General features: G+C 37.0%; 2 protein-coding genes across 2 annotated transcripts in view; both read right to left on the bottom strand.

Annotated features, from left to right (window-relative positions):
- The window catches only part of CCER1 (coiled-coil glutamate rich protein 1), a 3,474-nt gene extending 2,562 nt beyond the window's left edge, over window positions 1-912 (bottom strand). Inside the window, exon 1 of the mRNA XM_077772188.1 lies at window positions 10-912. Within this exon, the coding sequence (XP_077628314.1) occupies window positions 10-449 (440 nt within the window). The 5' untranslated portion in view covers window positions 450-912. The remainder of the gene's footprint in view (window positions 1-9) is intronic.
- Window positions 913-9,706: 8,794 nt separating this feature from the next.
- Window positions 9,707-43,137, bottom strand: EPYC (epiphycan). The gene is made up of 6 exons (XM_077772275.1): window positions 42,973-43,137; window positions 22,821-22,992; window positions 17,343-17,501; window positions 16,275-16,477; window positions 14,847-14,942; window positions 9,707-9,877 (listed from the first exon to the last, which is right to left on the bottom strand). The coding sequence occupies exons 1-6, from the start codon at window positions 43,135-43,137 to the stop codon at window positions 9,707-9,709; spliced, it is 966 nt and encodes a 321-aa protein (XP_077628401.1).
- Window positions 43,138-57,448: the final 14,311 nt, after the last annotated feature.

Here is a 57,448-nt window from a genome sequence, read left to right as displayed (position 1 = left end):
CGGCGCAGGCCGCGGCCCCTGCGGCCCCAGCGCTTCTTCCTGCCCGGGGGCCTCGCCTGGCCGGGGATCCAGGGCCCGCGCCAGCAGGAGCAGCAGCAGAGGCAGAGCGGGTGCAGCCCGTACGCGCGGATCACTTGCACTCGGCCGGGGGGGCTCCAGAATCCCTCCGGAGGGGGGCGCCAGGGCCCTCCCCAGGGCCCCCAGTTGGAGTACACGTCCCAGTGGGGCCGTCGCGGTGGTTGGAACCAGGGGCCCGGACCGTGCTGTTGCTTCGGGTGTTTCCTGGGGGCCTCATACTGGAACTTAGGAGCAGAGCGGTGGCGCCGCTTGTTTATCGGAGCGCCCCTGCGCCTTCGGTGGCAGGAAGACCAGGTGCCCAGCGGGGCCGGCGAGGCCCAGCCGCCGCCCAGGTTAAGAGGGTCCTCCCTTTTGTCGAGCGTCTGCGTCATCGTGCAGGGAGCTCCGGGAAGCTGTCGAGTTTGGCCAGATGCGCAGATCGGAAGAGCCTCGTTGGCCTGCGCCGCACCACGTGCCGGCTCCTGGGATCACGCCCTTCTCTCCACGAGGACCCCTCTTCTCCGCTTGCTCGCTCGCTCGCTCTTCCTTCGTAATCTCTTGTCCTTGGCACCCACGCCGTCCCGCCCGGTGGGTTGGGCGGGACTGGGGCTGGGTAAGGATGGTGGGGGAGGAAGGTGGTGGTGGGCGCCACGCAGGGAGACCCGCTCCCGGGTCCCACACACACCCGCCTCGGCGGAGGCGCGGGCTGGGAGCCGGGGAGGCAGGGGTTGCGCGTTACCTTGCTGCTCCCTCCCAACCCAGGTGCTTCACCGTCGCAGTCCTGGCGGGACTGAGGGGCCCAGGGCAGAGGCAGCCTTTAAATACCGGCCGGTGGCCACCGCGTCCCTGGTTGCCCGGGGTGATAGCCAATTGGGGTCGAGGCTCTTCTCCTGGCGGAGGAGCGGGATTCCGGGTGGAACGAGGTGCCCAGTGAAGGTTCCAAGCAGGCTTGTGACGCAGGTTTTGAAGGAGAGAAAGAGGGTCCTGGTCTGGGGTGGTGCTCAAGTCCGATTACGTTTGCGGCGGTTGATTTGAAACCTGTGTACCGCCTGGACGTGCGAGCATATGGAAGATGGGCCTTTAGCTGAACCTCTTGGAAGTGGGCCGGAGGGGTAGGGGGGCTTGTACCTTAGAAAACCTGTATCTTATACCTTTGGAGGATAAGGAGATGAAAAGAAAGTGCCTGGAGGGGCGCCTGGGTGGATTAGTCGGTTAAGCGTCCGACTTTCGCTGAGGTCATGATCTCGCGGTTCGTGGGTTCGAGCCCCGCGTCGGGCTCTGTGCTGACTGCCAGCTCAGAGCCTGGAGCCTGTTTCAGTCTGTGACTCCCTCTCTCTCTGACCCTCCCCTGTTCACACTGTCTCTCTCTATCCTAGAAATAAAATAAAAATATCAAAAAAAAAAAAAAGAAAGAAAGAAAGAAAAGAAAGTGCCTGGAGTCTGAAAACTGGACCCCACTCCATACCTGTGCACGCTCTTCTAACTCCTGGGAGTTGTAGTGCTTCATATGGGAAACACGACCACGAACACTTAGTGTCTGTGCTTGCAGCAAGCATGGGCTCGGGGCAGACATAGTCCTTACACCTCCCTTGTGAGGTAGGCACTGTTATCACGTCTTACTGATTAGGAAATTGAGAGGTTACCTTAACCAAGGTCGTGGGGACTGAGAGCTTCGGGGCTGGGGTTTGAACCTACCAGCCAGCCACAGAACCCAAATTCTTAACCCCATGACTCTCCTCAACTGCCCACCCACCTTAAATAGGACTCTTGGGAGGAGTGCGTGAAATCCTATGGGACAGCACTTTGCTAATTGTAACATAGCCTGCAAATGTCGGATTAAATAAATAGGACCACGACGTATATTCGTGAGAACACAAGTTTGACAGTTACGTCTTTTCCTATGTCGCTCTATGTATACCAGAAAGCCCATTCATTGGGAGCGTTGATAACATTACATTGCAAATATGGGCTTTGATTTAAATTATCACGAAGGTACTCTGACTGATACTATGATGGTGGACATATGCCATGATGCATTTATCCAAATCCACAGAATAGACAATATCAAGACTGAACCCTAATGTGAACTATGGACTTTGAGTGATGATAATGTGTCAACGTAGGTTGATCAGTTGAAAGTACCATTCTGGTGGGGGATATTGGTAATGAGTGGGGAGGGGAGTATATGGGAAATCTCTGTATATGAGAAACCTTACGCTCAATTCTAATGTGAACCTAAAACTGCTTAAAAAAATTGAAATCTATTAAAAATGTGCTTCAATTTCAATTCAGCGATTATTAGCCTCTAAACCTCCGGTTCTTACCCATACCAAGAGTATAGTTATAATACCTATTCCATAGGGCTGTGTTAAAGATTACACAAGGTACTTCATTAAAACGGCTAGTGCAGTTACCCCAGGAGCACTCAGTAGCTGTTAACTGTCATGGTTGGCATACTTAAACACTTTAGGAGAAAGAAGTTGATATATGTAAAGATTAGTAACCCTGTGGATGATGCCAAAATAGGCATCCCTGCCCTTATGCTTTTTTCTGGTCCCATTTTTGTAGAAACATCAAGGAAATGCTATGAGGCCGGATCCTAGAGAAAAACCATCCCAGAGTATATCCCTTTATTGCCTTCCTATGGTGAGGGGAATTGCAGAAACTGGAACATTGCCCATTGGGAACCGGAGTCTATACAAGCCCCCAGTAAATGACAAGGAAAATGTGGGAGTGCCCTGAAGCCTGCAGAGGCTGTGTATGCTTTCCGGGTTGAAAATTGAGAACAGTGTGGGGGTTCTTGGATCAGGACTCCAGTCATTGCTGTGGGACCCACACACTCCACAGGCTTCGTTCAATTTTGTTTGCTCTGTGGTTTGCTGGAGACGAGCCTGCATGACTCAAAGTGCAGAATGCTGACACATTTGGCCTCCAGTGTCCCTTTCTGGATGTAGACTCACACATTTGGCAGTTACTCTCCCCTTACTCTGCTTAATTCAAATTGGAATGGTGATATCCCAGATTTATTTGTCTGAGGACATATGTGGTATACGATACTGGGTTTTAATTAGAAATTTTATTTTACTAAAAATTTTTTTTTAACAATTATTCATTTTTAAGATACAGAGAGTGACAGAGCACAAGTAGGGGAGGACAGAGAGGGAGACACAGAATCTGAAGCAGGCTCCAGGCTCTGAGCTGTCAGCACAGAGCCTGATGCAGGTCCCGAACCCATAAACCCGAACCCATGAACCGTGAGATCATGACCTGAGCCCAAGTCGAACGCTTAACCAACTGAGCCACCCAGGCGCCCCTAATTTGGAACTTCAGAAATTGACTATGTCTCCATAGTGGAATTCTCATCAATTTCTTGTTTTAAATTTTTTTTTTTAATGTTTTATTTATTTCTAGGAGAGAGATAGAGACAGCATGAACAGGGGAGGGTCAAAGAGAGAGGGAGTCACAGACTGAAACAGGCTCCAGGCTCTGAGCTGGCAGTCAGCACAGAGCCCGATGCGGGGCTCGAACCCACGAACCGCGAGATCATGACCTAAGGGAAAGTCGGACGCTCAACCGACTAAGCCACCCAGGCGCCCCATCAATTTCTTGTTTTAAAGAAGGTTAACTCAGATAATTAAGGACATTGTTTTTGTACAATTGTTCCACGGCGGCATATACATTTCATATTAATCCTCCTTATTAAAGAATATTATCTTGGTATTGTTCTTGTCCCATCCCTCTCCTTCTTAAGAGAAACAGAAAATTATGATTTATGAGTTTTAGTTTTATCGATAGATTGGCATTGTAATTCTGACTGTTCATGTCCTGGTAAAATCACCCAAGAAAGTTACTGTCTGAGTACGTTAAACACAGCTTTCAGAAATGCAGTTGAGGACTTTTTTTAAAGACATCTTTTAATGGCTCATATTCTTTAAATACTGCAATATGAGGTGTTCTAATTCATCATTAAAATATAACACACTTGCCATGGCTTACTGTTGTCTTAGTTTTCCACTGCTATGTAACACATTCTCACAAACTTACTGAAACAAGGTACATTTGTTACTTCAGGGTTCTCAGGTGTTAGTTGGCTCCTCTGCTCAGGGTCTCACCAGGCTATGGTCAAGGCACTTGGCTGGCTTGGTTCTCATCGGGAGGCTCCCTTTGGGAAAATGTTATTGCGTTATTGGCAGAATTTGTTTCCTCGTGAATGTATAAATGAGGGCCCTGCCTTTTAGCTTTCTGTTGGCTGGAGGATGCTCTCAGGTTTGGAGGCCACCCACAAGTCCTAGAGGTCACCATCCATTCCTAGAGAATATTCTCACTTCCTTGCCACGGGCTTCCTCAATGTGGCTACTCAGTCCAATCAAGTCAGCAAAGCAGATCTCTCTGGTGCTTCCTAGCACAATGAATACACACACACACACACACACGTATGTGTCAAAGCGTGGGCCTGACATTGACATTTGTGACATCCATTGTCTTTGTTATATTCTATCAGTTGGAAGCATGACCCCACATCCTACCAGCACTCAAGAGGAAAAGGTTACACAAAGGCATGGATATCAAGAGACGGGAAGTTAATTGGAGGATTGCCTTAAAGTTTGTTCATCACATATACCAAATACATTTAGTAAAATATGTACTTCATAGTAGCTAGTTAGGACTTCATTTGGAAGGCTTAATGACATTTTGCATTTTTGAAATTCCACTAAGTCCCATATGACAGTATAGTTTATGCTATGCTTACTGTCACGCATGACATTATATTGTTAAGTTGAAAACACACTGCTATCTTGGTGGTGGTTTTTTTTTTTTTTTTGTGCATTTGTGTGAATTGAAAAGGATAAATTCAAACACTTGATGGCAGTAGTAACTCATTCAAAATTCAGTCAGCAAAGGCCTCAGTATACAAAATAAGCTATGAGAATATAAGAACTTTATATTTGTTTATCACAAACACTATATTTAAACTATTCCAGTTTGACAATATGAATTACTAGATGTTAGCATTTTTCAATTGGCTTTTAGAAAGCAAACCTCAGTGAATTAAATATATGTAAAATTCTTTAGCAAGAAGTTGGATATACCTGATACATTTGGTCAGATAAGTAATATTCAACACATGTTTTTCAGATCTGTCTTTGTAACCAATTAAGTTCCATGGGAAATGAAAAAAGAAATGGAACACATTTTATGCTCTCTCAAGAACTTGGCTTTTGCCACCTTGAAGACACTATGCACAGGAAGTTGAAACAACAAGGGTAGGCGCCATCCATTGGTCATAGAGGCTTACTGCAAATTACTAAGAGTCCAGCTTTTCAAAAAGTGAGATAAAAATTACTCTTTGCTTTCTCTTGATAATTTGGGAAGTTTGGGGATAGTTGGAAAACTGCTGAGGCATGTTGTACCCCGGGGAATAACCTTGTGGTGCTTTTCCGTTTATGACTCCTCATGTCATTTAAGTAAGTTATGAAGAGAAAGTTAACTTTGTAATGAGATAACTACAATGACAGTTTCTGCAGATTTAAAGAGAAGTAAGAATGAGGATTTTATATTCATACTAGTACTATGTGTAGGCATTATTCGCTGTCACCCTTTGAAAATACTATTAACTTTTTATTTACTCAAGATTTTCAGAGAATTAACCCAACATATTGTAGTCGTGACATCTGAAAAACATGTGTAGTATGTAATGATTAATTAGGAATTATTAGCATGGATTGGGGTGCCTGGATGGCTCGGTAGGTTAAGGGTTTGACTTCAGCTCAGGTCATGATCTCACGGTTCATGGGTTCGAGTCCCACAGCGGGCTCTGTGCTGACAGCTCAGACCATGGAGCCTGCTTCAGACTCTGTGTCTCCCTCTGTCTCTGCCTCTTCCCCACTCACGCTCTGTCTCTCTCAAAAATAAATAAACATTAAAATTTTTTAAACCTATAAAAAGGGAATTATTAGCATGGAAATGTTTGTTTATAAATAATTTTAAAGTACACTGTATTGTGGAGCAACAGGATGAAGTGCCTCCCTCCCCTGAAAAATGACCTGTAATATTTGAGGAAAAAATGTGTAGCACTTGAATAAAGAAAAAGAAGTTTATTAAAAATACAACATGTAATGAGGGGTCAGTTTTAGAATTAAAGCTTTCAATGAAGAATGTGAGGTGTTGGAAATGGCCACTGAAATAGGATGCATTGAGAAGGAATACTAAAATGTTATCATATTTTCAGGGCTATAGTAGCATTTTGTTCTTCTGAAGTTCATGGTTAATTAAATCTGCACAGGAGCCTTGAGAGTAGGAAGCCATAGTGCCTGTGAACAGGTCAGGTGTTCTATATGTCTATATGTCTGCATAATAATGCCCTTTTCATCTTGGTATTTTATTTCATTTCACGTTTTGCTATAGCCACCCACCCCAATTTCATAATAATGTTGTAGAGAGAAGGCTGTGAGGACAAAGAAGTTTCTAGGCCATTTGCAGGGAGTCTAAGATCATCGATAAGGTTCCTGTGGGCAGAGTCCCATTATGACTTTTTCATGAACTCCTTCCTCCATAAAAAATAAAAATAAAAAGTTTATTTTATGACTAGTTGTAATAAAGAAAAATATAAACTAGGCTATATTCATTACTGAATGTTTATTATCATTATTATCATTACCTTGCTTTGTTTTCTATTAAAAGAAATGAAGATGTTTTTATAGGTCTCTAAAATCATTATGGGCCCTTGGCACCTGTAATATCCTAAGCTGAGATAGTTGATTCATGTAGGACTTCTGCCCTATATAAACTGTGAGACAGTAAAATGCTAATTTTGTGCCAATATTTTAAGGCAGTAATAGGAAACAAATATAGAGTTGCAATGTTAAAATTCCACTTTTAGTCTGATTCGGAATCATGTATTGGAGTGTATCTAAAAAGTAAAAATAAAATCAGTTTCTAAATATCATTGGTTTATAATGATGGCTTGATGGTTTTGTTAATTTTTAAGCTTTACAACTTGGGGTATACAAATCATGATTCACTGGGTGCGTGATTAGTTTTCCCCCATAGGTCCAGCAAATTAATATATATTTTTAATTATTACAGACATTGATATTTATACATTTAAACTGAAACAAGGAAATGCTTATGCATCTATTGTGGAGAAACATAAGAACAATTTTTTTCAATTGCCGCACTACAGAAATTCTGGACTTAGCTATAATGTCTATAAATAATGGCCTATGATGGATGATATGAAATAATGAGAAAAAATTCAGAAAATATAGATAAAGAAGTATGTTTGCCTGAAAGAGATAGTTGAAAATAAAAAAAGTATATTTTAAGTTTTTATTTATTTTTTAATTAAAACATTTTTATTATTTATTTTTGAGAGAGAGAGAGAGAGGAGTGGGAGTGGGAGAGGGGCACAGAGAGAAGGAGACACAGAATTTGAACCAGACTCCAGGCTCCAGGTTTTGGGCTGTCAGCACAGAACCTGACCGCAGGGCTTGAACTCATGAACCATGAGATCATGACCTGAGCTGAAGTCAGATGCTTAACGAACTGAGCCACATAAGCGCCCCAATATATTGCATGTTTTTAAATATTAAAGGTGTACTGTCGTCAGTTGTCTCTTTTTTACTTTAATATATTAATTGAGAAATAGATTATTCAATGATGAAGTTTGATACTAAAGCATTTTAGTGAAGTTACAGAAAATTATGCACTCTCCCACCCTGTTGGTGAATGTGTAAATGGCTATGACATCTTTGAAGGTCAATCGAGTAATATTTATTAACATTTAAGATAATATGCTCTTCAGCCAAGAATTCCACTCCTATGAATTTATCCAGAGATATACTCTCACAGGTACACAAAACTATTTTTGTTTACCTAAGGCTAGTCTTTCCAACTTTAGTGTAAACAAAAGAACATAAAATGTACATTCATGTAATGGGCTGATACGTGCTTTTCAGAATCAGTAGGGGCACCTGGGTGGCTCAGTACGTTGAGCATCTGACTTCAACTCAGGTCATGATCTCACAGTTGGTGGGTTCGAGCCCCGCATCAGGCTCTGTGCTGACAGCTTGGAGCCTGAAGCCAACTTTGGATTCTGTGTGTGTGTGTCTCTCCCTGCCCCTCCCTTGCTCATGCTCTGTCTCTCTCTGTCCCTCAAAAATAAATAAACATTAAAAATTTTTTTTAGAATCAGCAGAGCTGTATGTGCTGATATGGAAAAATCATCAAGAAATGTTTTTGGGGCACCTGGGTGCCTCAGTCCGTTAAGCATCCGACTGAACTCAGGTCTGATCTTACGGTTTGTGGGTTCGAGCCCTGAGTCGGGCTCTGTGCTGACAGCTAGCTCAGAGCCTGGAGCCTGCTTCAGATTCTGTGTCTCCCTCTCTCTCTGACCCTTCCCTGCTTACGCAGTCTCTCTCTCTCTCTCAGAAATAAATAAAACATTAACAAAAATTTAAAAAAAAGAAATTATTTTAAGTGAAAGAAGTAAGGTTTAGAATAATGATTATCTCTTGTATTTAAAACACCATGTTTACATGTATAGATGCATACGTTATGGTGATATGTGTGTGTGTGGTACCTGCACATGTATATTTGTATAAAGAGAGGAAATTGCCCATGTACAAGCTTTTGTTGCTCATGGAAACTTTCACAAAGTGTGCAAGAAACCATTGCCTAGTTTTTTCTTGGGGGTAGAAGTGGAGGTTTGCAGCTGGAAGGAAAATCACCTATCATCGTACATTCTTTTGTCATCTTTCCCTTTTCACCATGTGCCTGTGTTATGATCATACATTTCAGACAGTTCAACTTTCCTTAGAAGGCATTCCTTAGCTTCTTCCCTAATGTAGCTCTCATATCATTGTCTATGTTTTCCATTTTATAACCTTTGTTTTGTTCACAGGCACAGAGATATACCAATAGAATGATTTGATAGTTATCTAGTTGTGTTCAAGGGATGAGACAAGCCTAAGGTTTTTCTACTATGCCACCATCTTATCAGATATACTGATAAACTGCCATTTAAGCAAGGTTTTAAAATGAGCTGACCAGGTCTTTAAGGTGATAAAATATTATTATTCAAAAACTGAAGCCATGTGCTTTGTTGTTGTTGGATATGATTATTTGCATGTTCCATTATAATGAATATTTGCTCACAAGGCCATTATAGATTTCAAATACTTTTATTCTCTCCTTGATTGTCTTTACTCAGTTGGGAAACAGAAACATGCTTTAGTGAAAAAAAAAAAAAAGGAATAGAAGAGTTTAGTTAAAAACATCTAAATCTTCACAATGCACCTAACGTGCTCATTTAAAGTTTTTTCTTTATAATGTACTTGAAATTATATGGGATAGAAATCCTTAAAACCTGCAAGTTACATGTGATTTACAAGAATATCTGAGAAGTATATGTATTTTTTGTCATTTAGTTTTGCCCTTTCTGCACATCAAATGGTTTTATCCCTGACTCATCTGGTGTTTGCTTAAATTACTAAATTGTCATCATATCTTAACACTTTTAGTTGTATTTTATGAAATTATATCATTTTTCAGAACACAATTTGAAAGTATCATGCTGAGTTTTTGTTTCAGAAGAGAGCAGGAATTGTTCCGTGATAGTGGGCATCATAGTGCTAACCATTATCTGCAATTAGACAAGACTTCCAATAGGCAAACGAGGTAGGCACATGTACGCTTGAGGAGTTTTGCTGAGATTGATAGGGTTTCCGTCCAATCGAATATCCTCTAGCGCCTTACGGATATAAGTCAAATTTTTCACATTGCAGAAGGTATCTTCATGCATCTCGAAAATGTTGTTATTCTAAAAGAGATGATAATAAATTAAAAGGCTAAATATAACATATGCTTAGTATTGATTAATAACACAGTCCATTATGCCTCACCCCCATTTTTATTCTGTTGTTCTTTCTCTTATCCAAAAATGCATGTTATGGGATCCTAGTCCATTGAAGACTTTCTAGGCAGTGGGGATTAATTCATTGAAGCACAAAGTAGACATGTGGTTGGCTTAATGGGGCTTACACTTCAGCAATAGAAATGTAAAATAAGGAAGTGAGAAAATAAATTTAAAGAAAATGTTATTTCTAAAAATGATGAGTAATGCGAAGACAGGATGGTCACTGTGGAAAGTTATCTTAAGAGACAGCAGTGGAGCTGAGAATGGAGTAAAAACAACTCAGGCATGGAAAGAGCCAATGTAGGAATATTGCAGGGAAAGAGAACGCTACATTCAATCTGAGTATTACCATGGAATGTTCAAGAATGGGAAAAAAAGTCAACATGGGTGAAGTAAATACAGTGAGAGAGAGAGTGAGAAAATATTAGGGAGATAAGCAGCGTCAAGAAATACATATTTAAAAATAGCTTTATTTGATATATTTTACATAGCATAAAATTCATTCACTTTCAGTATATGGGTCAGTGAGTTTTAAGATAGTCATGGAGCTATACCACCATCACCATAATTTAATTTAGAACACTTTAAATCCCCCCAAAACCCCATAGATATTAGCATTTACTCTCCTCTACCCTTACCCTCCCCCCACACCATTTCTTCTTATCATTATCCCCTGGTGATTTCTAATCTACTTTCTGTTTTGGGGGACTTTCCTACTTTGGATATTTTTTATGTATATGGAATCATATATCATCTTCTGTGACTGGGTTCTCTCATTTACAATTGCATTTTTAAGGTTTATATGTTTGGTACCATGTATCAGCACTTGTTTGTTTTTTATTCCCTGATAATATTCCATTGTGTGGATATACCACATTTTTTATCCATTCATCAGTTATAGAAATTTGGATTGTTTCCACTTTTGACTTTTATGAATAATGCTTCTGTGAACATTTGCATACAAGTTATGTGTTGACATATATTTTCAGTTCTCTTGGATATATGCCTGGGAGTTGAATTGTGGGTCATATAGTAACTATGTTTAACATTTCAAGGAAGTTTCGAACTGTTTTCTAAAGTACCTGCACCATTTTAGATTTCTACCAACAATGTACGAGTGCTCCAATTTTCTCTGCCTCCTAATCAACACTTGTAATTGTCTCTCTTTTTTATTTTAGATGACCAAGTGGGTGTGAAGTGGTATCTCATTGTGGTTGAGTTCATTGCTAGTGCATTGAATACAATTGATATTTTATATCGATTTTATAACCTGTCACATTCCTGAACTCATTTATTAGTATAAATGGTTTAGTGGATTACTTATGACTTTCTATATAAAAGATCTGTGGATCAGTTTGGGAATTATTTCCATCTTAATATTAAGTGTTCCAAACAATGAATATGAGCCGTCTTTCCTTTATTTACATCTATTTCTCCTAAGATAAAATTATACATACTTAAGATGTATAGCATAATGTTCTGATATATGTATACATTGTGAAATGATTACCACAATCAAGCTAGTTAACATTTCCACCACCTCATATGGTTACCTTTTGTGTGTAAGAACACTAAAGATCTATTCTCAACAAATTTCAAGTACACTGTATAGTATTCTTAACTATAGTCACCGTACTGTATTACATTATATCTCCAGAACTTAATTCATTCTGAATAAGCAAAACTTCACATTCTTTGACTAGCATGTTCCCTTAGCCCTAATCCCCCAAACCCTGGCAAACACCATTCCACTTCTTTGAGTTAGACTGTTTCAGATTCCACATGTGAGATCTTATAATATGTGTCTTTCTGTGTGTATCTTATTTCCCTTAGCATAATGTTCTCATCCATGTTGTTAAAAATGGCAGATTTTTTTCTATTTTGATTTTTTTCTTTTTTTTTAAAGTTTATTTTGAGAGAGGGAGAGGGGGAGAGAGACAGAGAGAGAGAGAGAGAGAGAGAGAGAGAGAGCAAGTGGGAGGAGCAGAGAGAAAGGGAAAGAAAGAGAATCCCAGGCAGACTCTGCACTGTCAGCACAGAGTCCGATGCAGGGCTCAAACTTATGTACTGTGAGATCATGACCTAAGCCAAATCAAGTTGGAGGCTTAACCAACTGAGCCACCCAGAGGCCTGGTGAATTTTTTTCTTTTTTAAAGAATTAATAATTACCCATTGTATACATATACCACAATTGCTTTATCCGCTCATCCACTGAGAGACACCTAGTTTGCTTCCATATCTTGGCAATTGTTAATAATGCGGCAGTGACCTTGAGAGTACAGATAACTCTGTGAGATACTGATTTCGTTTCCCTTGCATATATATCCAGAAATGCGGTTGATTGCTGGATCATATGGTAGTTTTGTTTAAATTTTGAAGAACCCCCCCATACTATTTTCCAGAATGGCTGTACCTCTTACATTTACACCAACAGTAGACAAAGGTTCCGTTTTTTCCACATCCTTGTCAACACTTGTTATCATTGGTCTTTTTGATAATAGCCATTCAATGAGGCGACATCTCACCGTGGTTTTCGTTTGCACTTCCCTTATGCTTAGTGCTGTTGAGCATCTTTTCATATACCTGCTGGGTATTTGTATGTTTCCTTCTGAGAAATGTCTATTCAGGTATTTTGACAATATTTTAGCTGATATTTTATTGAGTTATTTGAGTTGTGTATATATTTCGGATACTAACCCCTTATCAGATGTATGGTTTGTAGATATCTTCACCCATTCTGTAGGCTATCTTCTCTCTCTGTTGATTGTTTCCTTTGCTGTGCAGAAGTCTTTCAACAATATGTTATCATACTCCGTCTATAAATCTTGTACTTTTTTTGTCAAAGTTATTCTTAGGTGCTTTGTTATTTTGAATATATAAATATTCTGATATAAATAGAATTGTTTTTCTTAATTTCATTTTCAAATTTTTCATTTATAGCGTGTACATATACAGTTAATATTTGTGTATTGATTTTGTTACCTCCTCATACATTGCTTAAATCATTTATTGTATTTCTTTTTTAACTCATTGTTAATTAAGAAAAATGTTAAATATCCACATAGTTGTCAATTTTCCAGATTTTCTTTGTTATTGATTTCTATTTTATTCCATTATAGTCAGGTGTACTTTGCATGATTTCAATTCTTTCAAAGTTATTGTGGCCAGTTTTGTGGCCTAGTGTATGACCTATCCTGGGAAATGTTTATCGAACACTTGAGAACCATGTGTATTTTGTTGTTGTTGGATGGAATGTTCTGTAGATGGCTATTAAGTCTGGCTGATTTATAGTGTTGCTAAGGTCTTCTTGAACTATTTCCTAGTTGATCTTATGACTAGTGTTCTATCCATTTTAAAAAATGAAGTATTGAAGACCCAACTTCTTATTGAATTGTCTATTTCTACCTTCAATTCTATTTATGCTCCACACACTTTGAGGCATACTGTTTATAATAATTATTATAAGTAATAATGATTAATAACAATATATGTGAGTATATAATTATATATTGTTAGGTGCATATATGCTGATAACCCTTGTATCTTTCTGATGGATTGACTCTCTTCTCATTACAAAGTGTCCATGCGGAATAACAAACTTAGTGCCTATGTGCTGTACTATTTTCTTTGATAGGTAATAGGTACCTGCTGTTAATAATAATTGTCCCTCGCATGTAAGAACTTATCGTGCTCCAGAAACTGAGGTGCAGCGAGATTTGGATACTCTGTCCAATTTTTAGATAGTGTGGAAGTAGAATTTCAGCCCAGGGAATCTGCTTTTGCCAGAGCCTTTATTCTTAATTACTATATATATATTTTGGCAAACGTTTTGAAATGAATCAAAATTGGGGATTTTCATATAAGCATTAAAATAAATATAAGTTGAAAACAATGTAAATTAAAAACAGCTAGGGGCACCTGGGTGGCTTAGTTGGTTAAGCATCTGTCTTCGGCTCAGGTCAAGATCTCATGGTTTGTGGGTTCAAGCCCCCCGTCGGGCTCTGCAGTGGTGGTGCAAAGCCTGCTTGGGATTCTCTCCCTCTTTCTCTCTGCCTCTTCTGCACTTGCATCCTCTCTCTCTCTCAAAAACAAGTACACTTAAAAGAAAAACAAAACAGGTATATACTGGATACTGATGAGGTGATCATGAGAAGAGACATATTTTAAAATTGCACTTAGTGATGCCCTTTTAAACCTTAGAGTAGGGAATGTAAAGTCAATTACCTTTTATTTTTTAATGTCATATTGTATATACAAACCCATTGTGTTTGAGTACATCATCAGAGACACAGTTTCTTTGTAGGGTCAATATCATCACAGACAATAGTAATAAAATTTAATTCAGAATTAGAAAACACATTGGAAACACATTTTCTTAATCCAGAGAGATGGAAATCTGTCCTCCCTCAGCAGATAGGAATGCTCTAGGACTGAATTTAACTCAATACATAAAAACTAAAATCAAAAGTTAAAATTGACATTTTTTCTCCTAAAAGCCAGAAATTAAATTAAATTTTCTTTCTGCCTTTTTCTCTTCCATTTCTAATTTTTACACATTTCTTCAGGAAATGAATGTTTCGATCTGTTTGTTCAAAAGTAATTTCGGATGCGAGCAAGACGTATTAGGATTTGATAAAGACTGAAAATCTTTAGAGACTATGGTTATCAGAAATTAATCAGTATAGACAGAGGCATGAATGTACAAAGCCCTTGCACTCAGATAGAGAAGAGAGAGTGAAAAAGAGAGAAAGATGAGAAAGATGGTGACCATGTGTCAACATGTCATCATAAACAGTTTTTGTAGTCCAACTTCCTCCTCTTTGCTTCTGTTTTCTATGGAGCTATTGAGCATACCTTACTAGCAGAAGCCTACCTGGAGGTGAAGGGCCTGTAGGTTTTCTGGGAGTGGCAGAGGGATGTGGTCCAAATTGTTATCGGTGAGATAGAGATGATGGAGATCATACATATCCTGTAAAGATTCCAAATGTAGGGACTTAGTGGAAATTAGTGGTGCCTCAGTTGTATTTTCCATTCCCTGTTCATCCAACCACTTGTAAAATAACATATGCCTGTCAAGGTCTTGTTTTGCAAAGGTGAAGCAGATTAGTTCTCTAGTTACTAGACAATTCAAATAAGTTTTGTAAGAATTAACTGTCAGCAAATATTTCTTGATGACAATGTAAAGTGTTTCTCGATCTCTAAGAAGAACCTTGCTTTGTGTACTCTCACTTTCTCAATCTAAGCAAGGCAGTGTCTTCACATGGAAGACCTTCTGCAATAGGGTTTTGAAGATTTGGGTAAGGCGTAGGAAGAACGTCCTTTATGTTATATGGATGGAGAAAAGAGAGTTTCTCTCCAATAAAATCCTGTTCTCTCTAGTACAAATACCAGGAAAAGGGCAGCCTAGCAAGATTTAAAAAGAAAAAGAGAACAAAAAACACTTAGACAATAATAGGTCTACTCTAGCCAAATACTACAGAATAAACTGCGACTCACCACCACCCATGCCAAATAAAGCTGAATGGGGAGACTAAACTTTGACCCTTGCAGACTACAATGAGGTGTCGTAACTCCTATGGCCACCAGGGTAATGTTACAAGAGAGCTAGTGGAGAAACAGAGCTTCCGCCATGGCTCAGGACCAATGGGTCCACATAGCTCTCTGTCCTCTCCCTGGGAGTAACATAGTGTCTCTTAAATCTTATTTTAAATTTGTTTAAATTTGCGTAGATTTGGAAGAGCAGCTTGAAGAGAGTAAGAGAGGGTAAGAAAGCTGGCTGGTGAGTGTTCTCATCCTCCATGCTGTTATTCTAAGCAAACCAGTCTAGCCCCAACTTGCTTCTTTCTAAGTTTCTAAGATTAACTGAATCCATCCTTTTTACAAGGTAATTTAGAAGATTTCTATCCTCAAGTCACCCCCCTCACCCTGTACAAGTAGTTAGCCATTAAGCCATGTGAAATATTCGCCTTGAGTAGAGTTCCTGGGAAATACAAATTGCCTGGCTTACACCATTTCCAGGTGCTCCTTGTAGACTGGAGTTCCAGGTAGCCACCAACACCTTATTCCCACTCTGCTTTCTGTTCTTGTTGTTTGACTAGCCTCAGAACTTGCCAGAACAGAATATTTCCCCAAAGCTTGATAAGTAGTACTTAGAGTTATTTTGTTGTTGTTGTTTTTTGTTTGTTGTTTAGTAGTTAAAAATCTCATCAAATTGAATTTCCTTATGGAAATAAAAAGCCTAGTCATTGACAGCAAATGAGGTGGAAAGATTAAGTCTTCCATATCCAAACTTAAAACTCACTTTAAATGCTTCTTGCTTTATTCCTTTCCTCCCCAGCCTATTGTTGCTAATATCGATAAATGTCAAAGTGTTTGGCAATTCTGGGAGCTGCCTTATTTTGTTGTCACGCAGGACAAGCTCTCGGAGTTGAGGTAGCTTTCTGAAGGCATCCTCATCAATCTCAGATATTAGATTGGATGTCAGATCAATTCTTCTTAAATCATCTAGAAGGAAAAATGAAGGAACCAGTTAAACACTTTTGAATATGTTGTGCTCACATAAAAATATGAATATAAATTTTCCCACATATAAGCAATATAAATGTGAATTTAACTAGCAAAGGACAATTAATAAAATCATTATTTCTAACAATTTTATATAATTTTATATACAATTTTAATTGTTTCCACCCAGTACCATACATATTTATGCACTATAAGAAATCATAACTTTAACAAAAGTAGTGACTCATTATATTTAAAACAACTTATGTTTTCCCTATATTCTTCATAAACTTTGTCTAGATTTTACTATTTAAGGTTTCCTCACTGATGCCCGATTGCTGTATTTTCTAATAGTCATGGATGCATTAGCATTAAAATACAAAGGCATTAAAAATAAATTTTCAAATGATTAAAATACTTTATAAAAACAAGAACCAAAATTCTTCAAAGCTGGCAAAATTATAAAGTCAGAATGTAGGCTTGTATGGATCAATCATAAAGCAACTGTGCTTTAATGGAAGTCTATTCAAACAACCCAAATCCTAGTAAATATATGACCATGACATTTTACTCAATGTCTTAACACAATAACGAGTTTTAACCTATAAAATATGTATACTTGTTATTCTATTTCTTGAAAACAGCACATTTGAAAATATCAACTATATAGTTTCATAATGACCTTTAATTCTTCATGTTTTTTAATATTATTAAAACAAACTTTCACATATTTAAATAAGAAAAGATAGTCATTTATGGGCCAGTTTTCATATTCAAGGTTCATTTTTAGTACCAACACTTTATAGTGCAAAAATTTTAGAAAAGTCTGTAAAGAAGACAGTGATATTAGTGTTGTCATTCATACTTAGGCTTGCAAAATCATTTTTGTTGATCTTTTTAATTCTGTTGAAGCGGGAATAGAAATAAGCGGTGTTCTTGGGCAGTGGAGGAATAGCATCAAGTTCATGGTCATCGCAGTATACGGTGGAACTTATACATGTACACAGAAGGCAGGTTGGAAAGTCTACAAGGTAGAGGCAAACAATTATCTATAAGTAAATAACAAAAGCAATTTCTAGGAAACAACGTGATTATATGTTTGTTAAATAAGATTAGGGTCTGATATAGAGTATCCTGGTATATTCTCACATAGTATTTTCTCACATAGTTTTTTGAAATGGAAATTAAAGTCAAATGTACCAATTAAAGCTGCACCAATAATTAGTATATTCTTTGTAATGTTTTAAATTTTATTTCAAATCACCAAGTGGATACAGTGTGGTTGTTGCTTTTATGCTTATTAGAAATTCTCTTTTCAAGTGGTGCCTGGGTGGCTCAGTCAGTTAAGCATCCAACTTCGGCTCAGGTCATGATCTCATCACAGTTCGTGGGTTTGAGCCCCGCGTGGGCTCTGTGCTGACAGCTAGCTCAGAGCCTAGAGCCTGCTTCAGATTCTTTGTCTCCCTCTCTCTCTGACCCTCCCCTGCTCACACTGCCTCTCTCTCAGAGATAAATAAAACATTTAAAAAATTAAAAAAGAAATTTTCTTTTCAAATATAAATATTAAGACTGTGGTTTTCATAAAGTTGAAACATCACACATAATATTTTTATTAGGTCATTGGTTTAATATTTAAACACCTCACTGAAACAAAATCTGCTTCAAGACAAATGATAGGCTAATGATTATTAATATTAATTCACTCAATATATATTTTTTGAATCCTTTCTATGTAAATGACACTATGCTAGCTGGCAAAACAGTGAGGAGCACAAGGAGACACCGTTCTATTTTATGATCTTCTATGTAAGATAAATGTTAATTACACAAATAAATAAAATGGGGACTGTGAAAAACGTCACGAAATTATAGGCGCATACAATAAGTGAATCCAACTCAGTCTGACAGTCATGGTTCTCTGAGGAGGTGATAACTGAGTTGAGATCTCCAAGAACAGAAGGAGTTGACCATGCAAGTGGGAGGAAAGAGTACCCAAGCAGAGAAAGCAACGTGTGTAAAGGCCTTTCACTTTGGAGGGACTAAAAGATGGTCCATGTGGTTATAGCACCGAGAACATTGAAATGTAGGGGACAGACCATGCAGAGGCCTTAGAGGCTGTGTGATTACAGGTTTTGTTCCTTACCCTGACGATGGCCAGGTTATTACATGATCATATTTGCATATTAAGAAAGCAGTCTGCTTGAAGGTGTTGTAGAAGACTGAGGGAGGGCAAGTGGACAGAGTGGAGATGAGTTGTTGTCTAGAGAAAAAATGATAGTTGCTTGGTTGGTCATGGTGACATATCTAAAAGGCAACAGATCCAAAAGATATTTGTGAGGCTGTGTTATATTTCAACATATTGATCAGTTTTTTCTCTATCACATGTACACACACACACACACACACACACACACACACTCCTTCACTCTCTGTTTAGTGGTCTTGTAGAGGACAGTAAGCTTCAAAGGAAGATAGAAATGCAATGACCAGAAGGAAGGGAGGAAGATAGGATGGGGAGATATGGAGGCCAAATGGAGAGAAAGAGAGTTTAAAGGAAAAGGGAATAGAAAACATTCTAAGGCTGCTGAGATATCCGGTAATTTAAGGACTGAAACTGTCTCTTGGATCAGTTATTGTGATGGTTATATATGACTTCAGTAAGAGCTATGGAGTGATGAGGCTGGAAGCCAGATTAACAGCCTGTTGAGGTGGGAGTTAGGGGTGAGGAAGTAGTTACAGCAGATATAGACAATGCTACTGAGATGTTTAACTGTGAAGAAGGAAAGAGAGATGCTGATATGTATAAGCAAATATATTTGCAGTGTGTAAATTGATTGAAGCAGGAGAAATAGGAAGAAAGAGATCCAAAGTAGAATTTGAAGATCAAAAGGATCCTGAGAAGACAGTAAGAAAATGGACTCAAAGCCACAGTGGGAAGGATCACATCCTATATTTGAGAGGACACACAGTCCATCTGTTGTAAAAGGAGGAGAAGGAGATAAGGTGCATTCATATCCGTGTAGGTAAAGATTACATCTCAAAACAGAAAGACCAAAGAGCTGCTGACCAGAAGATTGTATTTTCTCTGTGGAGTTGGAGGCTTACCTAGCTTGAAGAGTAAAGGGAGGAGGAGGTGAAGGGTGGTAAGATATGAGATGAATGGAGAGTGTGAAATAGCCATGAGAGAAACTAGACGAAAGCGATGGAAGAACTTCCTGCGATTGCTCAGTGATCAGTTCATCCCAATTTATCTGGGAATTTCCTGGTTTTAGCCTTGAAAATCCATCACCATGGGGCCCCTCACTCCCAGGCAAACAGGGATATTTGTTTGCCTTAGTAGAGGGATCCATTTGTGGTTTGTGATCAAGAATTAGTAAGCGCACCTACTAAGGTCTTACTACTGGCATTAAGTAGGGAAAATATTTACAACAGCTCCAGGAGTGAAAGCTATTTTAGGAATGGAAATCTAGGAAAGAAAATTTAAGGGGAACATAAAGTATTTAACACTTTCTAGTTTTTCAACTCATTATAAATTAATATTTGCCCCTTGTAATAAAAAAAAAGGCATTTGATTCTTCTATATCTTCATGGCCTTGCTAATTTAGCAATACATGCTTAAGGTAATTTATATATTTTCACACCAGTTACAATTTAATTCTAGTTTTTCTACTCATAACCCAAGTCTCTTTCATATGGCGTCAGAAAATTATTTTTAGAAATGTGTATTCGTAGTAAAAATATATTTTGATTATTAAGATTATTAATACTCTAAATATTTCTTTCCAAGCTATTTGGGGATGGTGAATGTGTAAGATTTTAATTTAATTTAATTTTTAATTTTTTAATTTTTAATGTTTATTTATTTTTGAGACAGAGAGGCACAGAGCACGAACTGGGGAGGGGCGGAGGAAAGGGAGACACAGAATCTAAAACAGGCTCCAGACTCTGAGCTTTCAGCACAGAGCCCAATACGGGGCTCGAACCCACGGACAGCGAGATCATGACCTGAGCTGAAGTCGGCCGCTTAACTGACTGAGCCTCCCAGGCGCCTCTAAATTTAATTTTAAAGTTTAGAATTTCTGGCTATGCTTTGTGGAAATTAAAATGCGAATTAAAGTTTTAACTTCATTACTCACCTTCAGACTACTCTAGAGATAACTTTTTTTCTAAAGACATAGATTTTTATATGATTTCAAACCTGACATTATTGAGGCATAATTTCAAAAACTAAACATAATTTTCAAAAACTAAAGATTTTGAAAAGATTGGGCATTGTTTTTCTGTTGTTCCTGGCTTGGCTGAAAGACTTGAGTATAGTTAATGATGACAGATCAGTCAACCTTTGATGGATCTGAAATTACTTAAAAGTGAGCAATGTTCTAGATATATTTAAATTCCCTACTGAAAACTTTCTGGTGGATACTTACATTTCCTTCTATTATAAGTGTACCCCCATGTTTTTATTTATGGTGTGTTCTACAACTCAATAGAATGTTAACGATGTGGAAAGAATATAATGTATTCATTGAAGATATTGGCTTAGGATATAGGGTCTCTTTTTGCATTTTAGCACAGCTATCTACCACCTCCATGACCTTGGACAACTTTCATACCATGCTGGAGTTTTAGTTGTCCTATTTATAAAGTGGAAATAATAATACCTAGTACATAGTATCATTCTGACTCTTCAAAGAGTTAATATACATACAAAGCTTTAGTGGTTGGCATCTCAGCAACATTTTACAAAAGACGACCTTTTACTTCACTTATTCACTTATAGGCTAACAGTTAAAAACAGGTAGATGCCGAGAGTAGATTGGTGGTTATCAGGGCCGGAGTGTTGTTGTTGTTCAACATATGTAAAGTTTCACTTACATAAAATAAGTCAGTTCTAGAGATCTGCTGTAGTTACCAAACCTGTATTGTACGCTGAAACATTTGGTGAGAATCAAAAAATAAGCTCTTTTATTAATAATGGAGTAATGAGAATAGTGTTTCTTATGTTTACTATGGGTCAGGCACTAAGTTCAACCATTTAATTCTTACAACGATTCTATGAAATAAGGTCTATTATTTGTTATCCCATATTTTGGATGAGGAGACTAAGGCAAAAAGTAGTGACTGTCTTGCTTAAGGCTGTGTATCCAGCAAGTCCCAAAGCTGGAATTTGAATGCACTCCTGCTTTTGTTCTCTCAGTAAGTTCTGTACAGCCTTTTGTCATATTACCTATCACACATGATTGTCTCTAGTACATGTCTGTCTCCCTGTACTAGACAAAAATATCCATGAAAACATAGTCATTTTAAAATAAATTTTGTATGTCCAGAGGTAACGGTACAGAGACGCTCTAACTCTGTATTAATAAATCTTTGCAATGGGAACTCACTTTTCTATACCCCCTCACTATGTCATTTTCTGTGTGCGAAACTATTCTGGTGTGAGTCCACTTGAGTGCCTCCAGGGATGAGATGGACAAATTCTAACAAGAAATGTAGACAGATCATAGAATCACACTTAGCATCAGGAACTCCTGAAGGCTGTGGTTTAGGTCACCTTCAGGCTGTACAAGATGGAGTCCAAGGCTGTGGAATGCCTTCTTCTCTGCTGCTCCCTACGACTGAGTGAGAGAAGTCTTTGTCCCAATAAGCACACAGACAAGAATCAGAACAGGCTTGCTTTAAACTCAGTGTGTGATACTAGCAGCTGTGCGATCTCTGACAAGTTCCTACCATTCCTGAGCTAGCTCCCTCATTAACAGTGAAAAGATTAATCCTAATACGTTTACACGGGGGTTGTGGTGGCCAAATGAGAGAATATGAAATGCTGAGCCTTATGGCCCACAAGTAGTATGTTCCCATCAGTGTAAAATATTAGTACTATTGCCATCAACCTAATCAACTGTCATAATCTCATCACCCTGAACTGCTGTGGCCTCATCTGTCATAGATTCTCATCTTGCTAACACTGTGTTCCTTGTTCTAGAAATGCATTCCACCACCAAGATTTTGAGTAATGGTGTTAGACCAATATTTTCATCCCGAATATTTAGTTATTTGATGATTTCTATCATGCCAAAGCTTGTTTAATTGTAAATTACAAAAACTGCTTTTTATGAATTATTAAAATTCCAATTTATAAATTGAATTTATGAATTTATAAATTTATGAATTATAAATTCAATTTATATTTGAATACAAAATATGTGTGTATCTCCTGCCTCAAACCTAGCCTTACAGCAAAACTTTCTTTGTGAGTCGTGTGCATTGCCTATGGAATTGGAGCTTGAGAGTGTTGAGATATGATCAAGTGTACTTAATTCACATCAGCTTTGATGGACCTGACCTTCATTGGTGTGTGGGCCCAGAACCCCAGTGAACTCAGGCTCCTGTGGGGAAGAGCCATCGATAAGTCTGGGGGTGGACTCCTCCTCTTCCTCTTCTTCAGCCTCCTCTGGCTGTGGGGGTGGGGTGAGGAGTTCTCTGTTCCCAGAAGGCATCACTGTGGCTACCTCAATCTGAAAGAGAAACAATTTCATCAGGAAACCTCAATCATCCTGTGGGACAGGGACACAAATTTTAAACGTATCCATTTTTGCCACAAGAGGTCACTGGTGTTCTGAAGTTCAACACTACAGGTCTGCTCTCCAGGGAGGGCACACATGGTTCTAGTTATCTTGACTGTTCGTTTTAACTGATTTTGTTTCTAGAATCTTACTAATAATTTCCAATGCCCATGGTTTTTTTGGGGGGATTGATTATCTTGCTCTTTCACACATTCTTACATGATTATGTATTTTTTTAAAAACCTCATTTATTGTTTTCTAAATACATAGCATTGCAAGAATGTATTATTGTTGTGGAAGATTTAAATTAATCCAGAAGTGTGCAGAATAAAATCTCCAAGTCCCGTTCAGCCTGAAGCCCTGACTCTACCCTCTTTGAAGATAATAACCACTAAGAAATTAATGTGTATGCTTCAATCCATTTCATCCTTCGTTTCCTAGATTCAAATATTAGGTTTACAATTTACACTTCCAATTGTTTTACTGGAAAGTATCCTTTCTAGTAAAATAAAAAAAATATATAGATGGAGATATGAAAACTATATGATTTTATCATGACGTGCAATTCCTCATACACTTTCAAATTTATTTGAGTACAAGCATTGCCAACAATATTTGGGTTTGTTAAAATTGACTTTTGTTAGAGTTTTGACAATAGAGGGCATCTATTAAAATTGAAAAAATACTCAAATATTTTTTCAGGGGTTATATGTTAGATTTTACTTGGTTTTCTCTTCTTGCATGTTTTAGGTAATGAGTTACTGCTTTTAAGAACACTGTTTGCATTTAGAATAACCCCTTACTCTCAAATTCCTTCCTGTGTCTCTATGTCTATTCCTTTGTATTACTTAATAAATATCTACCTCCCTGACAATCTTAAAACCTCAGACAGGAAATCTGCTCAAGACAGTCATTAGCAACATGCAGGACCCACTTTGGGGGGCCTACTTTCCTCCTGGGATCCCCAGATCTCAGATTCTCCTTTGACCACTGGATATGGCTGCTTGATTCTTCCCATCTTTCTTCTTTGTTTGCATTTATTAGATAAGAACAAACCCTCACAAATTACCTTTTAACTTATTTAATATCAAATGCTTTGCACAATATTACTTTCATGTATCAAATAAGTATATAATCGGGCCAGATATTCTCTGGATATTTTAGATAGGTGTTTTAGGTAATCATAATATATTTAAAATAAGATACATTTATTATTTAATGTCGTTTTTAATAAATTTGAATACATGACTTCACAGACGAAAATTAAAATTACTCTTTTAAAGGAACCCTAAACTGTTTTGTCAGTTCACACGTCTTAGCTGTGTCTCTTTCTGGGTTTCTGTAGAGCCTGTTTATTTCAGCCCTAACTCCCTGTCCTGTAATGATTCCACCGTTTTCTGCCTATCCAAGCCCACTAGATGGTACACTCCGAGTTACATATTTTATCTTTGTAACTCAGGGCTATAGCATAATAGGTGATCCACAAGTACTTATTAAATATAACTTAAAATTGCTTGTCCAAGCTATATCTAATTCACAGCTTTATATTTAATTTTAGAGATTTTACTGATAAGAAACGTGAATGTGTTAATGCTCACTGTGATGCCTTTTAAAGCATGAAATCAAACCCAAAGCAACTCATACTGTATTTGGTGCATTCAGAAGCCATACATGAAGATACTATAACACTTGGCCAGGAATCTCCACTTGAGAAGTTTGGGCGCACTTCCTTAAGCAGGGAGACATACGGTTTCCATCTGCAGGATCAGAATGAAGCAGATTTAGAAGGAGTAGATCTGCAGAGACCAAAAGGAGGCTCCAGGAAGAGCGGAAATTGAGACAGATGTTTCATGGAAGGGAGGCAGCCTAAAGGGAGAAACACATTCCAGACACGTCGCCTCGCATCTTTAGCTTTATAGGAAAAATGTTTGCACATACTTTCTATAGATAATTGTTTTTCCACTGATTTGATGTGAAGCTGTAAGATCTCACTTGCCATCCAATATAATGAGGCAAAAAACAGCTTTTGTGTTTATCAAACCCTGTTTTGTTCATGCTTACTTGCTAATAAAATGTGAATGTTGAACAATTTTGAAGACCAAGGGGAAGGAATGCCTTTTCAGTTCAGCAAAATTACGGGACTATAAACTCAAAGGGCTGTTCTGGGTAAGCTGTTTGCATTGCAGACACATTTATCTTCATTGTTGAATAGAAATGATTTAAGCTTCTTTTTTCCCCCTTTCTTTTGACAATTTTCATACTGTGATATGAAGTTGTGAGGCAATGCATGCCAAAAAATGAGGCCAGGGAGGCGTGGCCACCTGGCTTTCCATGTGGCAGACTTTTATGCTTATCCTGCAGAAACCTAAATTTGGGAAGAAACACAAATGGCCAGAAAACATCCTTGCCCCTTTTTCTTAGGCTACAACTGGCAACATTCAAATGCAAATAACTGAGCCTGTGATATAAACCTTTATTCTTCGAGAATGTTCCTCCATTAGTTTTCCTTTTACCTCCTTGTTTTACTCTGACCTGTTTTCTTCTATTGAGTTGTTTTAATCTATTTATTATGTTTACCTGAATTTTGTAAGCGCAATAAATGCAAAAGGTCACTCCTACATATGGTCTTGAACTTAGCCATCACTGTGCTTGCATATCTTCTTTTTTTTTTAGTTTATTAATTTATTTTAAGAGAGAGGGTGAGTCAGAGGGAGAGAGGGAGAGAGAGAGAAGCCCAAGCAGTTCCATACTGTCAGCATAGAGAGCCTGATGTGGGGCTTGAACCCACAAGCCATGAGACCATGATTTTAGCTGAAATCAAGAGGCGGACGCTTAACCAACTGAGACACCCATGTGCCCCTGTATCTTCTTGACATAGTACCAGCAAGGCACATCTTTGAGTTGACTGGTTTGCAGTAAGCTAGTCCTTTATTTTTATTTTTTATTTTTGAGAGAGAGTGAACACAAGCGGTGGAGAAGGGGGGAGGAGGAGGAGGGAGGAGGAAGGTAGAGAGAGAGAGAGAGAGAGAGAGAGAGAGAGAGAGAATCTTAAGCAAGCTTCATGCTCAGCACAGAGCCGGACATGGGGCTTGATCCAACGACTCTGGAACTATGAACTGAGCTGAAATCAAGAGTCAGATGCTCAACCAACCGAGCCACCCAGGCACCCATAAGCTATCTTCTTGTTTACCTGGCTTTAGAACTGTAGATAGTTTATGTCATGGTGGACACAAATTATCTATATAAAAGAGTACATCTGTGTATGTCAGGTTGGAGTGATAATAGTGCCAAAAGAAGTCATCACTACTGCCTTGGCCTCTGCCCTTTCACAGCTTTAATTCCATGTAAGCAATCCAGCACCCCGATGCAATCTCAGGGAAAAGGTGTCTGAAATAACCCTCAAATGCCTTAGATGAGGTCCCTGCTCCCTAGAGATATAAGGACTCGCAGTAGAAAATGATTCAGTTACATTTCTTGTACCAGATTATGTGTACTGAGACTTTTACCAGCAATATTTACCTCATTATCAATAATATGGCAAAAGATTGCAGACTTTCATTCTCCAGTAATCAGAAGAGGTTTTCACCGAAAAATCTTCCATAAAACTACTCAGCACCATTTTAAGTGATAATACTTGGTTTTAAATAATTTTAATCAAATCTATTTGTCTCATCAACAAGCACATCTAAATGACCTGTAGGACTATATTGCTACCATCGAGACTACTTTATGTATTTGTCTTAATTTCAGAGTAAAAATATGAAAAAAGTAGTGTGTTTGGATACAATAGCCATACTTCTCTTCCTAATTGCCTCTTTTGCCAGGACCCTTGTCAGTACAGACTCTTACTGAATCATTGCTTATACTTGTTTCGGATGATCATGAACCATTTGCTGCTGTTAAGCATGCTTTTTGACCAATAAAACATGATGTGTGTGTGTGCTTTTAACATTTTGATATCTTTTGATCTCAGCACTTTCACTGAAGCTAAGTTTCCAAAGAGGAATGGAATGAAATGTCACCTTTGTGTGATGGAAAGAATGCTGTGAAAGAATTCCAGATACTCGGAATCGATTCCTACCTTCATGAATGAATGAAGAGATCACTGAATGAGTGAATTTGTAAATGATCAGGTTTTGCCATTCTTAATGGTTATCTAATCAACCAGAATGAATGTCTATGCCAAACATTACACTTTAATTATGATCATTATGTCCATTTTCCCAGTCAGTATTATTTTCTAAACATCTATCAACATCATTATTATTTGTTTTCTGTGTCTACCATGATCACTATAGTCTAAGTCACTACCTGTCTTCCCAGGAATGCAGCAATAATCTACTTACAGGAAGTTGGTATCTCTTCCATTATATATTCACTCTGTAATGAGAATAAGCTCTTTAAAAGACAGAACCGATGATTGTCAACCTCTACTTAAAATCTTTAAATGGCTTTTTATTGTTCTTAATGACCGCAAGAACAGTGGCCTGGCAGAAGCATGGTAACGTACTAGTTAAAAGGAAAGATTCGGACTGGGTGAACTTGACTCTGGCCTATCTGAGAGACCTTGGGTGAGTTACTTTGTCTCCTAAACTTCAGTCTCTCTATCTGTAGAATCCTGGTATATATAGTATATAGTACAGCTATGTTAGGATGAAAATGTTAATACACATAGGAAGTGCCATGGAAATTTATTATTATTTGCTATTTTTATTTTTGCTGTTTTTATTTTATGTTTGTTATTATTAAAATAAATTCAAAACTTTCCCTTTACAAGGTTTTACATGGCTTGGACTCTCTAGTGTTGCCTTCTTCCATTTCATATCAAACTCTGTTCTTTTCCTGCATTCCCCATCTTTAATTTCTTATGTTCCATTTTCTAGAAGACATTTGCATGTACTAGTTGTTCTGCTTGGTATTCCCTCTATCCCTTAACTTCTTTTTCCCCTATTTTATTTTATTTTATTTTATTTTAAACAGCTTTATTGAGCATAGAGTAAATTCTGAAAGACAAAGAAAGCAAAAGCATGTATACACTGAGATCCTTGTTGACTCACTGATATTCACTTAAGAGTGAAGATATAATTGTTCCTATCAGAATACAAAAAATAATGCATATTTTAGCGTACATACTGATAGGGTCAGGGGTAGGGTCACCGTGAAGTCTCCATTCCAAGAAATTGAAGTCGTTTTCAGTTGTTCTCATGATGTAAAACTGCCCTTTAAAATGCACAGGAAGAGAAGACTGTTCCACCCAAGCCTTTGGGAGCAGCTTCCTGACTCTCGACTTATTAGTGATAACAGTATAGCTGAAGAAAAAGCAAAATGAAGAGAGTGGCAGCCTAAAATAATCAAGTTCAAGAAAGTATGATCTGTTATTGTGTGCAGCATTGTTTGGAGGAGAGAAATATTAAATTTGTTGACCATAAGCCATAATCACTAAAGAGATCGTCTCTGGTGGAGAAGTTTTACTGCATCTCACTCATCTTTTGCTAGTTAAAAATAACCGGTATGGACTGAACATTCACTCTCTGTGAGAAACTGTTATGTTCTTCCCATTGATTCACATGTTATCATGTTACCAGAATGGCTCTTTGTAGAAGGTGCAGTAATTGTGCACATCTAATAGATTTGTAAACTGAGAATGGGAGGTGTCAGGACTAAATAAATTGTCTGAGGTCACACAATGTCGAAGTTGTAAGACCAAGATTTTAATGTAATTAGTCTTGCCACAAGACTGCTTGATTCACTTAATTTTGAATCTGTACTCAGCCAAATAAATTTCTGCTGAATAATCTTGTTTCTTAGGTAACTTCATTCTGAAAAAGAGGGGATCTGGACGAGGAAAGCGAGCCTTATCTTCACTGGGAAATAACTTCACATTATACATTCATAAGTGGACTGTCTTGTACAGATTTTAAGCCTCATGTAATTCTTGCTTGACATCATTTATCAACCTACAATCTGATTTGACTATCACTGATTATGTTAGTCAGTTGCTGATCCTGAAGGCTAAAAACCATATGAAGGCCACATTGCCCTGTGGGAGCACTTGACAGCACAAGTTGAAATTGACAAGTATGAAAAATATCGTATAACATCAATATAAGTGGATTGTAAAATTCAAGCCGCATTTATTATAATTCTAACTTTTGTGAGAAATAAGTATTATGTCAGAATGAAACTTTAGTCTGGCTAAACTTGATGGCTAAGACAATTCCGTGCATTCACCACAGTTTCATTTTCCTCCTGGGCCTTCAGCTAAAGTACATTTTCCACTTTCCTTGAATCTAGATTGGGTCACGCTGCTAATTCTACCCAATTGAATGGGAAAGGAAGTAATGCACCACATCTGCTCCAAATTAATGAAGAGCAAGTATACCTTCTCAATCTGTCAACAGAGGATACTAGTGTGACCTTGAAGGCCCAAAGAGAAGATGGTGAAGCTCTAGCATGAAAGAAGTTTGAATCCCTGAATAACTGCTTGGAGGACAGGAAACCTGTTGACCTGCATTGGATAGTCATATCAGCAAGATATAACTTTTTATAGTATAAAGCCACTGGGATTTGGAGTTGTTTGTTACAGCTGCTAATGTAACTTGCCTTAATATAGATCTCTTAAATTTTTGTTTTCTTATCCATACCTTAATCATACTGAGGAAACAATTTTTTAACATTGTTATAAGTTGATTTACCTGGAACATATCACTGAGAGGGAAGGAGGCAAACCATGAGAGATTCTTGAATGCTGAGAACAAACTGAGGACTGATAGGAATGGGGGAAAGGGGAAGGGGGGTGATGGGCATGGAGGAGGGCACTTGTGGGGCTGAGCACTGGGAGTTATATGGAAACAACTTGACAATAAACTATTAAAAAAAAGAAAACATAAATGTATTTTTTTTTCTTTTTCGTCACTCAGTCTCTCTGATTTCTTTTTTACAAACAACTGTTCTTTGATCTTGCTTATTTGATGGAGTACTTACTGAAGTAGCGTATTACTACATTTGAGTGAATTCATAATTATTTCAACTTAGTTATTTTTAAAGCTCCAGTATTTTATTAACTGGATTAAATCAGAGTTAATAAATATGTACAATGAATAAATGTCTATAAGTCCAGTATCAAAATTAGTTAATGGTTTTCTATTTACTTCAAAAAAGCATAAAATCATATTTGACATTGACTTGCTAGGATGTATTTGTGAAAACAGGTAAATTATTTCATGCTTTTTAAAAATCTATCATAATAGATGGTGATTCATCATAAATTCATTACTCTGAATGGTAATGCTTCTTTGTATTTAATGCAATATTTCAGTGAAAATTTTAATACAGGAGAGATGAGAGCTGATGATTTGAAGGTTTCATTTAATAATATCCTCTCTAGACTATGTCTCTTCTGGGACAACAGTATTTTGTTGTTCCTGTGTTTATTTACTCATTTCCTTTCCTTATTGTCAGAAAGTGGCAATATTCCATTTTTAGTTGCCAGAAAAAAATTCTACTTTAGTTTTATCTCAGCTTATTAAGGACTCCATTTACCACCATTCTATTAGGCTCCAGAAACTTAATAGATTTTCAATATCTTCATTCTCACAAAATGTATCAGCTAGTTCTGACTGAATGTCTCCAAATAATATTGGAAGAGAGAACTTTGGCAAAGGCTTTAGAAATATTATCTAATAATAAAGTCAGTTCACATTCCCTTTCCCCTTACCGCCCTTGTTCCCCAAGTAAGGATGCCAGAAGGACAGTTTAGTGTAGACTGACATCAGTAATCTCATGAGGATAGGGGGAGAGAGAGAGAGTCAATCACAGTAATTGAAAACAAAGAAGTTGGACTAAAAACCAAGAGATTTGGAACCTTATAAGCTCTAGTGGGTTTTTTTTTTTTTTTGGATTAACTTAGTATTTTTTTAAGTTTTGATCTTTCTTAGCCTAACACGAAGCGAATTTTTCTTCCTAACACAGACTTTATTGGTTCACAAAGTGTAATAAGTCATGCCTTTTAATACGTAGAGATTATCTGTATAAAATTGCTATTGGTGCCATGAACACTCATGGCGATGATGATGAAGTATAAATTATCAGAGGGTAATAATAGACATTTTGAATAGGAAAACATGTGCACCAGGGAGGACCAGCTATTACCTTTGAAAGAGATAATTATTATGTCAATTTTTTTCTACTGTTTAGTTTCAGTGGTAAAGCCTTAAAAAATTTTACAAATTCAGAAACCTGACTTTATGTTTTAGAGGCCAAATTTGTTTAAAGAAATGAAAAAACTGAACTAAACCAGAATGCTAACTTGAATCCTCTTACTGCCACCAACATATCATCTGTAGCCTCTGTCTCACTTAGAAACTTAATTATGATCAAAGAATCATTGGTGACCATAGCACCAGAGCAAAGGACTATAGGTAAGTCCTCTCTGTAATAGCATAAGGCAGAAGAAGAGCTGTTTTTCAAGGGATCAAAATCTTTAAATTTGTTGATGACCATAAGGTTTTGCTTTTAAGTATCATGATTGAATCATCCTGCCAATAGAGGCTGCTAAGTAGTAGTTAATTGCCCTCAAAAATATTTGATTTTATGATCTTCCTTTCTTCTCTCAGTATCAGAATGTACTGATCCTTTCCAATCTCCTTTATCTATATATTATAGATTCAGTAGAGTTTTAGTAGGAGGAGTTCTTTTTGTTTTAAATGTCATGGATTTTATTTCTTTCATATTTAATACTTTAATCAGAGTTTTTGATATCATAACTCCAAAGATAACTTAATATCATACGTAACTTATGAGAAAATTTGATCAAGCCTCAATATCTTATATATATATTTTTTTCTTTGTTCTTCTCATGTTAAGAAATGAAGTGTATACTATATATTTGCATCCATATCATTTACCTCTTTAAAGCCCACATTGAATGTGACCAGAGAGAACGGCATAATGTCACTGTGATTATCCTTTATATCACTTATTTGCATCTCATATTGGCTGAGTTGACATCAAAAGCGAGTAATTATACAAACTGACGAGTGACGACATTACCAAGTAATTCTTGAACTATTTCCAAGCCTGTGAGTGTGTACCTTAACAAACATGGGGGAAGCCTCTCTATTCCCAGCAAACTCAAGACAAGTTTAACCAGAACATGTCCTATGAGTATTAGAACATATGAATATATGGGGTTGGGGCAGATCTAGTGAAAATTAGGCACATTAAAAGAGAGCTAGGCAGGACAATAACAGGTCAATTTCAATCTCAGGTTAGAAATTAGTATGACGGGAGCACATGGTCAGGGTAGGGTAACCCAACTCAAAAATAGATTTCCAAAAAATCTTTTGAACAATGTTACTTCTGGAAGATTTATAATTTACTATTTTTTAAAAAACTATCCCTAAGTTAGATGTCGCAAGACAAAATCTACAGGAGTATGTTAGAAAAACAAAAGTTTGGACTGGAAAGAAATGAGAAGGCACACACTGTATGGGCACCAAAAATGTATATTAAAATAATTTAGGGAAAAAAAGCCCAGGACCTGACTCACACTTCCCAGCTCAAGGAAGTCAAAGCCACACTTCCCAGTTCAAGTATCTGGGTCTATCCTGAGAGATTCTGACTTCAATAGTCTGAGATGTGGCCTAGGTATTAGGATTTCTAAAACTCTAGCAGTGATTCAAATATGTGACCAAAGTTGAGAACCCCCACAATAAAGGGGAAACATACTTCACTGAATAGGTTGTAGGAGACAGAAGTACTAATTAAGTCCTGGGACTTTGAAACTTTAGTAAATTCTTGATGAGAATGTGGTAGAAGGATTGTTTTTTACTAGACTCCCAGGGGCCAGAGGTTTCACAAACATCCATGACTGTTCCAGTTCAAGAATCTGCTGAGGTTGATTCTCCAGCTAAAAAACAAAAAACATGGGGAAGAAGGGAAAGGTGTCTGGGAGGTAAATTTCTTGAATTCCATAGCAGGAAGCCAGGGATAAGACACTGGCAGAGCTTTCAGGGTGGAGAATCCCACTGGCTGACAATTCTTGCTCACAAGATAATCTGTCACTTGAGAGAATACACAATGCAGAATCAGGTGCCAGAAACCCAGGGTTTAGCAGAAAATTAGAAATTCAAAGGCTTTGAGTATACAGAAAGAGGAAGAAGCTTCCCTTGACCAGCCACCATTGTGTGTTTTAAAAAGATGCTGGAAAACAAGAATATCTCAAATGATACTCTAAGAAGAGCCATTATGTTAGAGGATGTTTCTTAGTTCAGTGCTGCTCAAACCACAGGTGCATCAGAATGACAGAGGAGTTAAATTTCCGGTCCCCTCTTGAGTTTCTGATTTCTTAAGTCTGAGTTGGGACCTGAGACTTTGCATTCCTGACCAGCTCCCAGGCGATGCTGATACTGCCAGTTCAGCAACTACATTTTGAGAACAGCTACTCTGAGAATGGGAAAAGCTGTGCCGTAATTTAACTCCTGATGGAAGATTTCTCCAACTGTTTGAGCTCAAAATTTGCAAACTAGGAGCAATAAACATAAGCCGACCAACATCTGGAGGAGGCTAAATCAAGATTTTTTTTCCACCTTCTCATTTTTCTTAGGTAGCTCCAGGTCTCTGTTAGAGTATCTGCCAGCACTATGTACTGGTCTGGGGGAATACACTTTTGCTTGGAGTAATTATTTTTGGAGACTCGGGAGTAACTTGTTCTTTAAATTTGATGGGGGTTAGGATCATTTTTGAGATAATACTGCATGCACATTTACTGCTTCATTCTTTTAAAATACGAAGGTTGTGGGAGACTGTAATGAACTGATTACAAAGTATGTGCCTTTGAAGGGACTACACCTTTATCTGGAAGTATCTGGAAGAATTCAGTATGTCGTTACTGAAAGAGTCCATCTTGACCCCAGGCAAAATGAAGATGTAGCAAAAAGAATTAGGATAAGAAAGTTTTGGACTGTATATTCTTTGGATTTTTAAATCAGAGTCAAGCAATTCTGATTTTGTACTGTAACCTCTTTGGATTTACACAAATACAGACTTTAATTTGCAGGAAATGGATGTTAATCTGTAGTCTTTTATTTTTCCACAAAAGCATCATAGAAGTAGGGGTAATATATACAAATTAGTGTTATCTTTGTTTCAGGAATTGTTTTTTTTAATCTTTATCTATATTTTGAGAGAAAGAAAGAGAGAGGCAGAGAGGCAGACAACAGAATCTGAAGCAGGCTCAGGCTCTGAGCTGTCAGCACAGAGCCTGACATGGGGCTCAAATGCAAGAACTGTGAAATCATGACCTGAGCTGAAGTCGGAGGCCTAACTGACTGAGTCACTCAGGCACCCCTGGAATTGTTTTATTGGAGTATATTTACTCAGCATTTAATTTCATTTCAGAGTCTTTCCTAAGCTGTATTATTAGTGTGGCTTGATATAATTTTAGGTAGAATATGCAACTGAGAGTGAGATTTCAATCTCAGGTACAGAAAGGCCTTTGAGATAAATTCATTGATGCTCTTGGGTTCATTTCAGGGCTTCTGGGATCAAAATCTACATTCTGCCAGAGGATGCCTAAGAATGCTGACTGTCCATAAGAATAGGTCTCATAAAGGTGCAAGCATGATTGTCTTAAAAATGGGAAGCTTTCTGTTGAAGGGGAAGAGCTATATTGAACTTAATAGTTAAGCCTAATGGCTTGAAGGCCACCATCTTGGGAGGTGGGTGCATCTTCTGTTGGCTCTTTCACTCACTCTTCCTGAAGAAGAATGACTAGGCTAATTGGTGGGTGGGTGAAGATAGGACTGAGTGATTCACCCTCCTTTTTTGGGAGAATTGTTTACCTGTCAAGAACGTACATTGCTCTGTCTCTCCATGCACTACAATTTACTGGATCAGGAGCTAATCTGAAGACTGTGGTTAACCACAGTTTTGCGTTAACCCAAAGCTAGTGGCTTCTTCCATTATTCTTCGTAGTGGGTGGTTTAATAATTTAAATGCCCAGCAAAGTCAGATTGGGAAACAAATGTCCTCACCTATGTACTCACTTTGATTAAGATCCTTACTCTTTAAGTCAATTCCTAACTAGTAAGCCCAGGCCTTCAGCAAATAATATTTAAATTACAGGTCTGCTCCTCATTAAAAAAATGAAATCCAGAATGTTATTTGGATTTTCATATTAGCACAGAATAAGGTTTTTGTTAAACAGAATGGAATTTTACATTTATCTTTTTCCAAAATTGTCCCACACAGTTGATAACAAATCTTGAAGCTATCCCTTGTTGTTGGCATTATGTCAACAACTGGTTTCCAAAGGCATTAAAAGGCTCTCATATATTTAGCCTGGGTTACTAACCATGTATTCTTAAGGATTTCATAGACTGGCATGTAGATATCTTAAGTGAGGATTCTTAAGTTGGAATTCTTCTCTGCCTGGTGTGCAAAGTGATTTAGCTGATCCATATTAATTATCTAAAAAAATGTGACCATGAACACTGGCAATGAAAGCTGTATCTTATTTTCTATTTTATCTTGAAAATGGATGAGGAAGAAATGTGTTTGGCAAAGACTGCTCAGTCCCACATTTCTCACAAAGCACTTTCAGTTCACCGGGATTGTCTTACCTCTTGCTCCCTTAAATACTTTGACAGCTAAGACAGATGCTTAGATATTGTGTTAATTACAATCACTTGAAAATTCTTGCTTTTCTGATTCCTAATAATCAAATTACTTAATTTCAGAGGTAAGAAACCTCAATATTGGACACAGCTAAAAGAAGTAAAGATTAAAGAGAAGGAGAATAATGGAAGCATTTAATGCCAAAGTCTCTCTGGTTTGGCATTAAAACAATCTGGTTTAAATTTTACTCTGAAACTTACTAGCTAAATAACCTTGGGCAAAATTCTGATCTTTGATTGTTAATAATAATAATAACAGAATAATTTATCATTTCAAAGGATAGTTATGAGAGTTAACTTATGTTTGTGGTCTCATAAATAATGTATAATACAATACAAATGAATCGCTGGCAAAGACTATCAGTGTTCTTTTGTTTCCTATGAGCCTATATGATTGTATTGTTTGTGGCTTTATTTTCTTAAAGTTTGCAAATAGTTTTAAAATAAGATTCAAATAGTTTAACACTGTTTTTAAAAGAAGCATGTGGAAAGTCAATCAGACAACCATATTAAAAACTCATCAGCAAAATTCTTCCCTCCCTTCCTCCAGAGTGTCTTTGGTGAGGAGAGAGAGTGAAGAGGAAGATTAGTTTTTATTTTTTGCCAAATTCTGAAAAGAATGTTTAACTCGGGCTGAGTTTGAATTACTCCTTCCAAAAAAAGTGTTTTATATGCAAACCATAAGTTTGAAACTGAAATATATTGCATAAACCGGCCAAAGTGCGACATCATTCCAAATATAAAGACAAAAGTATTCCATGCCTTTATCACCAGAGGAAATAAATAGTAGCAATATTACTAATTAATTGCTTTTTATTCGGAAAATACAAAGACGGTTTTTGAAATGAGCTATCTGCTAGCATTACCAAAGCTCTATACCAATTTGTTATATTCAGATAAACTAATTAAAAATATTTTTTATATAGCATTATCTGAAGTGGACATTGATTCTATGAGTAGCTCAAAGTCAACGTGATTCTACTTACGCAATTTCTAATATTACAGGGCAACAACATTTGTTCTAAAATTATTCTGTATGGCATCATATTACCATGAGGGCAACTGAAAACAAACCATTGTTCAACTGTTCCTGGGTACACCTGCCTTCACTGAGTTCTTATCCATTTCTACAACTCCACTAAATTTAATTTTCATTCCTTTGATGAATTTTATAGCTTCTTCCTTTATGAAAGCTATTTTTAAAGCTTAATTTATTTATTTCAATAGAGATTTTCATTGGAATTATTTTAAATAATTTAGCTACTTAGTCTCTTGATGAAAGAGAAAATAATGGCCTAATTTTAAGATTAATGGAGAGTAACAGCAAGGACAACATCTCTCACTCAAAAAAAAAAACCCTATTGGTCAATTATTACTGATATCCCTTTATTAGTTATTGCCATCCAGAAGGTGTATGTGGCAGTTTTAAAAGCTTGCATGCTAATGCTTCAATCTACATGAGGAGATTAGGACGATGGGAAAGTAAAAGTGGGGGAAGTAATAAAAAATGAGGAAAGTGGGGCGCCTGGGTGGCTCAGTCAGTTAAGTGTCCAGCTTCGGCTCAGGTCATGATCTCACGGTTTGTGGGTTTGAGCTCCTAGTCGGGCTCTGTGCTGACAGCCAGCTCAGAGCCTGGAGCCTGTTTCAGATTCTGTATCTCCCTCTCTCTCTAACCCTCCCCTGCTCATGCTCTCTCTCTCAGAAATAAATAAAACATTAAATTTTTTTTTTAAATGAGGAAAGGATGAGGCAAAATTTAGGGCCTAAATTTCAGAGCAAAATGACAAGCACAGTTAGTTACAAGATGTAGAGCCTAGAAAATAAGCACATTCCTGAAAATTTGCAACCCATTTGGTCACTGAGGCTGAGAGAAAGGTCTACTCTATATTCTCCTGAAGAGCATTGTATGGCATCATTATAAGTGCCCCTCATACTGTTCCACATTTAATACAAGCAAGTGCTCCACAGGGCTCTGTGATACAACATTCGTGGTGTTTCTTAAAGATCCATGGATATTGCAGATACAGTTAAGTAAAAGCAATTATATAAGACTAGAGTAAGGCAGTATAGAAGAGGGTAAATCTGATTGGATGGAGCCCAGGAAAGTTTACTGCAAAAATGGAAGTTCATATCCTCCATAAATATTAATACTGCCACCAGGTGCTTTTCTGGGCAAGGGAAATAATTCATGCGTAGGCCAGTGTTTTTATTAGACCTAAGAGAAATGAAAAATCAATAACCCCAAAAGTATACCATGAAAACAGAAACACCAAATACTCACCTTAATCAAAAGCACAGTCTCAGTTTAAATCACTTAAAGAATACCAAAATTTGAACTGTGTTCTGATGAAAACTTTAAGGCAAATTGCAAAATGTTTCCCTGGATTCTAAACCATCCAATATTTATGATTTTATATGTCTGTCTATATCTGTATCTATATCATCTATAACTAGATTGGATGGATGGATAGGTAGATAGATAGATGATAGATAGATAGATAGATAGATAGATAGATATAGAGAGGGAGAGAGATAGCTAGAGGCTATTCCCTGTAACATAGATATACTATGTTGGAGAATGCCTATCTACAATTAATCTTTGAAGTAGTTAGCCTTAAACCATTCTTTCTTACAGTAGTTGGGTAAGTCAACTGTCTCTAAAGGTTACTTCTAGTTTATATTATTCATCCATAGAACAATGCGTTTAGCAGCGTTGGAGCACCAGCATTCAGTTCTACTAAAACAAATATCAAGTTAAAAGGACAATTTGGAAAATGGTAGAAAATGGATGGAGGATAATATAATTTTTTATTAACCTACTGGAAATAATTTTCTGATATGAGAAGATAATATCACTATAATTATATGTCATTAACAACTTTAATCTTAATCATGTTACTTAACTGCTCTTTACCTCAACATTCTCATCTATTCAGTGAAAATAACAATATCGCTTCTCAGTTTTGTTGCGAGTAATGAGATTATGCATGTGACAGGCCTAGAATAGTACTCAGCACATAAGAAGTGCTCAATCAAGGTTAGCTAATATTCATCAGAGAGCAAAATGTTCATATTTTTGTCTAATGGCTTGTAACCAATTCCCACTTGTACCATTAAAGTAAAATAAAAGCTAAGTAAAAGACTGCAAAAAATTTATGTTATACCACCAAATTTATCCAGGATCTACTGGGTAATATAGAGCATTATGATGGAATTTCTGAACCTAAGATCTGCTTCTAAAATAGAATCCAGAAGATCCTGGATATTCTAAATGATCAGAAATCACTTAAGTCAACATTCTGGCATACTATTACTGTATATCATTTTTTAAACTAGAAATTATTTCATTTTTATTTTTTTTTAGTTTAGCGTTTATTTTTTAGAGAGACAGAGTATGAGCAGGGGAGGGACAGAAAGAGGAAGACCACAAACCAAAGCAAGCTCCAGGCTCTGTGCTGACAACTTGAACCCAAGCCTGACACGGGGTTTGAACCCGAGAACTGTGAGATCATGACCTGAGCAGAAGTCAGACGCTTAACCAACTGAACGACACAGGTGCCCCCATGACCCTTTCACTCACTAGGCAGGGAATGAATATACTCCCACTAGTAGAAATCAACAAAGCTCTATTGAGATTCCAACTTTGCGGTTGGAGGGGTGGTGTTTAGCTCATTGCTAGATAAATCACTGGATTCACAAATGCAAGCCTTGCAACAATAAAAATTCAAATTTGGTTCTCAGAAAAAAATTTATATTATTACATATCATATTAGTTTTCTATGGCTGCAAGGCAAATTGTTATACATTTAGCAGTTTAAATCTATACCCATTTTTTAACTAACAGTTTCTGTGGGTGAGAAGTCCAGGAATGGCCAGACTGAGTACTCTGCTCAGGGTGAAAAAAAAACAAGGCCAAAATCAAGTTAATGCCAGGGCTGTGATCTCATGTATACCTCTGGGTTCCTTCTATCTATAGAACGGTGGTTTCCATATTTTCTCTGGCTGTCAGCTTCTCTCAAAATTTAGAGATTTCCTGCATTCCTTGCTATGTGAACCCATCCATCTTTAAAGAGAGCCACAAATAGTTTTCCATTCCCCTGAATTTATCTCATGCTTTAAAATTTGTACCTGACTTCAAGACACTGTTTTAAAGGGCTCATTAGTATAGATAGAGCCAACCAATAGAACTTTTTTCTCTAAATTTCACTTGTGCCACATAAAATAACCTAATTACAAGAGTGATATCCCAATATATTTATGATGTTGAGAATTATAGAGGGCATGGACACACCTGGGGATGGGTCATTTAGGGGACATCTTAGATTTCTGCCTACCTCATATGAATCTAAGACCTTAAGGATAAAGCATTCAAAGTCTAGAGAGTCTATTATATTGACCCAAGAAACCAATAAGAAAGAAACTGGCATATATTTTAGAAACATTGTCCAGTTATTCTATAAATTTGCAATTTTAAAATATAAGGCTGCCTTTTCTATAGATGAAATAAATTCTAGACTAAGATAGGCAGAATCATACTCTTGGGATTGAAGACATAAAACAAAAGAACCATATCCTACCATTCTCCATGTGCTTTATTTACCATGAATTTTTTCTTCAACTGTACCTTGTATGGGTATGTTAACAGTGTTCACTCACAAAGTGTCATATAGGAATAAGAACATGTGTAACAACTGTTTTTAATTGATAAAGATTAGATAAACAAGGTTATCAGGAGTTGTCAGAATCTGAATTTCCAAGACTCAAGTCAAGAAATTTGTATCTTGAGTAGCTATATTCTAGAATCCATGCAGGCATGACTGGATTTATTGGCTTTATTTCACATCTTCTTGTAAGGAATTGAATATTAGTTCATTGTTTATAAAGCAATTTACATTATTAACTTGTTAAGAGCTGAGCTGAAATTCTGAATCTTATTCCTCATGTCCTTTTATTTATTATATTACATTGTTTTTGTATTTTGTTTTTTCACAGGTGGTAGGTGAGTAGATTGGTGAATTGAATTTTGCTACTGGACCAACCTGGTAAAGTTGAAAAATTATGCAGAGTTTGTTTTCAAATGTGTTATGTTTTCATTATTGTACAAGCATGTGTATATGTATATATGTATATCACCTATCTATAAACTGGTTTTCTTCATCACAAAAGATTATTCAATGAGGGATGACTTACGTATTTCAGTCAGGAACACAAGATTATTTTGTGGCTCTCTCGAGACAGAGTTGTTAAGGATGCTGAATTTGGCTATGCCAGGGTGAAAATTAAGCATATTTGAATGAAGTAAGGGGATACAATGCCATATATTTGGTACCTTGCAAGAAGGTTGCTCTTCCATAATAAGCAAATACTGAGGAAGGGTTACATATGAAATAATCTTTATAGAGATGCATTTATCAGCTTAAGCTTATTGATGGCACAAAGTACTTCAGAATCTCTTGAGAATGTCTGTGCAGAAAAAGGGATTCTGACATCAAGGAATGGCTTTAAAGAGGTCTACAGATAAAGCTCATCTCCTTCAAAATTTTATCTAGGGCAGCCTTGAGCAGTCCCCAGAACCTACTCCACAGGCCTACTCAAGACAGAGGATTCACTGATGGTACTCACTAACCTCTTTGATTCTATAAGATATCTTTTGGAGGAATGACAAGTACACTTAAAACTAAAATATTTAGCTTGGTAGATAACTGCAGATGCATACTGAGTCTTTTTTGTTAATTTTGTAAATGTTTTATTTATTTCTGAGAGAAAGAGAGAGAGAGAGAGAGAGAGAGAAAGAGAGCAGGGGAGGGTCAGAGAGAGAGGGAGATACAGAATCTGAAACAGGCTCCAGGCTCTGAGCTGGCAGTCATCACTCGACTCGTGGGGCTCGAACTCACGAACCATGAGATCATGACCTGAGCCAAAGTCAGATGCTTAACTGACTGAGCCACCCAGGCGCCCCCCCCCTTTTTTTTATATTTATGCAAGATGGGAAAAGGAACAGAGCAGAGAGTTAAGCACTGAAAAAGTTTCTCCTTATATTGTACACTGATGCATTATATTGGAGATCTAGAGATCACGGACAGCAAGACTAGTGTTAATGACTGTAAACTCTACAGAAAATGCCCTTGACGTAGCAGAAGTCATACAGCAAAATGAATCAAACAGTATATAAAGACTTAGAAAACAGAGTCACAACCAAAAGCGCAGAAGAAAAGTGGTCTTCTGTCAAGCCTAAAACTTTACTAAAAAGAAGGAAAGAGGGAGACAGAGAAGGAGTGGGGTGGGAAGAGAGTGAAGACAAGAGAGAGGAAGATGGAAAGGAAAATAGAGTTGGGAAGAAGATGTAAAAATAATCATATTGCAAAAATCTGATTCTTGAATTTCAGAAGGCAACATAAACAATAATGAGAATGCTTATTCTCTTAATAAAGATATAGCTAAGTTCCATACAATTTAAATATACACTTTTGTCTAAATATTTTACTTCCCTAATTATCAAAAGTAATTATGCTAAGAAGACTTACACTGGAATGACTGCCCAAAATATGTTTTGACCCTGTAAAGGTGACGTAACTTCCCTTTTGGTTGATTTATGCTTAATTAGTTTTTGTCAATGGTGTACATTAATTACCCTCCAACATTTCAAGGTCTATTTGTGTTTTGATTCAAAAAGTTAGTCTGTATCCTTTAGTTATGTAAAAAGTCTAACATTTAATTAGGAACATGTCATATCAGATTTATGTAATGGGCTGTAACCTTGCCAATGCCTACATTAGCTGAGAGATGATCAGTCATTTAGGAAAGCACATGCACTCTTGCAACATGGTGGAGTTCCAAATCACTGCCCTTTCTTTGCATTCTTATTTTCTTCTAATTTACTTTCCTCTTTTTCTGATGCCCCAAACTTGTCCATCTTCCTCATCACTGCATGCATCCTATTTCCAATCTTCCTTACTGATGGCTTTCTCCTCTAATGTTCTTTGTTCTGATTCGATAGAAACTTCTTTCTGTTATTGTTGTTTTAATTTTGTGAGTAGATATAAAGGAAACGAAGTGAACCATGAGAAAGCAAAAGAGTGTCCCAATGTTATCTTTGAACAGATTGAACAGATTCTGCAGAGAAGGTTCATATGAAATCATTAAGATAGAACATATCTATTTATAAATAAATAACAATTTATTTGAAGTGAGAAAATCTCAACAACTCCTCATACTCATGCTTTTAAAAGTCTCAAGAGAGGGAGGAATCAGTTACCTCTGCTTGACCGATAGGTATGTTTTCATAGTTGTATAAATTATCCAGGTCTTCCAAGGTGGCCTCATAAGTTTCTGAGTCATAGTTGATGGGGTCCAGAGTTGGAGCAGTCACAACGGCATCAAAGATGATGAGTCCCAGAACAAGCCTTGCTAACATTTTCATGTTTCAAGCTTTCCTAGTCAAAAAATATTATCATGTATAAATATTTAATCGATAATAACTTAGGAATAGTTTCCACTAAATAGGAATGATAAATTCACAGTTCGACACTGTGAAACTTAAGCTGGTAGCTTTCTTTACATGGATCGTTTATAAACATAACACATGAAATTTTACAGATTCTGAAGACTATTCATAGCAGATGTTCAAATTATTTCACAAACCTGTCCACATTTTCACAGTAGATAGAGTCATTACTGTGAAATTAAGTTTCTTTCATAGAGAAACTCAGGGAAAATGGGATGCAGACATAACTGTGATACACTTGTTCACAAAAGCTTTTGCATTAGAGTTTTACCTTTTACTAAACATTAAGTTTCTTTCATCAACTTTGGGATGCAGGAAGGAGGAGGAGGTGGGGGAGGGGGACTGTAACTGTCATTCCATTTTACAGATGAGGAAACCGAGACAGAGTTGACTAGTGATCTAACTAGGACTCGTAACTGTTTCTTGTACATTTAAGCCTATGACTTTTTCCAGACAAAATAAAGAAGGTTTTATTTTTTTTCTTTTTTACTTCCTTGTTACCTCTGGGTATCATTAATGTATACATCATGCAATATTTTTCAAAACTTATTCTTAATGAAATGGAACAGAAAATACAATTATTTTTCCTTTAGTCCTCAGTGTTTTATTTCAATTCTTAACAGCTATCTAAGGTTTAAACTCAAAATCATTCAAAATACATGCCTAAAAGACACTATTATGGCAAGATTTCCTTAGAGGAGGATGTTCACACACATAAGATTAAAAAGGTTTTTTTTTATAATTCTTTATTAAGCACAATTCATATTTTCCAATGATAACATGGTGGGAGGGATTCAATCAAGATATTATCATTTTATTATTTTAGTCCTGTATGTACTTCTTTAAATACATTTTAGTTTAGGGAAAAAACCTGTCCTGTTTAATTTTAAACATCTAAATTGGGCCTATCAAAAATGTTACCTGGTAATCAGTTATCGAGGAGGCAAAGCATCTGTAAAACTTTTTTCTATCAAGCATGTCCAATTTTAAAAGTTTTGTATTTTGGATACACTTCTTAGGTTTACTTCAAGAACAGTGCATACGGTGCTTGTACCTATGCACACGTATAAAAGGGAATTCATGATAAATATTACTTTTAAACTTGAATGCACTGGCAGACAAACTGACCTTCAGTTACCTGAAAGAAAGTCTTTATGAAGCAGGTTTAGGCAGAGGCATATGAAATTCCTCTGAGAATAAGAAGCAGTACAAGGAGCTCCTTTTTATTCCCTCCTATGATTTCTTCTAGTAATTTTTTTTAATTCGTACTGGATAAACCAAGCCTCTATGTCACTGGCCTTTGCAGGGGTCTTTGCAGGATTGCAGATTTTGAACTGCTGTACACAATCACCAACAAAGTCCTACTTCATCAGTGTGATTTACAAATTTTCCACAAACCATTCACCCATAGTCGAGTGGAAAGCATTAACAGTGGACCCCACTAACCTAGAGAAAATCTTTTCTTTCTACATTTCCTTCTACATTTCTGGAAACTTTCATTGTTCAAAGTAATTTTGCACTTGCCGATGATTTTTTCTCACTTCAAACTATAAATTTGATTATGTGTCTACATTCTTAGACTTTACTATCTTTGGGTATATCCCCCAAAGTTATCAGCAACGACAGTTTGTGAAAACCTGATAAATATGAAGAACACCTATTTATGCTTAGTTTAGAAAGCACATTTCTTCCTCCAAGTAACTATACTAGTATTTAATGTTGTATCTTTGAGTTTGTTGTCCACTTTACATCATTTCATGGTGTTTTGAAAATTATGTTTATATACAACTTTAAAAGATATAGTTTATAAAGACATTCTAAATGCATCATTGCCATATAATCATCAATATATTTTTAAGCACCTGAAACCTCTCTTTTTTTTCCTTTGGCATAATATTTCAATCAATACTAATCAATAGTGCATGTCTATAATAGCAAGAAACATGGGCTATGTCAGGGCACTTGATTTAAGGAATATATTGGAAACTACCATAATTTCATTGGCATCTATCCTGACTATTAAGATCAACCATTTTACTGTGTGTTATTGATTCTTAGCTAATTAAAAATTTGAGTTTTCCAAGAATAATATAAATATAAAATAACAAACTTAAACCTAAACCACTGAATCAAAGTTCACCATGAAATATTAAAGCAAGTTGAATTGTTTTTCAAAGAGTTATTAGAGTAGGGAAAAAAAGTCTCTCGCCCGAGAAGAAAGCAATTGTAAAAACTTACCTTTGGCTCCTACTTGGTGAAATGGCATGAAGTGACTGAGGACGCCGAGCCAGTAGTATGTGCCCCTGACCAATGGCTGTGAATTCTGGTCTGTGGGAGGTGGAATTTATAACACTCAATTTTCTGTTTGGAAAAGTTAGCCTTGACAAATGCTTCTCAGTCTTTAAAACCCCCAAATTACTTTATAGTCACTCAAAGTAAGCAGTAGAATCCAAATGACATAGTGTGAAATATGTTAAAGGAGTTCTAATTGCCAACGTGTTGCCTTAAACATTTTAAATCCGAGAAGTTGGTTCTAATATATTTAATCTATAACAATTTCACCAGTTAAGAAAAACTGTATACAGTGATACTAGAGATGGATATTGTAGAAATGTTCTAATAAGAAATAATTTTCCTTGCATGTCTAGAATTGCTTTCTTCAGGTTTCATTAATGTTAAATGAAATTCAGTAAATGTTGCAAAAGCCTTACCTGTTTCATGCTGGGTAAGTAAAAAAAATCCATTTTTTTAAAATTGCTTGGAACGTTCTGAGAGCAAAGAAACAATAAACCCTTTGCATGCTCATAAAAATATTATGTCTTGAAACAATGCATAAATAGGATCTGAGTGCTTTGAAAAAAAAGTCTCCTTTTCCTCTCTTATCTATCAGAACCAAACACATCAAATTACATAAAAACATTCTTTCCACAGAATGCAAGATTTGTTGTAGGCTCCTGCTACCTGACATGGTTTGTGACACTGAGCCTTCTTACAGGTATGGAGACAAAGTACACTTGTATTCAATCTGCATTCTCCATTTCCATTCACACTGCAAAGATTCTAGAGGAAGATGAAGCTGTGTCATGTATATGGACATGCTTTACATAAACCCTGGTTCTAACCTGTGCGTCAGGAATCCTTTTTTCCTTGACTAAACGTGAATAGCTGTATTGAATTTTGACCGCATGTGAGGACAAACTGATGGAGGACAAAGTCTGTCTTCAAGAGTCTCCTCTTTCTATCTTCCCTACTGTTCTCCCTCCCTATCCCCAAACTTCTTTGGGATTCAGGGCACTGTCAGTCGTTACCCTCACCATGCACACCTGCTTCCGCATGAGTTGTTCTCAGTGTGCGTTATTTTTCTTGGGGCCAGTTTTATTTACAATGGAAGCGATGATACAGGGTAAAGTGAAGAATCTACCAAGACGTCTATGACAGCAGAGAGGCCGTCCTGGGGGGTAGGGCCTCCTACCCTGCATCCTGCAGTTTCACGTCATATGGAGGCTACTTTCAGAAGCATTTATACAAAGAGGCCTGAAGCTGAGTTCCTACACTGGCTCTGTTACAGCGCTGTCCCAACACCGTGTGAGATGAGTTTACACATTGCTAACTCTTCCAACACGTTCTCAACAATGTAGTTCCCCATTCCCAGGTGGCTGGCACTCAACATTTAATTATCTGGGGTCACATGTGACACAAATTAAAAACCAAAGTGGGCCAAGGGCCTCAGAACACTGTCTACTAATGCAATTGTTCTGTGAGAAGGTAATAACTAAATTACTTGTCTTAATATAGGATTGAAAGCATAAATGATCATTCCCAAGTCTTTTCTTTTTCCAAATAAATAAGCGTTTCACTTTTCCTTAAAAAAATTGGGCAATTTTTAAATCATTTGTCTTGGTCTTATTTGGACTCTCTCCAATATTTCAAAATCCATTCTGAACTATGGGAGCTCAAATTCGTAACCGTCCCATGAGGACCTAATCTCTGTTTAATAGTGAGAAGGATTAATTACCAATTCCAGTCTTTCTTATCCTTGGTAAATATCTTTTAGTTTCATGATAATTTTCTTAATAGAGTCTGAGCTTGGTTATCAGAAACCCTCAGGGGATCAGTTATTAAGACTAGTTGCATTATCTAGTAACTGAGGCTTTCTGGATTTATCTCTTTAAGCCCCCAAATATTTTACAAATCCTTTTGACTGTAACTCTTAACAAAATTAATTGAATGTCATCCTGCTTGCTTAAACAGAATTAATTTTAAACAGAGTGGTCTTCTCTTAGTGATTCTCGTTGTTCTGTAGCAGTAGTGAACAGAGAAGAGCACTCTGAGGACAGCATACTGCTGCCTGTCCTTGTCCTCAGCGCCAGATGACCACATCAGTAGGAGCTAGGTGAGGGTGTAGATATCCCACTCCACTGGTAATAAGGAATAAAATCAATACCTGAAGTGATTATCTACCTTCCTAAGAGTTCCCAAATTGCCATAAAGACTTTGTACTCATTAGTAGAAGTCCTGGAGCTTTATACCTTAAACCCACATACACTGTGCTGCCTGTATTCCTTAATCTGATCTCATCATCTCCTCCAGAATCTCTCAAGCCTCACCTGCAATCTGCAAACTCTCCTTTGCCTTCTGTTTCTTTTGGAGAATTTCCCTTTGCTTCTTTTATCTTAAAGGAATCAAAACATCATGAAAGCCATATACGAAATGTCTACAGCCAATACATTCCTCAAAGGGGAAAAATTGAGAGCATTCCCCTTCTCCCTAATGTCTGGGACACGACAGAGATGTCCACTCTCAATACTATTGTTCAGTGTAGTACCAGAAGTCCTGGTCTCAACAAGCAGACAACACAAAAAAATAAAAGGCATACAAATTGGCAAAGAAGGAGTTAAACTTTAATTCTTTGCAGATGACGTACAAGATGCTGTATGAGGAAAAAAATGGAAGAGTCCACCAACGTGTTGGATTCACTCCCTGAAAGACTCCACCCAAAAATTGCTAGAACTGATATATGAATTCAGCAGTCACAGGATATAAAATCAATGTACAAAAGTCATTTGCATTGTTATACACTAGTGATGAAGCAGCAGAAAGAGAAATCAAGGAATCGATCCCATTTATAATTGAACCAAAAAGATAAGGTACCAAGAAATAAACTAAAGAAACAGGTAAAAAGTCTGTACACTGAAAACTATGGAAAGTATATGAAAGAAATTGAAGAAGATACAAAGAAATGGAAAAACATTCCATGCTCATGGATTGGAAGAAAAAATATTGTTAAAATGTCTATACTACTCAAAGCAATCTACACACTCAATGCAATCTCTAGCCAAATAACACCAACATTCTTCACAGAGCTACAACAAACAATCCTAAAATTTATATGGAATGAAAAAAGACCCCAAATAGCCAAAGTAATGTTGGAAAAAAAAAAACCCCATAGCTGAAGGCATCACAATTCCAGACTTTAAGCTATATTACAAAGCTGTATTCATCAAGACAGTGTGATAGTGGCACAAAAACAGACACAGAGATCAATGAAATAGAATAGAGAACCCAGAAATAGATCCACAAATGTATGGCCTACTGATCTTCAACAAAGCAGGAAAAGATTATCCGATGGAAAAACACAGTATCTTCATCACATGGTGCTGGACAGTGACATGCACAAGAATGAACCAGTAAAAAAATGGGCAGAAGACATGAATAGACACTTTTCCAAAGAAGACATCCAGTTGGCTAACAGCTTCATGAAAAGACGCTCAACATTACTCATAATCAGAGAAATAAAAATCAAAACCACAATGAGATATCACTTCACACCTGTCAGAATAGCTAAAATTAACAACTCAGGAAACAGCAGATGTTGGTGAAGATGCAGAGAAAAGGGAAATATTTTGCACGGTTGGTGGGAATGTAATCTGGTGAAGCCACTCTGGAAGTTCCTCAAAAAATTAAAAATAGAACTATCCTCTACCTTATGATCCGGCAATTGTATCACTGGGTATTTATCCAAAGGGTACAAAAATGCTGATTTGAAGAGACACCTGCACCCCAATCCTTATAGCAGCACTATCAACAATAGCCAAATTATGGAAAGAAGTCAAATGTCTACCAACTGATGAATAGATAAAGAATAAATGGTCTATATATACAATGGAATAGTACTCAAAGATAAAAAAGAATGAAATCTTGCCATTTGCTACAATGCGTATTAAACTACAGTGTATTATACTAAGCGAAATAAGTCAGTTAGAGAAAGATGAATATCATATGATTTCACTCATTAGTGACATTTAAGAAACAAAACACATAAACATAGGAGAAGGGAAGGAAAAATAAAATAAAAACAGAGAGGGAGGCAAACTGTAAAAGACTCTTAACTATAGGAACAAATTAAGGGTTGCTGGAGGGGAGGTGGATGGGGGATGGGCTAAATGGTGATGGGCATTAAGGAGGGCACTTGTTGGAATGAACACTGAGTGTTATATGTGATGAATCACTAAATTCTACTCCTGAAACCAACAATGTATGTTAACTAACTTGAATTTAAATAAGCAAAATTAATAATGATAATAAAAGAATCTGGTTGACTCCTGACAAAGCTTTGTGCTGCTGTCCTTTAAAGTGGTGTTTACTTTTTTTTAATTCTTCATTCACATAACACAAAGATGGATGAATTTTTCTTGTTTTACATTTTCTCTTTCAAATGATTTTTCCTCTTTATTCTTGCAAAACTTTTGCCCATCCTGGAATTCATGGCATTTGGCTTAACTATCTGTAACCTCTGTGACTTCTCCCTTGTCATCAACTGCTTGATCTCCTAACCAAACCTCTTATTGATGACTTCAGCTCCTGACTCGCTCATACCCTCTATTCATATCTGGTCATCATTTCCGGTGATGCCAACCTCCACGTACATGATCCACCTATCATGGTGGTGTGGTAGCTGTTTTATCTCCTCAGGTACCTGTGGTAAAGTTACCACATTCTTACCCAACTACTCACCATCACTGTCATGTCTTTAAGGTCATTATCACCAGGTTTTACTTAACCCTATTAAATGGGCACTGTTCTTATTTTTCTTTTTGCCTAGTGAGGCCTTCTTCCATAGCTTCCATCCCTTTTCCACAATTCATTAAATCTCCTATCTTAACTTCTCTCCTTACTTTTAGATTTGATGCACCATTATCATATGTATACCTTTTCAAATACTTTCTGCTCTCTCTCTCTTTTTTTTTCCTTTTTCTTTTCACCATGCTCACCTGGAGAAACCTCATCTTTAGTTGAATACAACTTCCCAACTTTCTTCTTTCCTGCATCTCAGCAGCTGTATATTACAGTGAATATCACATACAAAGATTGCCATCACTTTAAATTCTTTAAATCTTCAACCATACTATGTTTCTGATGATAACGGTGCTCTTTTTGCCAACCTAAGATGACTGCTTTATAACATTTCCTATGTTCTCAACCCTCCTGTATTCCTTTTAGAATAGAGTGATAGTAGAAGTCATCAGAATAATAATTAACTTTTGCCATCAAATCCACCTGCACGTATAAGTAAATCCCCCAAATGATACCCAGGATTTTATTCCCTTTCCTCTTTTTAAGGTCTGGGTTTCTCTAATTATCTCCTCCCTCTCAGTATCTCCCTTTCCACTAGGTCAGTTCTACATATAGGGACATATGCTCTGAGCAAAGTTCAGGCAGGGACTCCCTATAACACAAGTGAACTAAATCAATATCAAAATATGATGGCTATATAGTAGTATCTTTGAGAACGCATGTGTAAGTCTAAAGAAATTTAAAATCAACTTATTTTAAAACACTGCAGAGTTCAAAATTGTATCTGCAGATTTGATTCACTCTATAAATCATTTGATTTTGACTTCTGAAATTATGCCTCAATTTTATAAAATAAAGTTTCATCTTACAACGGTCCTATTTTCCTGCCTGGCCTCCTCCCCATCCGAGGAGACCCTCTTCCTTTGCGTCATACTCTCATGTCTCACTACAATTTTTTTCATAGCATTTGCTGCCATCTGTGGCTATATTTTTCTGGTGTTATATATATATATCTCCCCTGGGTGAATATAAACACCAAGATGCATAAAATTTATTGGTCACATTGACAGTTGTATCCTTAGTGTCTAAAATAGTCTTTGGCCTGCAATCCATGCTGAGTGTTATTTGAATGAATCAATTAATGATTGCCTGAATCAATGTACATAATTCAAATGAATACATAATTACTTAATAAGCTATTATGATTTGCTTGGACTATAGTAAAAATATATTATAGGATTACTTGCATTTATGATAAGTTGTTTTTGGCCTTTCTTTCTCTCTCTTTTTCTCTTTTTTTAATTACATCTTTCTGTTTAGCTAACTGCCAGACTATCTCTTAACACTTCTCAAGCCACTGTCCAAGGGTCTCAGGCATCAAGGTTTCATGCTTATTTGCTCCTAATACTTTCTTGTGTCACATACAAAGACATGCCGTATGGACTTTTGATGAGAATTTGAGAGTTTCCATACCAGTTAGGAATCCTGAATAGAGGTATAGAAAGCCAAAACTCAAACTGACTTAGGAAACAAGGAATTCCTTGACCCAAGTAACTGAAAAGTACATTTCTCTCTTTTCAGAGAACTTGCTTTTGGTTAACTCCATTCTCAGTGGGCTGCCTACAAAGGAGGTGACAATGTCTGCTCCATATCTTACATCTTTTTGGGTTAAAATCCAGAGGGAAAGAAAGGAATTCTTTACTCTAGTAACCTAAGAAAATATTACCTTTAGTGTTATTGATTCTGATCAAATCAATGCATATTGCTTAAAAAAATGGAGTTGAGAGAATTCAGTGTCTATTTAGCTGAGTCCTTACCTCGTTTGAAGCTCAGCTCAAATGTTACCTCTACAGTCGCTCCTTTCTGACCACTCTGTCTAAAAGAGAACCAATCTTCTTCATAACACTTCTGACTCTTTGGCATTACTGCATATATGATTAGTTTCTTTATTTTCTTTGCCAGAATGTTATCTTCACAAAACCACAATGTACTGGTTTTGTTTATCACGGTGTTTCTAGTCCATAATCACACAATAGGCATTCAATAAATATTTGTTGAATAACTTAATGAACCAACTTAGACCTCTGGCCAAATGTTTACCCTTGAGCCTGCAATGAACTGAGAAATGAGTGGTTCCCAACAGGGACTAGTAAAAGAAGAGCAAAAGAATCATGATTGGTCACAGTCTTTGAGCATTAACGCATCAACTTTCTGAAACCTATTTTGTATGATCTGAGGGTTTCTGCTAAATTTCTTATTTTTCTGTGTCTTCCCAGCGAACCGATGTAAGGTATCAACAAATCATTGACAAACAAGATGTGATAGGAGTACCATTAAATCTCTGCTTCGTGTGTAGCTGATGGTAAACCATGTTTTCTATATCAAGTAATACTTATAAAACAATTATAGACACTGTTGATGCTTTTTTATCAAAATTTGGACTCTAAATTATTACAGTTTATTTATCATTTTTACATTACGTCTTTTTAAAAAGCTCATTATTTTGGTATAAATTATACATTTTTGTCATAAAAATCCCAGGACATACTGAGAAAAAGGAAAGATAACCGTTCAAATGCTCACCGCTCAAAATGTAGTTATATCTGTGTATCTACAGATAACAATACTTTTAGCTACTTTCATTTCCAGATTTTTTTTTCCCAAAAAACATCTCAGATGTGCCAAATTCCCTGAGGCCTTGCATGTTTGAAAATGTCTGTGAACTTTTTACTCTGAGGACAAATTGTTTGGTAGGATATTCTTAGGTCACATTTTTCTTGGGACATTGAGACATTGCTTCATTGTCTTCTGGCTCTAAAGGTTGCAATGGAAAAGTCTGCAGCCGGCCTAATTATTTTCCACTGTTTAGGTCATTTTCTTTTCTCCTCTGAAGGCTCATAAGATGTTTTCTACACCTTGAGCCTTGGTAACATCACCAAATGGTGGCTTGACATTTATGGCTCCATAACAATCTTTCCAAGGGAAGAAAGTTCATTTTTTACTTGCAGATTAGTTACTATTCTTAATTTTAGCACAAATATCTTTTAGCTTACCTTTGAATTTTGATTTCTGTTTAATTCATTGGAATCATTTTTCTCAAATAACAAATACATCATATTGAGACTCATTTTGTTTTTTTCCTGTCGTTGTCTATTTTCACTCTTGTCAATGTTATTATTTTTCTCTTTCCTTGTGTATGTCCTTAAACTGGCCATTCTTCTACTGTTTTTAGTAAATATTTTGAAATACGCCCGAAGAAAAAATAACAAAGGCCTGTTGTCCATGGGATGCTACTTTACCAGAGGCCTCTCTGACTTGATGATAGGGCAATCAGCCAACGCTAGCTCCTGTTAGCTTCTTTGTTCCACATAAAGAGAGAAAGAAAAAGCACTAAGGCATACTTCCCAGGGATTAAGGTCTACTAAAAACCTGAGCTTTAACTATAAAAATATATAATGCTTACCCTTCCCAGCATCTTACCAGCACACAGGGCTTCAGCTTAAAAACAACAGATTAGAACTAAGAAATCTTCAAGACATGGCATCTATTTAAGAAGGAGTTCTTAGGGGAAACCCATAGGCAATGGGGTGGCTGGGTGGGAGTTCTGGAGATCTCAAACAAGAAAACTAGAGCAAACTAAAGTTTCTGGCAACTACAGCCATGGCAAACATTAAGCGTCACCCAACTCTTGGCCAGATTAACATAAAACTTCACACTAAAAGCCTAATTACTCCAGTGCCTATTACCCAATACATCATGCCCAGCTTTCAACCAAAAATTACAAGGCATGCTAAAAGACAAGAAAAACACAGTCCAGAGAGACAAAGCAAGTATCAGAACACAACTCAGATATGACATGGATTTTTTAAATGACCAGACAGAGAACCTAAAACAAATATGATTACTATGTTAAGGACTCTACTGGAAAAAGTGGACAACTTACAAGGACAGATGGCTAATGTAGTATATGCACAAGTAAAATGAATGACAGCAATGCTGTAAAGAATGGGAGGAAAGAAGTGAGGGCACTCTGTTTATAGCAGTTTTTTTTTTTTTAATTTTTTAAAATGTTTATTTACTTTTGAGAGACAGGGAGTGAGCAGGGGAGGAGCAGAGAGAGGAGGAGACACAGAAGCTGAAGCAGGCTCCAGGCTCTGAGCTGTCAGCACAGAGCCTGACGTGGGGCTCAAACTCACAAACTGTTAGATCATGACTTGAGCTGAAGTCGGCCGCCAAACTGACTGGGCAGCGTAACTGATTGAGCCACCCAGTGCTCCTGTTTATAGCAGTTTTATTCATACTTGCCAAAATCTGGAAGCCCTCAAGATATACTTCAAAGGTGAATGGATAAACTGTGGTATATCCATACAATGGAATAGTATTCAAATATTTTTAAAAATGCATTATCAAGCCATAAAAAATTTGGATTAAAGTTGAGTATATATTGTGAAGTCAAAGAAGCCAATCTTTGAAGTCAACGTACTGTATGATTCCAACCATACAGCATTCTGGAAAAGGCAAAACTACAGAAACAGTAAAAAGATCAGTGGTTGCCAAAGGTTTAGAGGGTGTGGGTAGGGGTTAGCAGGTGACTCACAGGGAATTTGGGGGGCAGGAAAACTATTCCGTATGATACTGTAATGGTTGGTACATGACGTTATGCATTTGTCAAAGCCCACAGAACTGTACAGCACAAATAGCAATCCTTAATGTCGACTAGGGACTTTAGTTAGTAACAGTGTATTGAGACGCTTGGGTGGGTCAGTGGGTTAAGTGTCCAACTTTGGTGGGGTCATGATCTCTCAGCTCCTGGATTTGAGCCTTGCCTCAGACTCTGTGCTGACAGCTCAGAGCCTGGAGCCTGCTTTAAATTCTGTCTTTGTCTCTCTCTGCCCCTCCCCTGCTCCTGCTCTGTTTCTCTCTCTCAAAAACTAAGTAAACATTAAAAAATTTAAAAAAAAATAACAGTATATTAATATTGGTTTGCTAATTATAAGAAATATCCCATACTAATTCAAGATATTAATTATAAAGGAAAAGTATTCAGGGCACGGGAAGTGGTAATCTGGGACACTCTGTACTATCTCCTCCATTCTCCAGCAAATCTAAAACTAATCAAAATTCAATCTTTAAAAAAATTTCAGTCTTTTCATTTCACGCACACACACAAAAAATTAATATAATAACTTACTCACTAATGTGCCCTATTTTTGGTTTACCTATTATAGACATACCTCAGAAATACTGCAGGTTTTGTTCCAGACCACTGGAATAAGGCAAGTCGAATGGATTTTTTTTATTTCTGAGTGCATGTAAATTCATGTTTACACTACCCTGTAAAGAAAGAAAGAAAGAAGAAAAATAAATGCAATCACTGCAAAGCTCAATGAAGTGAAGGGCAATAAAGGGATGTGTGCCTATGTACCCAGGCACTGTGCTTGGGGCATACAACTTTATGGAATTCTCCCGATGTAGTGAGAACCTAAGTTGAATATACTGTACTACATTGGATTAAGAATAGACCATATTTTTAAATGTGGTAAATATTACTACAGCTACTACTATTCCCACTGTTACTGCCGTTAGTTGTGGATGGGTCCCTGCATTAATATGCAGGGATAACCCACACACTGTGTACATTTTATATATATATCATATATATGAGACATTTTGTTTCCTTTAGCAAACATTTTCTTCTAAAGGAAAACATTTGAATCAAAAGAGGCTTTTATCAGAGCAAGAACTGTAACACACAGTACATTTATGGGGTTTTTACTACAGAAAATTGCCTCACTTCTAACTTTATGTCTACACGTAGCTATAAATGCCAGCAGTCTTAACACTTTGCTCTCTAGTTTTCTGACTTCGCTATTTGTTGGCTCTGTTACAGTTAACATCTAGTCTTCTCTTGGCTGAAGTCATTTTATGTTGTCTAACTTGGTTAAATCAGTCATTCCAAGCTGAATAAGTTGATTCATGTACTTGTTTACAAGATGATACTTTTTTTGTGTGTTGGCCTTCACAGCTTGTGTAGATGAATTGGCTTTTTGCTCTGAACTTGATTCTCATCCCAGAACATCAACTCTTTCTATGCTTTAAACATTAATTTTACACTGATGTTCGCAGCTTGAGATAGCATTCAATACAGCTCTTATAAGTTGCTGCTATTTTTCTCTCCTTATAGTTTTCTTCAGTTATAATCGTACTTTAGACTTCAGTTTTCTAATATATAATTGCTAAAGCCATGAACAGAATGATAAATGATAAAAGGAAAAATATATACCTAAGAAAGAGAGTTAGAACGAATTTTAGGGGAATCCGGGTGGCTGAGCTTGTTGAGTGTCCAACTTCAGCTCAGGTCATGATCTCGCAGTTTGTGAATTCAAGCCCCATGTCAAGCTCTGTGCTGACAGCTCAGAGCCTGTAACTTGCTTAAGATTCTGTGTCTCCCTCTCTCTCTCTGGATGTCTTCTACTGGTGCTCTCTCTATCTCTCAAAAATAAATAAATAAAAATCTAAAAAAAAAGAAGATGAAATTTTAATAACTTTATTAATATTTGGTGAAATATTTGTAAAAGCAACTACACAGTATTGGTCTGTTCTCTATGCTTAAGAGCCTGTTTCTTAGTTTCTCTCTCTCTTTTTCCCTTTGCTCCTTTGTTTCTTTTTTTTTTTTAATCTTAGTAAAAGACAGTGTGAGCAAGGAAGAGGGGCAATAGGAGAGAGAGAGAATCCTAAGCAGGCTCCACACTCAGTGATGAGCCCAATGCAGGGCTCCCCAAATCTGGGGTCATGATCTGAGCCGAAATCAGGAATCAAATGCTCAACTGACCAGGCCCCTGCTTTGTTTCTTAAGTTCCACACATGAGTGAGATCATACAGTATTTGTCTTTCTCAGACTGATCTACTTAGCTTAGCATTCTACTCTCTATCCATGCTATCACAAATGGCAAGATTTCATTATTTCTATGACTGAAAAATAACCCATTGTATATACGTACCACATCTTCTTTATCTATTCATTAGTAGAAGGACACTTGGGCTGCTTCCATATCTTGGCTATTGCAAATAATGCTGTTATAAAAATGGGGCTGCATATATTCCTTTGAATTAGTGTTGTTTTTTTTTTTTTTAATTTTTTTTATTGTTTTTT

The sequence above is a fragment of the Crocuta crocuta genome, unplaced genomic scaffold (genome assembly GCF_008692635.1).
Source record: "Crocuta crocuta isolate KB4526 unplaced genomic scaffold, BGI_CrCroc_1.0 scaffold216, whole genome shotgun sequence".
Taxonomy (NCBI): Eukaryota; Metazoa; Chordata; class Mammalia; order Carnivora; family Hyaenidae; genus Crocuta; species Crocuta crocuta.
Note: the sequence above shows the minus strand (reverse complement) of the source record. Positions and strands in the feature narration are given on the sequence as shown.

What these genes read in the sequence shown, in the direction of transcription:
- EPYC (XM_077772275.1), bottom strand. Translation starts at nt 43,137, where the DNA reads ATGAAAATGTTAGCAAGGCTTGTTCTGGGACTCATCATCTTTGATGCC. An exon ending in GGGCCCACACACCAATGAAG is followed by an intron (nt 17,502 to 22,820) that starts GTCAGGTCCATC and finishes TCTACCTTGTAG; the next exon opens with ACTTTCCAACCTGCCTTCTG. An exon ending in TAAAGCAAGAAGCATTTAAA is followed by an intron (nt 14,943 to 16,274) that starts GTGAGTTTTAAG and finishes GAATCTTTACAG; the next exon opens with GATATGTATGATCTCCATCA.